Here is a 72,089-nt window from a genome sequence, read left to right on the forward strand (position 1 = left end):
ACTGTAGTTTTGTAGTAAGTTTTGAAATCAGGAAGTGTTTGACCTCCAACTTTGTTCTCCTTTTAAAACATTGTTTTGGCTCTTTGAGGGTCCCTTTAAATTCTCCATTTTGAATGTTCAGGAATAGCTGAAGCAAAGCCAATGAATCCCTGAAGTAGTAATTAGTAAAAGTTTACCGTGCACATATTGAAAAGATACTACAGACTGGGAGGATTCAAATCAAAACCTGGAATGAGGCACAAAAGTATATTGTTATAAAGCAGCTTCTATAGGGAGAAAGTAGTAACTGCTCATTCTTCACAGTGATTGGTTCATTTTTCACAGTGATTGGTTATAATATTAGAATTTTCAGTGATTGCCTCATACCAGCTTTGGGAAACAGTTCAAGTTTTGCTTATGATTTCTAGAGGCATAAGCAAGAAATGACCCCAGCAGTGTTAGTCTTGCCAGTAAATGAAATTAAGCTTTATATAACTAAACTGGTTTTGTTTTTCAAGGCTGGTCTCCACTTATTTTTTATTTTAATTGTTGTTTAGTCACTAAATTGTGTCCAACTCTTTGCGACCTCATGGACTGCAGCACACCAGGCTTCCCTGTCCTTCACCATCTCCCAAAGTTTGCTCAAACTCGCATCCATTGAGTCGGTGATACCATCCAACCATCTCATCCTCTGTTGTCCCCTTCTACTCCTGCCCTCAATCTTTCCCAGCATCAGGGCCTTTTCCAGTGAGTCTGCTCTTCACATCAGGTGGCCAAAGTATTGGAACTTCAACTTAAGCATCAGTCCTTCCAATTTATATTCAGGGTTGAGTTCCTTTAGGATTGACTGATTTGATTTCCTTGCTGTCCAAAGGACTCTCAAGAGTATTCTTCCATGCACAGTTCAAAAGCTTCAAATCTTCCATTCTCAGCCTTCTTTATGGTCCTTTTGGTCATTCTTTCACAGCCTGAGAGTATCACCAACTGATATAGCATTACTCTCATTTACCTACTGTTGATGAATAGTCAGGCCAAAGAATGGCATATTCACTGTGTCCATTAGTTGAATCATAAGGCCAGAGGGCCATATGGTCATCATCTTCATTATTTATGTGGTTATTGTTGATTTCACCCAGTTGTCTGATTGTGATGGATACCACTTCCCATGAGAGTGGCTCTGACAGGCTTTAAAAATCCTCAAGAGAATGCAATGTCCTCAGGAGGTTAATATGGTAACTACAAGGAAACTAATAGCCAAGGATTGGAAAGTTTCCTGGAGCAGAGATCCCCAGGAGACAAGATTTAAGCAATTAAATAATTCAAATGGGTTATAATCAGATGCAAGTTTTACCTCTAAGTCTATGTACAATTTTTTGGATAATGTGTAATTGGGTTTAAATTTTTAAACTTATTTACATGGACAGAGCATGATGTAAGAGCAAACACATATCCTCATATTCTCACAGTTGCAAGATGAACATGAGGATGTTGTAATCCAAGAGATGGTATCGAAGGTGAGTTTCCACTAAGATTAAGCTTCTATAGGGTGTAAACTGAGCTTCCCCACTGGCCCGGCAGTAAAGAATCCACCTGCAATGAGGGAGACTTGCAGGAGATGTGGGTCCAATCCCCGGGTTGGGAAAATCCCCTGGAGACGGAAATGGCAACCTACTCCAATAGTCTTGCCTGGAGAATCCCATGAACAGTGGAGCCTGGTGGGTTACAGTCCATGAGGTCACAAAGAGGCGGACACAACTGAAGCGACTGAGCACACAGCACAGAGTGTGAGCAACCAGGTAATTTAATGAGAGTAGTTTCCATGGAAACGAAAGGAAAATAAAGGTTAATATAAAATTATAAATTCCATTTCTGAGCAAATTATAAATTCAGTTTCTGAGTTTGGAGAGCAGCCAGTTGGGAAAATTTCCAGATGTTGAGTTTGCCCTTCTTCAGGTGGAAGGCGGGCAAGCAGCAGCAATCAGATAGATAGGTTTCCCTGGTTTGCAGTGATTTTTCTAAGTGATCGCGTAGCAACAGGAACAAAATGTTGTGATGATTCCTCTGAAGTTTATTTTAACTTGTCCATCTTTGGCTTGCACGACTTTGGGAAAAAGGACAGTCTTTGTTTACAAGTCAAAATGGGAAAAAATCAGAAATGTTTATTTGGGAAGTTCTAGCCAAATATTGGAGGAAACAAGAAGAATTCAGTTTTCATTCCAGTGAACAGGTAGAAAACAAAACCTTAAAGATGACAGCACTATGGAAGCAGCCTAGATGCCCATCACCAGACGAATGAATAAGGAAGCTGTGGTACATATACACAATGGAATATTACTCAGTCATTAAAAAGAATACATTCGAATCAGCTCTAATGAGGTGGATGAAACTGGAGCCTATTATACAGAGTGAAGTAAGCCAGAAAGAAAAACACCAATACAGTATACTAACACATATATATGGTATTTAGTTAATTGGTAAATATAACCCTGTATGCGAGACATCAAAAGAGACACAGATAAATAGAACAGTATTATGGACTCTGTGAGAGAGGGCGAGGGCGGGATGATATGGGAGAATGGCGTTGAAGCATGTAAATTATCATATGTGAAACAAATCGCCTGTCCAGATTTGATGCATGATACAGGGCGCGCAGGGATGGTGCACTGGGATGACCCGGAGGGATGGGATGGGGAGGGAGGTGGGAAGGGGGTTCTGGAAGGGGAAAACATGTACATCCATGGTGGATTCATGTCAATGTATGGCAAAACAAATACAATATTGTAAAGTTAAAAAATAGATAAATAAGCTAATTTAAAATTAAAAAAAAAAAGATGACAGCACTAGAATCTGATATCCAAAAAGATGTAATAATAAAACACAATTTTTTCTCTCTATAATCTTCTCCTCTTTTAAATCACAGCTGATTACAGTAAGACTAATTGTTTGCAAATTAAGCTTAGTTTCAATAAACTTGACCTGATTATATAAGTGCAGCATGAATAATGATTGACTGACTATATTATCTTAAATCTCTGCTGGAACTTTAGTCAGGAATCTCAGCTTGAACTTTCAAAAGACTCTCAAAATAAATAAATAAATAAATAAAAGCAAAGATAGGGGGTGTGGAAAGCCTCTCAAGACTAAGAAGTCAAGGTAAGAACTTGTCCAATTGTGTTCTGCCTCAGTGGTAAAGAATTTGCTTGCTTATTCAGGACACTCAGGTTTGAGCCCTGATCCATGAAGATCTCCTGGAGAAGGAAATGGCAACCCACTCCAATATTCTTGCCTGGGAAGTCCCATGGACAGAGGAGCCTGGCAGGCTACAGTCCATGGGGTGGCAAAAGAGTTGGACATGACTTAGCCACTAAACAACAACAACAGAAAGGAGATTAGATTCCTATTGACCACAGACAAATACAAACATTGTCATGAAAAATAAAAATGTGTAATAAGAAATTCAAAGTTCTGGAGGGATCAGGTAAGGAGAAAAATGTAAGTGTGCTAACTTTTGTTGCAAAGATACCCTTTACCAAATTGTCATAAGTTGTTGATCCATTGCTTTAAAGTGAGGAGAAAAGGGAGTCTTTTGAATCCCAGAAGTAAAACATTAAAGAAGCAGTAGTGGTTTATATGAAGTCATAAAAATTCTAGTCATCCTCATCAGTTCATTTAGTAGCCTGAAATTAATTCTTATTTATCTTGATCTTTTGTTAGCAGTTTTAAAAATTCATCAGTTTTCCATCAGAGTTTTAGAAATTCTTACTTGGTTTATTGTTATGATCTTCAAGTTATCAGAAAACTGCATTCTAAAGTACTTGTCATGGTCTCTCCATGAATTTTTTCCAAGATACTTGGCGATATCTTTGAAGCAATTTTGCAAGAATACTTTTGCAAAAGCATCAGGGTAAAGCAATAGCCATCGACAAATGACAAAAGACTGAAAAACAGCCATCGAGCGAAAAGGCACAGACACAGACACAAATAATGGCAATTGACAAATAAATCTAGCTATTTCTGTGACATACATTTAAAAATTATGACTGATAATATTATGTCGACTAAAAAAGGTGTACAACTTGAGAGTTGTGAATTAAGTTTTATTTGGGGCAACATGAGGACTGCAGCCCAGGAGGCAGCATCTCAGATAGCTCTGAGAGACTGCTCCAAAGCTGCAGTGGGGGAAAGTCAATATATAAGGTTTTGGTGAAGCGAGTTCAATACCATGAAGCACTCATTTTACAAAAGCTTTTTTGTCAGTCATGAGGATCTGATGTCACCATGAAGGGATTTAGTGCTTCTCTAGATATGAGAAGATGCAAGGACTGAGACCATAAAATCTGTTCCTACAAACATCCAACTATCTAAAATCCTGTCCCACCAGATTCCCTGGGGCACAGAGTGCCTCACTCCACCCTGAACTCCCTCAGTGGGTGTTGAAGGTCAACAGCTATAGCAGCATGGGGTTCAATCTCCATGGCAGATGGCAAATGCCTTTGTTGTTCAGTCATTGGCAATGTTCTTGGTACGTGACAATTTGTAGTTGACAATTATGTCAGAATTTTAGGAATTTTATAGTATTTAATTTCTAGAACATGTTGTTGTTGTTCAGTTGCTCAGTCATGTCCAACTTTTTGTGACCCCACGAAATGCAGCATGCCAGGCTTCCCTGTCCATCACCAACTCCCGGAGTTTACTCAAAGCCATGTCCATTAAGTCGGTGATGCTATCACCATCTCATCCTCTGTTGTCCCCTTCTTCCACTTTCAATCTTTCCCAGCATCAGGGTCTTTTCAAATGAGTCAGTTCTTCACATCAGGTGGCCAAAGTATTGGAGTTTCAGCTTCAACATCAGTCCTTCCAATGAATATTCAGGACTGATTTAGGATGGACTTGTTGGATCTCCTTGCAGTCCAAGGGACACTTAAGAGTCTTCTCCAACACCACAGTTCAAAAACATCAATTCTCTGGCACTCAGCTTTCTTTATAGTCCAGCTCTCACATCCATATATGACTACTGGAAAAACCACAGCCTTGACTAGACGGACCTTTGTTGGCAAAGTAATGTCTCTGCATTTTAATATGCTGTCTAAGTTGGTCATAGCTTTTCTTCCAAGGAGTAAGGGTCTTTTAATTTCATGGCTGCAGTCACCATCAGCAGTGATTTTGGAGCCCAAAAAAATAGTCTGCCACTGTTTCCACTGTTTCCCCATCTATTTGCCACGAGTGATGGGACCAGATGCCGTGATCTTAGTTTCCTGAATGTTGAGCTTTAAGCCAACTTTTTCACTCTCCTCTTTCACTTTCATCAAGAGGCTCTTTAGTTCTTCACTTTCTGCCATAAGGGTGGTGTCATCTGCATATCTGAGGTTATTGATATTTCTCCCGGCAATCTTGATTACAGCTTGTGCTTCATCTAGCCCAGCATTTCTCATGATGTTCTCTGCATATAAGTTAAATGAGCAGGTTGACAATATACAGCCTTGATGTACTCCTTTTCGTATTTGGAACCAGTCTGTTGTTCCATGTCCAGTTCTAACTGTTGCTTCCTGACCTGCATACAGGTTTCTCAGGAGGCAGGTCAGATGGTCTGGTATTCCCATCTCTTTCAGAATTTTCCACAGTTTATTGTGATCCACACAGTCAAAGGCTTTGGCATAGTCAATAAAGCAGAAATAGGTGTTTTTCTGGAGCTCTGTTTTTTTTGATGATCCAGTGGATGTTGGTAATTTGACCTCTGGTTCCTCTGCCTTTTCTAAAACCAGCCTGAACATCTGGAAGTTCATGGTTCATGTACTGTTGAAACCTGGCTTGGAGAATTTTGAGCATTACTTTGCTAGTATGTGAGATGAGTGCAACTGTGGGGTAGTTTGAGCATTCTTTGGCATTGCCTTTCTTTGGGATTAGAATGAAAACTGACATTTTCCAGTCTTGTGGCCACTGCTGAGTTTTCCAAATTTGCTGGCATATTGAGTGCAGCACTTTCACAGCATCATCTTTTAGGATTTGAAATAGCTCAACTGGAATTCCATCACCTCCACTAGCTTTGTTTGTAATGATGCTTCCTGAGGCCCACTTGACTTCACATTCCAGGCTGTCTGGCTCTAGATGAATGATCACACCATTGTGATTATCTGGGTCATGAAGATTTTTTTTGTACAGTTCTTCTGTGTATTCTTGCCACCTCTTCTTAATATCTTCTGCTTCTGTCAGGTCCATACCATTTCTGTCCTTTATTGAGCCCATCTTGGCATGAAATGTTCCCTTGGTATCTCTAATTTTCTTGAAGAGATCTCTAGTCTTTCCTATTCTATTGTTTTCCTCTATTTCTTTGCATTGATTGCTGAGGAAGGCTTTCTTATCTCTCCTTGCTATTCTTTGGAACTCTGAATTCAAATGGGTATATCTTTCCTTTTCTCCTTTGTTTTTTGCTTCTCTTCTTTTCACAGCTATTTGTAAGGCCTCCTCCAACAGCCATTTTGCTTTTTGCATTTCTTTTTCTTGGGGATGGTCTTTATTCCTGTCTCCTGTACAATGTCATGAACCTCCGTCCATAGTTCATCAGGCTTCCCTGTCCTTCACTATCTCCTGGAGTTCGCTCAAACTCATGTCCACTGCATCTATGATGCCATCCAGCCATCTCATCCTCTGTTGCCCCTTTCTCCTAAAACACATAACATGTAACTATACAAATACAACATAAAGAAAGCTTAGTATCACTTAATTGACAATGATTCTCATATAATTTCACATATTAAATAAACCTAATCAGTTTAACTTATCTCCTTTAAAAGACAAGACAAATCTTTTGTGATGTTCTAGGCGCCTTCTACAAAATCTCAACTTGCTTCCAGGTCCAAAAGACTCCAGTTTACAATTTGCTTTTGGGAAGTTTGTCAAAACAATTTTACTGAGGTTAAGTTCATCTTGGAAAAATAAATTAGGCTTAATTAAAATTATTTTAGTTTAGATTTAGTTGTGCAATATGGTTTTGTTTGCTCTTGGGGAATTTTCAAGGAATTTTTTCACAGCATGAATTTTAGGATGGATTTTTTCTGTTTCTCTAAAAAGCATCATTGATAGGGATTGTGCTGAATCTGTAGATCAGTTTGAGTAATATATTGATAATATGAAACCTTCCAATTCATGAACATGGGATATCTTTCCACTTATTTACGTCTTTCATATTTTTCAGCCATGTTTTATTTTCAGTGTACAAATCTTTAACCTCCTTGGTTAAGTTGATTCCTATGGGGATTTTTTGATGCTATTATAAATGAAATTTCCTTGTTGGATTGATCACTGTTGGTGCATAGGAATGCAATTGATTTTTGTGTATCCTGCCATTTTGCAAATTTTTTTTATTAGTTCTGTCAGGTCTCTGTGTGTGTGCAATCTTTAGTGTTTTCCTCATGTAGGATTATATCATCTATGAACAGACATAATTTTACTTCTTTCTTTCCAATTTGGATGACTTTTGCTGTGCTTAGTCACTCAGTCATGTCTGACTCTCTGCAACCCCATGGATTGTAGCCTGTCAGAATCCTCTGTCCATGGAGATTCTCCAGGCAAGAATACTGGTGTGGGTTTTATTTCTTGCCTAATGTTATTGCAGCATTAATGCTGAAGATATTAATGAAATGAGGAAAGTGAGAAATGGTTAGATTTAGAACATATATTATAGGTAGAACAAATGGAATTGTTGGCTTGTGTGTTGGCTGTGGGAGAAAGAGAGAAGTTAAGGATGACCTCTAGGTTTATGGTGAGACTGACTGGCTGAAACAGTGTCAGACTTTATTTTTGGGGGGCTCCAAAATCACTGCTGATGGTGATTGCAGCCATGAAATTAAAAGACGCTTACTCCTTGGAAGGAAGGTTATGACCAACCTAGATAGCATATTTAAAAGCAAAGACATTACTCTGCCAACAAAGGTCTGTCTAGTAAAGGCTATGGTTTTTCCAGTGGTCATGTATGGATGTGAGAGTTGGACGGTGAAGAAAGCTGAGCGCCGAAGAATTGATGCTTTTGAACTGTGGTGTTGGAGAAGACTCTTGAGAGTCCCTTGGACTGCTAGAAGATCCAACCAGTTCATCCTAAAGGAGATCAGTCCTGGGTATTCATTGGAAGGACTGATGTTGATGCTGAAACTCCAATACATTGGCCACCTCATGCGAAGAGTTGACTCATTGGAAAAGACCCTAATGCTGGGAAGTATTGGGGGCAGGAGAAGAAGGGGATGACAGAGGATGAGCTGGTTGGATGACATCACCGACTCGATGGACATGGGTTTGGATAAACTCTGGGAGTTGGTGATGGACAGGGAGGCCTGGCGTGCTGCAATTCATGGGGTCGCAAAGAGTCAGACACGACTGAGCGACTGAACTGAACTGAACTGACTGGCTGAATCATTGTGGTGCCATTTCATTAGATGGGGTAAATGAGAGGGTGTGCACTTGGGTGGGGAAGAGAAAAGCTCTGTTTGGCCATATTATGTCCGTGAATGTGGATAATATAGGCTTCCCAAGTGGCTCAGTGGCAAAGAATCTGCCTGCCAATTCATGAGACACAAGAGATGCAGGTTCAGTTCCTGGGTCAAGAAGATCCCCTGGAGGAGGAAATGGGAACCCACTGCAGTGTTCTTGCTGGCATAATCCCATGGACAGAGGACCTGGCAGGCTACAGTTCTTGGGGTCGCAAGTCAAACACGATGGAGTATCTGAGCATGCATCCAGGTGGGTAATATAGATAAAAGCAGAATATGATGAGAAGAGATTAGAAGACAGACTGTTGTGTCTTCTGATCTTGTAGCCCATTTCTAAAAGCTCACATTTAGAAAAAGGAGAGAAGGAGAATCAGGAAGGAAGCAAAGAAGAAATAATCCAAGGGATAGAATAGGAACCAAGAGAGTCAGGGAAACAAGGAAGAGAAAGTTTCAAGAAACTGACAGTGGTTAACTGTGCAAAACAAATTGAGGAAGGAAGATGAGAACTGAAAGAGGACCTTTAAGGTGAGCAACGAGGATACCATGGATAACTTTTGACAGCATTTGCACCAGAATGGTTAACATCTCTGCCTATGTACAAGTAAGTTGAAAAAGCAAGTGGGTGTTGGAATCACCCTGCACAGCTTTGAAGTGCTCTACTAATAAGGTGGTGTTGATTTTAGTGTCATCACAGAAACAAAAAACATGTAGGAGAACTAAAGCCACTTAAAACTCCTGACTCCAGCCCATTACGTCCCCTTGATTTGTTGTGAAAGATGCCAATAAAAACAATGAGGGGGCGGAGCTAACACAGATTTCTTCCTTTAGTTGTGGTCCCTAAGTAGAAATCTTACACTCTTTATCTTGAGAAGGAAGCCAGCACCAGCTCTGACACCAAAGTTCCTTACAGCACAACAGGCTGTCTGACCAGAGTTCCTTCTTCTCTTGTCATTGGCTGACACTGTTCATAAAATACAATTTGCTGTTTCGCTTTTTTTTTTAAACAAGCAAACTGAATTACTTGGAGGAGGAAGACAGCAGAGACAGAGGAGACAGAGCCAAGGCAGCTGAAAGAAAACTCAGGTGAGCATTTTCATCTTTGCCCTGTTAACTTGTTGTTAAAAATTGTGCTTTGCTATGCTTCATAGAAAGAAGAATAATTGTTAAAAGTAAGTTTATTTTGTTCTACTATAAACTTTCTTCTACTATATGGTTCTTTAAAAAATATCGGGAAAGTACAAAAAAAGTAGAAGGAAGCAAAAACTACCACTGAGATAGCTGCTATTGATATTTTGGGAGTTATTTCTTTCCATTTATTATGTATGTCTACCTATGATTTTAGTTAATGTTCAGAGTCATGCTTGTACACAACGGATATGTTTATATTCCTTTTTTCCATTACAGTGTACATTTTCCCACATTGCTGTAAAGCTTTATAATTATAATTTTAAATTGCTGCATGGTATTACATGGAGGAAATTTTCTGTACTTTGCCCAAGCATTCCCCTATATGGGGTCATATAGCATCTTTCCTTTTTTCATAGAGTGGGTCATTTGATAACATAAGATATATATTTTTTCCTTTCAGAGTCTTGTTTTTTGAGGAGAGGAGGTTAAACTTGAGAATGTAGATTTCAGCTCTCAGTTTTACTGAGTTTCAGCTTTACTGAGCGGCACAGTGAGAGGGAAGGCATGTATGAGACCATGTGCTTATAATCTGCTTGTTACCCTTTGGGGATCTCAGCCAGTGGTTCTCAACTCTGGCTGTACAGTCCATCAGAATCATTTGATTCTGGGGAGATTAGAAAATTATCTTTAGAATAATTGAAAATTAACTTTGCTGAGGAGCCACTCATCTGTTGTTGTTGCTGTTGTTTTAACTTTTAAAAATTTCTCAGGTGGCTCTAACGTGTGAGAAGCATAATAACAACCAATCTAAGTTCTCTGTAATATTTCTCTCTCTCTGACCCATACTTGAAAGCTATACATTTTAAGGGAAAGGGGATACTCTATCAAGAAAGCTGTCTAAGTCTCCCTTTCAATACTGCCTTCACTGTTTACAAAATGCCTTCACATACAGTCGTTCATTTGATTCACATGAGTGCTGGAGTGTGTAACTCTTACTTTAAAATAAGAAAGTCAGGCCAAGAGGACACAGGATATTTCCTAGGGTCGAACCAGAACTGGCCCAGTCTGGTTCAGTTCAGGGCACATACATCTTGAGTAATGGTTATTGTAGAAAAAAATTGTTCAAATTTTGTTATGTCTATATAATTGAATATTCTTTTAGCTCTTTACATGACATTGACATGTAATAGTTATTTACATGACAATGGTCATGATTTAGCAAGAAGAAAAAAATCAAGGTTACAAAATAGCATTAAAATATGGACTCATTTTTGTTTGAAAATGTATATTTGAAGAAAAGTGAAAGGAAGTAAAGGCACAAACATTTGTATGTGTCTGGTTGGTGGTAAATCTTGTAATTTAAGTTTATTTCAGCTGATATTACTTTATTTTTTTTTAAATAAGATTCATTGCTTGTGTAATAAAGATGTGAAGTAAATTGAATGGAATTGTTCTTGTCTTTCTGGTTGGCTCTTTTCCAGATGAAATGGTACCAACTCATTTTACTTGGCCATAAAGAAGCCTTTCTTTTAATTCTTGATGAGTTTTGTTCATACTTGTCACAAATATTCCTGTTATTGTTAGCTAGCATGTTCTTATTATTGTTAGCTAGCATCGCCTGGAAACTTACCAACTGTCAGGCATTGAGTTAATTGTATCAGTTTTCCTCATCAATGCCCAGTCTTCCCTCTGCGGATGAAGGTCTTGAAGCATGGGAATAAGAGTGACCAAGAGCCAGAGCTGAGGCTCAAACCTAGGTCCCCTCTAACTCAAAACACATGTTTTCATTCATTATGCCATCTTTCCTCCCTGACCTGAGATCATCAAGGGTACACCGCATCACATACACATCACTCATTTGGGAAGAAGGTGATATATTTTGTGGTGTACTCATTGCATTGGAAAAGACCCTGACGCTGAGAAAGATTGAAGGCAAAAGGAGAAGAGGGAGACAGAGGATGAAATGGTTGGATGGCATCACTGACTCAATGGACATGAGTTTGAGCAGACTCTGGGAGATAGTGAAGGACAGGGAAGCCTGGCATGCTGCAGTCCATGGGGTTGCAAAGAGTTGGACATGGTTAGTGACTGAACAACAACATTGCTATATGTCAGGATCACCTTGGGCATTTGAGTATCTCATGTGTGTTCCAGACTCAGGGACTCCTGCTTTCCTAGTTGGTCTTGCTCACCAGACATCTAAGGCATGCTAAGCCCCCAAGGCTAAATCTGGAAGGTAGAAGCCTAACAAGGGATTGTGCAATGACCCAGTGAGCTCTGGTTAATACAGTAGCCAAGCTGGGCAATGTTGAGAAAGTCAAGAATTGGCCTGGGTTTATCAGCTTTTCTGTAGAGCCTTATCAAATCCACAACAGAACCCACAGCACTGTATCTATGGTGTTCTCACGGAATTGCCCACTACTTCCTTGTGTGTGAATTACTTACGTGTGATTCTCATTCCTTCTTCTGGATGAAGAATGGCTGAAGATGGAGTCTCTGCAGACAGCCCAGTATACAGGCTCCATTAAGAATAAATGTTGTTTATCGCTAAGTCGTGTCTGACTCTTTTGCGATGCCGTGGACTGTAGCCCACATGGCTCCTCTGTTCAGTGGATTTCACAGGCAAGAATACTGGAGTGAGTTGCCATTTCCTGCTCCAGAGGATCTTCCCAACCCAGGGATGGAACCTATGTCTCCTGCATTGGCAGGCAAATTCTTTATCACTGAGTCACCTGGGAAGCCCTAAGAATAAATGGGCAGGTGTAAATACATTAATTCATCAGTGAATGTGGACTTTAGTTAGCAGCTTCTTTTTACCTCTATTGAACCTATTAACCTCTTCATGTGAATTGACCCATGGAGAAAGTGGTGCAGTCTTGGACAATCTTTAAAGGAAAACTTCTCCTGTGGCTTGGTGGCAGTAAGGGCTGACCCCTTGGACAGAGAAAGTAATGGAAGCTGGAACAGCAACCTGGAACCAAAGAATCTTAAAGTTGGAGCATCCTCAGGAAGAGCCAGGGTTAGTGCAGAAGCTTTTTACATCTTCAGTGTTTCAAGGAGAGGTTTTAAAGAAGCAAGCAGATCTGAGGAAGAACAAGAAGAAGGGGGGATATGTGGATAAGCCAGTGGAGGAGCAGCAAAAAGAAGAGAGAGGAAGAAGGGGTAGGATGGGGAGTCTATTTGCTCCAGACATTCATCAAGCTGGGAGAATTGAAAAGGGTCCAGTCCATGGTTATTATTTCTATTGCATATTATGAAAACAAGAATATGTTTATCATAGAAAAAACAAAACACCATTTCCCAAGTAAGTGTCTTCCTGTGGGATTATAGTTTTATCTTGTTTGTTCCTCTAGTACAGGAAACACAATCATCTACAAAATGCTTGAAGGCATCACAGATTCTTTGAAGTAAGTTTGTTTCTTTTTAATTTGTATCTTACCTCACTAGAACTTTGTTCTCTTGCAAATTCTGAGAGATTTGAAGGTGACTCCCCTTGTTAGTTGCAGTGGAAGTTACTGACCCAGAGCCAGAAAGACAATTTGCAACCCTCAGAGATAAAAAGCAAGTCACCTCCTATGATATTTGGCTGCCTTTTGCAACCTTTCTCTTGCCTCTAGGCCATTGAGCCAATATATTTCTGTCCCCGATGGCTCAGCAGGTAAAGAATCCACCTACAATGCAAGAGACACAGAAGACGTGTGCTTGATCCCCGGATGAGCAAGATCCTCTGGAGGAGGAAATGGCAACCCACTCCAGTATTCTTGTCTAAAAACCCCATGGACGGAGGAGCCTGGCAGGCTGCATTCCAAAAGGTCACAGAGTTAGACACGCAACTGAGTGGCTAAGCACTCACATGCATTCCTATCCCCAGATCCTAGATTTGAACTTCAGAGACAAAAAGTTTGTGAGGAAAAATGCCTGGACATCAATCAGTTCAGTTCAATTCAGTAACTCAGTCGTGTCTGACTCTGCGACCCCATGGACTGCAGCACGCCAGGCTTCCCTGTCTATCACCAACTCCCAGAGCTTACAAACCCATGTCCATCGAGCCGGTGATGCCATCCAACTATCTCATCCTCTGCCGTCCCCTTCTCCTCCCACCTTCAATCTTTCCCAGCATCAGGGTCTCTTCCAATGAGTCAGTTCTTCAATTCTGTTGTAAAAAGACCATTGAGAATTTTTCTTCCCTGGAAGATATCTATCATGAGACATATAATGAACAGGGAGTGGGTGAATCATAGCTTCGTTCGCTCACTCACTGGTTATTTCTTTGTGCACATTTATTGCCACGAGCTATGCCAGGGCCCAGGATACAGCAGTGACAAGTAAGGTGTTCTTGCTTCGCTGAGCAAACGTTCTGCAGGGTAGGGATAAGCAGGAACTAGTGGCTGCCCCGTGGGTGGTGTGAAGACAGGAAGCACTGGAACAGCCAAGACCTGAAGGGCTCAGAGAGCATTCTTTCTAGAAGTGATTCTGGGACGAAACTTAAGGCTGGTAAGAAAGAGCCTAGAGTAGGAAATGGCAGCCCACTCCAGTATTCTTGCCTGGAAAATTCCATGGACAGAGGGGCCTGATGGGCTACAGTCCATAGGGTCGCAAAGAGTCAGACCTGACTGAGCACACACACACGCAAATAAAGGGCCAGGTGAGGAACTGGAGCTCAGATTGAGTAGGTAAGACAGAGTCTGGTATGTCCAGAGTGCTGAACTAAGTTATGAGGCTGGAGTGGATTTTACTGAGGACAGCGGTGGAGAGATGACAGCCCGTGGTGGGCAGCCTTGAGCGGGTCCCTGGGTGGAAAGAGGGGCTGGTGGGAACCTTGGGTAACAAGGGCAGACCTTGCTTGAAGGAGACACGGGGTGGCAGGACGATCTGGGGCTGTGGGCTGAGCGGCGAGGGGAGCCAGCAGTGTGCTTTGACCTCTCCCTTTTAGGTCACCCACGTCCACTGTCCCCCAGGCTACTGGCAGCTGGTTAGGACACCTTCCTGGACAATTCTCCTGATTTTCAATTTTTTTGAGATCTAGGAAAACATTTTCTTCTTATCCTTTACAGGTTTCTTACTTTCCTTTACAGCAGGGATAACCCTAACCTTCTAACCTTCAGGATCTAATGCCTGATGATCTGAGTTGGAGCTATTGTAATAATAATAATAATAGAGATAAAGCGCACGGTCAATGTGATGTGCTTGAATCATCCCGAAACCATCACCTCCCACCTCGATCCACAGAAAAATTATCTTCCATGAAACCCGTCCCTGGTGCAGAAAAGACTGGGGACCACTGCCTGACAGTTTTCTTACCATTCTTTACAGGTATCCTGTGCCTGGTGTACTATTTTCCCCCTGGCAGTAGGCAGGCTTGCACAGGCTGCTGATTGATGCCTTGAAAGTGTGTGACGTGCAGGCTCCGTGCAGCTGTGGGGGTCTTTCACCGTGTTGTCTCCCTGGTCCTCTCAATGAAGCCGAAAGGCTGACTACTTGCTGATAATGCTCAGGCCACCGCTAAGGACTAGAGCTAGGGTTTGGATCCTGTTGGGATTTACTCCCCAAATTTTTCTATGACTTCATCCAGCCACTGTATCCTGCCAGGAATCATATGACGCTTAACTACCTACCTTGGTCAATAATTCCTTTGCTCCAAGAAGTGAATTTAATAATGGAAGGTGAAATGCTAAGGTGGAAGGGGAAAGACAGAGAGGGAGTTTTCAATTTGAAGTAAGTGGGCTTTAGGGGAGCCCCTGAGTCATGTCTCGTAGTCGCTTGGATTGTGGACAGCGAGAGTCCTGATGCTGACACGACCCCTGTGAAATTACTGAGGTGAGTGGGGCAATGGCCTCTGAGATCACACTTGCTGGTTTTCTGCCTTTGGAATCAGAAGACTTGGAAATCAGAGGCTCAGCTGCAGAATGAGTCTATTATGTTTCTTGGATGTTTCTTGGATCAGAAATTGGGTTAATAACAGATACTTCCAATCTTCATAGACTGATGAAGTGCATTAGAAAACAGTTTTTTAAATGCTCAGATTCTTTATGAAATTAAATCCATAAACAGCTTTGTTGCTGTTGTTGTTTAGTCACTCAGTCGTGTCCAACACTTTGCAACCCCATGGATTGCAGCACACCAGACCTCCCTGTCCCTCACTCTCTCCCGGATTTTGCCCGAGTTTGTGTCCATTGAATCGGTCCACTGATGTGAGCCATGCCTCTCGCTCTCAGAGGCAGAAAGGCCCCTCATGGGCTTGGGTGTTAACACTCCCTTAGGGTTCAGTCCCCTGCCAAGTCCCTGGGATAAACTGTTCTCTGGGAGCATTATTCTCCTCCAAAGAACACATAAATAACAAAATTGTGCAGAGTCTCCAGTTCTAAGGCATAGTTCTCCCCACATATGTCCATAGCCCACAGGCACCTTTGGGCACAGGGAAATTCTCAAGAATGGAATTTCGGAAGAGAATGTGCAAACTGACCGATCAAGTCAACAGAGGGGAGACAACTGGTTGGCAAAAGAGAGAGAAAAGGCAGCTATCGCTAAACCATCAGCAAGACGCTGTGACTTAAAGGAGCTGCCATTTTGACAACGCCAGTGCTCTCCAAATTGTGACCTTTCATGTACCTGTGCTGACCTTTGCCCTGATGGGGGCCCTGGCAACACGCTTCTTCTCGAGGTTCTTTTCCTGCATCTGCCCATGTGCATTTGCGGTGGTGAGTGTCATTGACCACATACTCTGCATCTAAGCCAAGTTCTCCTTTCGATGGGAGCAGGCCACAGCTGCCCAATGGGGCCTGACAGACAGGATTTCAAGCAGCCTGAGGTGGAGTCCAGGCAAGGAAGTTTCTGGTGGCTCCCAGGGCTTCCGTCCCTAGATCAGGAAGATCCCCTGGAGGAGGGCATGGCAACCCACTCCATTTTTCTTGCCTGGAGAATTCCACAGACAGAGGAGCCTGGCAGGCTATATAGTCCATAGGGCTGCCAAGAGTCTGACACACAACTGAGTGACTAACAGTTTCCCCCTTCCTGTTTGCCAAACCCTGTTTGGTTCCCGAGAAATCCGCAGAGAGGTGAAGGCAGGCCAAGCAGCTTCCTTATGAAAGAAGCCAGTGACAAGAGGCAATTGTAAGCAGGAAGTTACTCAGGGCATTAGGTCTCCCACAGGGGCCCTCTGCCACAAGGATTCCCACCCTTGCTGCAAAGACTCACTCAACTCTTCCCCTGATGACAAAGAGACCAGGTCCAAAGACTGTTTCTTGGGTCTTCAAGCTCCCCAGGAACCCCTGGAAATTTCATGAAGAGCACACTGACTTTTCTGTCTACTGAGCCCTGGAGTGAGTCCGGTACAGTTTGGTTGGGATCTGGGAGGAGAGGTTGGGCCTTATGAGCTTTGTAACTTGCACACATGGACTCCTAGGCGGACAACAGATAGGAGACAATGAAAGTCTGCAGTGAAAGCCATAGGCGCTGGAGGGGAAGCTTCAAGGTCATCCTATCAGGCCCAGGACTCTGGTTGAGGGGTCCCTCTGGGCCCCAGATCTGTTAAAGAGATCTTGGCAGCACAGGCTGGAGAATTTGCTCCTGGGGGAACTCCCCGAGCCCAAAATGCTATTTAACACCTACTGGTTTACAGCAGATCTGCTAGCAGCTCCTTCACTGACAGGCTGACGTCATGGCTATGAAGTGTGGGAAGAAAATGGCATTTGGCAGACAAAGGACCATTAGGCTGGTGGTACGAGAAAGGATGAGAGGCACTAGCAATTTGGGACAGACGGGGTGGAGGATCAGAGCGGCAGAACGCTCCAAGATGCTGACTCCATAGAACAGGGCTCTGAGTGGTTCACTCCTCTGCCCCCTGCTTATTTTAGAAGCCCAGAGACCAGCTCAGTTCCTCATTCAAAAGATATGGTAATCTCAGATCTCTTCATTTATATTTCTGTTTTGATCTGTAAGTGTCTAATTCATGTTAGCCCTTGAAAAACTCTAAAAGTATTAATACAAGACTGTTTCTGGGAGGCTAAAGAAGTCTCCCAAGCTATACATTTCCACCTGGACATTTGGAGCTGGTTACAACTGAGGGCTGAGCTAGCAAGGTTGGATTTCAAGAACAAGGCACTCATTGATACTTCTCTGTTTTGGAGAGCATATTAGCTACCACTCTGGGATTTTGAGGCTGTAGAACGTTTCAGTCCAGAGTGTTGAGTCCTCTCTGCACAACTTCAGGGAGCTAAGTCTGTGAAGTTTTGCAGTAATAACAGCTAATGATACAGAAGGGCTTTCTAGGTGGCTCAGGTGGTAAAGAATCTGCTTGCAATGCGAGAGACCCAGGTTCAATCCCTGAGTCGGGAAGACCTCCTGGAGAAGGAAATGGTTACCCACTGCAATATTCTTGCCTGGAGAATTCCATGGACAAAGGAGCCTGGTGGTCCATGGGTTTGCAAAGAGTTGGGCATGACTGAGCTACTAACACTTTTAATTCTCCAGTTCTTCCCTGGTCGCTCAGACAGTAAAAAGTCTACCCTCAATGCAGGGGACCTGGGTTAGATTCCTGGGTTGGGAGGATACCCTGGAGAAGGGAATGGCTACCCACTCCAGTATTCTTGATGGTGAAATGATGCTGAAAGCTCAGCATCTGTGCACTGGTGCTGAACTGAATCTTGGAGACAAAGTTTGGGGTGAAGTAGAAAAGAATAGCTTTATTGCTTTGCCAGGCAAAGGGGGGGGCACAATAGGCTCCTGCCCTCAAAACTGTGTATCCCAACTTGGAAGGATTTGATGAGGAGTTTTATAGCAAATGATTCAAGGGTGGGAGTGCTGATAAGATTAGCGTGTGTTCAGAGCCTACACTCCTCTAATCTAGTCTCATTTCAGTTCAGTTCAATCCCTCAGTTGTGTCCAACTCTTTGCGACCCCATGGACTGCAGCACGCCAGGTCTCCCTGTCCATTGACAACTCCTGGAGTTTACTCAAACTCATGTCCATTGAGTTGATGATGCCATCCAACCATCTCATCCTCTGTCGTCTCCTTCTCCTACCACCTTCTATCTTTCCCAGCATCAGGGTCTTTTCAAATGAGTCAGCTCTTTGCATCAGGTGGCCAAAGTATTGGAGTTTCAGCTTCAACATCAGTCCTTCCAATGAACATTCAGGACTGATTTCCTTCAGGATAGACAGGTTGGATCTCCTTGCAGTCCAAGGGACTCTCAGGAGTCTTCTCCTACACCAGAGTTCAAAAGCATTAATTCTTTGGCACTGAGCTTTCTTTATAGTCCAAATGTCACATCCATACATGACTACTGGAAAAACCACAGCCTTGACTAGACGGACCTTTGTTGGCAAAGTAATGTCTCTGCTTTTTAATATGCTATCTAGGTTGGTCATAACTTTTCTCCCAAGGAGTAAGGGTCTTTTTATTTCATGGGTGCAGTCACCATCTGCAGTGATTTTGGAGCCCAAAAATATAAAGTCTGACACTGTTTCCACTGTTTCCCCAACTATTTGCCATGAAGTGATGGGACCAGATGCCATGATCTTAGTTTCCTGAATGTTGAGCTTTAAGCCAACTTTTTCACTCTCCTCTTTCACTTTCATCAAGAGGCTCTTTAGTTCTTCTTGACTTTGTGCCATAAGGGTGGTGTCATCTGCATATCTGAGGTTATTGATATTTCTCCTGGCAATCTTGATTCCAGCTTGTGCTTCCTCCAGCCCAGCATTAAAGTTAAATAAGCAGGGTGACAATATACAGTCTTGACATACTCCTTTTCCTATTTGGAACCAGTCTGTTTTTCCATGTCCAGTTCTAACTGTTGTTTCCTGCATTCAGGTTTTTCAAGAGGCAGGTCAGATGGTCTGGTATTCCCATCTCTTTCAGAATTTTCCACAGTTTATTGTGATCCAACAGTCAAAGACTTTGGCATAGTCAATAAAGCAGGAATAGATGTTTTTTTGGAACTCTCTTCCTTTTTCAATGATCCAGCGGATGTTGGCAATTTGATCTCTGGTTCCTCTGCCTTTTCTCAAACCAGCTTTGGAACTTAGGGAAGGTTGTGGAGGCCTGAGTCTGTGCCCTGCAAGAAAGGAATGACAGAAAGGCTTTTATGCCCAGGAGCCCCACTGGGGACTCAGTTTCACTAACACGTGCGGCTTTCTCCAGGGTTCCTCTGACCCAGGTTCTAACCTCATGGGTTGTCTTGCTGAATTCTCACAGCAACCCAGACAAGTAAGGACTATTGTTTTCATTATCTCCATTTTATTGATAAGGAACTGAGGCTCAGTGGGATAAGGTCCAAGGTCACAGACCTGGTGAGTCAAAGAACCAGGTTTCAAACCAGTTTTAGCTCTCACCTGCTGCTCTAGTAAGCTCTCACCTGCTGCTCTAGTACTGCTTGCCTGTAGCAGAGGGGAACCCCGGACATCCTTTCACCATCTTTATCATTAAATCAAGGAGATGGCACCCCACTCCAGTATTCTTGCCTGGAGAATCCTGTGGATGGAGGAGCCTGGTGGACAGCTGTCCATGGGGTCTCACAGAGTCAGACACGACTGAAGCGACTTAGCATGCATGCATCATTAAATCACCTCTCAGCCTTTCATATTTTTACTAATACTCTGAAATCCTTTTCATCCCTTTATCAGGGGTCTAAGCCCACACTCTGAGATTTAATCATGGTAGTTGATGTCATTGAGTGCTCACCTTTAAAGTGTGAAACACTTTAAAGTCATCATGCCACTTACAGATGAGGAAACTGAGACTCTGAGAAGATAAATTGTTTGTGCAAGATTCCCAAGCTTGTAAGTGGCAGATTTGGCTCTATGACCTTACACCGACATTTCTGTGAACTTTAACAAGGATGTTACAAGAGCTGCAGGAGTGGTGAGAGAGACCCATGAAAAGTGTCGGTTGGGTAAAGCAACACGCAGAAGGTGATGCAGGTGTTGAAGAAGAAGATTTGGTTTGACTCGAGTTGGGCTTCCCTGTTGGCTCAGTCAGTAAAGAATCTGCCTGCAATGCAGGAGACTTGGGTTCGATCCCTGGGTTGTGAAGATCCCCTGGAGGAGGGCAAGGAAACCCATCCCAGTATTCTTGCCTGGAGAGTCCCCATGGACAGAGGAGCCTGGTAGACTACAGTCCACAGGGTCACAAAGAGTAGGACATGACTGAGCAACTAAGCAAACACAGAGTTGGGTACCTTGCAGACTGGGGAGGAGACACATAGAGAAGAGGGGAAAAGATAGAGATAGAAGAGAACAGAGTAGACAGTCCAGTGTTCAGGACTCTGTGCTTCCAATGCTAGGGCCACAGGTTTGATTCCTGGTTGTGAAACTAACATCTCACAGGCTGCAGGACATGGCCAGGGGGAAAAAAAATGGAGCAGAGTGAACAGCAAGCCCGGGTACATACCTGAAGAAGTGCAGAGCCAGTCCCCAGCTGCCCAGCATTGAGGAGCAGCAAAATAATAGCGATAATGCCAGCTTCATGGTTTTCAAAGTGCTTTACCTGCCTTTGCTTCTCTCAGAGCTCTTTTCAGTTACAGAGTCAGTGGAGAGCATTATCCTCATTTCATAGACACACTTCCCCAAATAAGCTAAATGATGTGTTAGCCAAGACCACGTGTATCTAGAAACTGACAGAGCAGGACCCAGACTTCTGTGATTTTTCCAACATCTGTTACCTTGTGGGATGGCTCCATTAGCTGACTCTCATTTATAAAAATACAGGTATAACTGGAACCAGTGGTGCAAGGTCTTAACAGCTAGAAATTGGGAGAGCTGGGAGTCAAATTTCAGGTTCAGTGTCCATTCTACTCTAGCCTGGTTCAGGTGTATGAAGTTTGAGGAGATAGGACGAGAAACGATTGGAAGAAAAGATGGAAGCCCATTTGAAGATGGGCTGAGAGTTCAGAAGGTGTCTGCAGAGAAAAGATATGTCTTTCCTCCCTGACTCCCTCAAGCAACAAATGCCTCACAGAAGCTGACTGAGACATTCTCACCTCTCAGAGTGGTCACTTATTTAATCCCTGCTCTTATCAGCTCTCTGGCCTTGGGCTCCCAATCCACCACACTTGCTCTCTCCCAGGAGCACTGATAAGCTTACTGTGAAATCTTTCAACGCTTTTTATCCCCCATGACCACTCCCTCCTCCTTAAACTCCTTAAAGCAGTCTTGGCCTCCCTGAAGTTGCGTTCTCTCTCTCTTTTTTTTAAGTTCTCTGATTTTTTTAGGGGGGCGGGGAATGGGTGGTGCACTAGGTCTTAGTTGTAGCTTGCGAGATCTAGTTCCCTGACCAAGCATTGAACCCAGGTCCCCTGCATTGGGCAGTATGAAATCTTAGCCACTAGACCACCAAGGCTGTCCCAAAGTTGCATTTCTGATTCATCTCTTATCATTCAATCACTTTCTCGGTTGTCTTTCCAGGTCCCCATTCTCTCTTCCTGTTCCTTAATTGTTGATGTTCCCCGAGGTCCCTGTCCCTGATCCTCTTCCATCTCTGCTTTCACACCCCTGCCGGAGTTTGTCCACTCTAGGCTTCAATTACCAAGTGCTGATGGCCCCTAAACCCAGCAGGCTTGCCTGTCTCCTCCTCCCTGGCTCTGGACTGTGATCAGACACTTCTTGTGTGTGTTTCATAAATGCTTCAAATTCAAAATGCTCAGTTGAACTCATTTTACATGCCCCTTCCCAAATAGCAACTTCCTCTTACTCCTTTCATATTCTTTTTATTAACATAAGGCACCATTCTCTCACAAGAGAATATTGACCATCCCCTACCCCAACTTTTCCTGACCTCCCAACATCCCATAATTAATCCATCCCCAACTCCAGTCAACTCTCATTTCTTTATATTCTCAATCTCATTCAGATATGTTCGCGCATGCACCCACACACACACACACACACACACACACCGGCTTTCCTGGACAATCGCAAGAGCATTCCCAGGAGTCTCTCCGGACCTAGGCTTGTCCTCCATCACACCTGTAAAATGCAAATCCACTTTCCACCATTCAAGGGCTCCCATTGCCCTCAAGGTAAAACCCAAACTCCTCCGTGTGGAGGTAAGTCACTCTTCTCACCCTCTGCCCACCTCATCCTCCCTTCCATGCCTCACCTGGACTATAATGCTTGCAGTTTCTCAGACTGTGTCACTGTGTCCTAGGGCCTTGGTCTTTGGGGTCCGCAGCCAGGTCACAGGCTCCTACCTGAGACGCAAAGGTAAGCACACCTGTGGGCTCCCCGTCCTGGTCACTGCTGAGAGTGCGGACAGGATGTGTGACAGGTCTATCAAGCTCCTGGCAAAGCATTAAAAGATTCTGGGATGGGGACCTCCCTGTCGAACCGGTGGTAAGACTACCAACTTCCACTGCAGATCCCTGGTCGGAGAACTAAGATCCTGCAAGCTGTGAGGTGCAGTTCAGCCAATAAAGAAAAAAAGAAATGAAAGATTTTTTTCTAAGTATAAATAAAAATAAACTTCTGTGAGGTTTTGAAGAGTTGCAGCTTTGCAGTGACCATGAAGATATTTTAATCATGCAGGTAAGCTCTTTGTCCTCATCAGAGGACATGCAGCATGTTTAGTTTAACTGATCGTGCAGCATGTTTAGTTTCTTCATAACTGCAACATGGAATCTCCATCTGCTGCTGCTTTGCACTCTTTCTTCTTTGTTGTTTTAGTACCATTAAAGCTGCAGGAGACAAAGACTCAATTCTTTCTTTCTCCTGAGACCCCTTTCAGTCCAGGAAGCTATGTGCATACTCAATCTCTCCTCTCTCTGCGTGCACGTGTGTTAAAAAGTCACTTCAGTCGTGTCCGACTCTGTGCAACCCTATGGACCAGAGCCCTTGTGGACCAGGTTCCTTTGTCCATGGGATTCTCTAGGCAACCATGCTGGAGTGGTAGTCAAGCTCTCCTCCAGGGGATATTCCCAACCCATGGATGAAACCCGAGTCTCTTACATCTCTTGCACTGGCAAGCAGGTTATTTACCATTAGCCTCTCCTATCTCTCTAAGGGTGTGTAAATTATGCTGTCAATTTATTACCTAATTTCCCTTGAATTTGCCTCTTCTCAGCTCCCTGTCACATACATCATTGGTCTGGCTGATCGTTACAGCCACATCTAGTAGGTGACTTTCTTTTCCTTTCCTTTTGTTTAAACAGTCTAGTGAAAGGTTCCAATGTGGTATAGTGAAGTGCATTTTTTTACAGGCAGTAAAGAACAAAGTGTTTTAAACGTTTCTCAAAGCAAAGCCATGCGCTGAATGGAATTTTGGATTTGAGCTGGCCCTGCTTTTAACCTGTGGCTGTTAGTTAAATGAGGTTTCTAGGAAGGGCTGTTGTTTGGTTGCTCAGTTGTGTCTGACTTTTTTGCAACCCCATGGACTGTTGCCCGCCAAGCTCCTCTGTCCATGGGATTTCCCAAGCAAAATACTGGAGTGGGGTTACCATTTCTTCCTCCAGGGTATCTTCCCATTCTAGGGATTGAACCCACATTTCCTGTTTTGCAGGCAGATTCTTTACCTCTTAAACCGCCAGGGAAGACCCTCTAGGTAGGGTGCTTGTGTTTTTCTTTCTTTAGCTTTCCAAGGATGAATATGCTCTTGGAACCAAAGCCCCGGCTTCTGTAGTCTCAGCCTCTCTCCCTCCCACTGGGGCAGTTTGACAGCCTTGGACCATGCCTGCTCCCACTCCCCTCCAGCCCCTCTGGGGCCCAGAACACATCCCAATCCGAGACAGAGGACTTGAAGTAACTCTGGGACTCAGTGTTCGTTACCCTTGGGGTTGATCTCCTCCTGATTGGGTGCCTTGATTCTAAAATTGAGCATCTTTCTCATTCCTGAGATTCGGTCCTCTCAGCAAAGGCAAAGTGCCCCTGTCTTGGCATCCCTGGCCCAAATCTCTGCGCCCAAGGTGTTGTCCAGCATTCAGATTCTCCCACAATGACTGGGGCCTGCCTGCAATGGCCAGGCCTCCTCTCAGAACCAAAGTCCTCTCTTTCCATCGTGGCCCGGCAGTATAAGCGCCTCGCTGCCTGCCGATGGACCTTCCCTCATGAGTTCTGCCTTCTTCCCCAATTGCTCAAAAAGTTCCTCTTGCCAGGGGCTCTTGTTGGTTCCCTCACATCCGTCAATATCCCGGGGAGCAACTGCTACCATCTTTTTTATGCTCTCCTGTCCATGCTCATACCTGCTGGGTCCCATGCTCTGCCTGGGATAAGGGACTCTCCCAGCATCTGTCGCTCTCCTTGCAGGCTCACCGCCCCCAGTGATGGAGAGGACAGGGTGGAGGGCCAGACTGTTTTCCTCATTGCAAGTCACAGGGATCCTGTTGGTCTTGAGATGGGAGAAGCAGTTTTAAGTTCTTTATGGTCAAAACGTTTAAGGACTTGATTGCTTTCAAGTCTATTTCTACTATTTTAGATCCTCTCCTGAAATAAACTTTCCCTAAGATTCTATCCAAATTCTGGCTCCGAAGTCAGGGCCGTATGGACAGGACTCTGTCCTTTTCTAAAAAGGCCGTTGGTAATAGAACACATGGGCTTCCCAGGTGGCTCAATGGTAAAGAATTCGTCTGCCAATACAGGAGAGGCGGGTTTGATCCCTGGTCAGGAAGATCCCCTGGAGAAGGAAATGGCAAACCACTCCAGTACTCTTGCCTGGGAAATCCCACGAACAGAGGAGCCTGGTGGGCTACAGTCCATGGGGTCTCAGGAGAGTTAGGCAGGACTTAGCCACTAAATAACAACAACCCATGTAAGACATCACAGTGCATTAGAGTTCCCCGTGCTACACACTGTGTTCCCAACAGTTGTGTATTTTGTACATTGTATTGATTGTGTGTATGTATCAATCCCAGTCTCCCAATTTCTCCCACTCCACGCCTTTCCTCCTTGTGTGTGTGCGCTCAGCCGTGTTCGATTCTTTTCAACCTCATGGACTGCAGCCCACCAGTCTCCTCTGTCCATGGAATCCTCCAGGCAAGAATGCTGGAGTGGGTTGCCATTCCCTTCTCTAGAGGATCTTCCCAACCCAGGGATCAAACCCAGGTCTTCTGCATTGCAGGCAGATTCTTTACCGTCTGAGCTACAGGGAAGATCATTGATAGGCAGATTCTTTAACACTGAGCCACCAGCAAAGCCCCGTGTGTGTGTGTTTTTTGTTTGTATGTTTGTTTGTTTGTTTTGACTGCACCGCATGGCTTTGGGGATTGAATCTGCGACACAGCAGTGAAAGCACTGAATTGTAACCACTAGATCACCAGGGAACTCCCTGTGGTACTTTGCTAAAGAGCCCTAGGAAACTAATACAACTCTCATTTCACAAAGTAATGGATGCTTAGAAATGCTCGTTCCCCCAATAGTAAGTGCTTAGAGCCCTTTAATTCCAGACACTCGAATCCTGGCTTGTTGATCTGGCCCATTAAGTAGGGATCCTCTTCATCTTCTATCAAAATCATGTTCTAGATAAATTATATAATAACATCAGCATTTCACAGGGAAGATTTTATAGAACATTAGTTCTGTGGAATAGTAGAATGTTTCAATGTGCAAAAATGTTTTCAGAGTCAAAAATAAATAAATAAAGAGGGACACCCTGTATTAATCAGACTATTTTTTTTTCTTGTAGGACCTCCTAGAGCTTTGACATGTGTTATGAATCTCCAAGAGAGGGATACTAAAGCTTGCTGTGTCTCTCAGGCTGATTTGAACACAGAAGCCTTTCCTTACATAGAACATATCGTGGAATTCGTAGGTTGTGGAAGATACTTTGGGAAGTGCTGAACTAAAGGAAAGACTTTTCTCCTTTTACATCATGTACTTACCAACTATGTTTTCTGAGTTGTATCTTCACGTCAGTCTCTGAAGGAGAATTGAAAAACATATTTGCCATATCGGAAATACATTTACAAAGCATCCATTTGGGTAGGTTAATTTAACTAATATTTTACCATACTTCTTTTAATCTTTAGATCATTTTGTGAATTCTCAGAGTCAGTGTCTTCTAGTCAAAGGCCTTTAGGAACACCCCTGTAGTTGAACACCGTTGTGTTTATTGACTTGTTGTATCAAGGAGAATGCACACCATGGGAAATCAGAATATCTCAGGAAGAGGGTGTTGGGAAAGAATTATTGTAGGAATTGTGCTTGTGTTAGGTAATTTGGGGGTTAGATTAAAAAATGGAGGACTTTGCAGAAACAAAAATGGTTATTAGTTCTTATGAAAAAAACTCTATAAAATAAGGACCCAGACTACCATACTCAGGCAATGAAAATATGTCCCCCCAAGCCACCTGTATTTTTCCCTAGACATCCAGAAGTCTGCCCCTACATCTGCAGTTATGGGCTGTCCTGTAGTATTTATATAGGTAAGGCAAGAAGTGTTTAGTATAAATTTCTCTTTGACTAGAAAAGAAGAAATTAAGAACCATGTGATTATCCAAGACAACTATACCTAGTAAATTTACATTTAAACGAATGCTTGGTCAAAGATAAACAAACCTGCACACTTCTAAGAGTGGTAAGACAGATTTTAATAATATACTATTGCAATTTTTTCAATAATATACTAGTCCAACATGAACTGAACTCAGAAGTAACTGGATGATTTATTTTATTTATTTTTTAAAAAATACCCACTTATTCATTTATTTGGCTGTATCAGGTCTTAGTTGCAACACATAGGATCCTTGTTGGATCATATGGGATATCTCATTGCTGCGCTTGGACTCTCTCCAGTCATGGCATGTATGTTCAGTAGTTGCGACGCGCAGGGTCGGTTTCTCCACGGCATGCAGGATCTTAGTTCCCTGACCAGGGATCAAACCCACATTCCCTGCACTGCAAGGAAGATTCTTACCCATTGGACCACCAAAGAAGTCCCTGGGTGCTTTCAAAAGAGAATGAGAGAAAGGAGAGGGGAGGGAGTGAACAGGGGCTCAGTAGAGTCAGGGAATTTAAAAAATTACAAATAGGAAGGAGGGGTTGGGTCCAAGTGGAAAATATCTGAGTTTTCTAACTGGTGCTTAAGAGATTAGGCTCCTACCCTCCCACAGAGGCTTGAGGCAGAGGCCCTATGTCCAGGTGTTGGCTGGAACAAACACTGAATTCTTTTGGCAGCCTTGAGTTTTCTCAGGCTATGTAAGAAGGGGAGGCTATGGTCATCCTAGAGATGCAGCCTTGAGTTGTTCAAAACTATGTTAGTGTTTTTATGTTAGTTGTTATTGAAGTCAGTGTAAGCCAAGGTTGACACCTGGTTGACAAGAGGACTCAGAGGAGCCTGGCTAAAGTTTGATCAAGAAGACAATCTTTGTCAGCTTCTAGAGCAGAAGATATGTAATTGATGACTTTCTCCAGGGTCAGAGACAAGCTTTAGATGATCTTCATCCAGACACTGGGCAAGAGTTCCCCTAGTTTGAGACTTCAGCTTCACTCAAATAAATGAATGGTTATTTTGCATTCTAGAAGTTTATCATGAAATGAAATGAAACATATAGTAAAGACAGATGGTAAAAGTGTAAGCACATGGTAGAACATAGCCAATATTTTTTGATTCAAGTTTCAAAGAAAAGCTAGTATTTCTCTCTGTTTCATTAAAACCTGGATAAATGTAAGCAGTGAGCAGGAAGCAACTTTTTGTATCTGTTTCCTTTTGATTCAGCGTGGAAAGAAAACTTGTGTCCTTATCTCCATCCATCTCCACATCAGAAATGGAAACCAACAGCACCTTCAGCGATCCCTATAGCAACAGGAACTGCACAGCTGAAAACTTTAAGAGAGAATTTTACCCCATCGTGTACCTGGTAATATTTATCTGGGGAGCCTTGGGAAATGGCTTTTCCATATATGTTTTCCTCCAACCTTATAGGAAGTCCACATCTGTGAACATTTTCATGCTCAATCTGTCTATTTCAGATCTCTTATTCACAGCCACACTGCCCTTCAGGGTGGACTATTACCTCAGAGGGTCCAACTGGATATTTGGGGACCTGACTTGCAGGATTATGTCTTACTCTTTGTATGTCAACATGTACAGCAGCATTTATTTCCTGACTGTGTTGAGTGTTGTGCGTTTCCTGGCAACCGTTCACCCCTTCCGGCTCCTTCATGCCACCAGCATCAAGAATGCCTGGATTCTTTGTGGGGTCATATGGATCTTTATCATGGCTTCCTCAATGACGCTTCTGAACAATGGCTCTGAGCTGAGGGGCAATGCCACATTGTGCTTGGAGCTGAATCGTAATAAAGCTCCTAAACTGAAGACCATGAACTACATTGCCTTGGTGGTGGGCTTTCTGCTACCCTTCTGCACCCTCACCATTTGCTACCTGCTGATCATTCGAGCTCTGTTGAAGGTGGAGGTCCCAGAATCAGGGCTGCGGCTTTCTCACAGGAAGGCACTGACCACCATCATCATTGCCTTGATCATCTTCCTCCTGTGTTTCTTGCCCTATCATATACTGAGAACCCTCCACCTGCTCCAGTGGAAGGCGGATACATGCAGAGACCCGCTGCATAAAGCCGTGGCCATCACACTGGCTTTGGCGGCAGCCAACAGCTGCTTCAACCCTTTGCTTTATTACTTCACTGGGGAGAATTTCAAGGACAGACTAAAGTCTGCACTCAGGAAAGATAATCCACAGGAACCAAAGTGCAGCTTTCCTTTCTGTGTGTGGCTGAAAAATGAAACAAGAGCGTAAGGGGTTCTTGGGCAAGGCTGTTCCTATGTCTTGTGTCTACCTTCATTCACATGTGGTCTCCAAAAGACCATGTATTTACACCATTCCCAACAAAGGTTGATTCCCAAGATTTAACTGACCATGATTTTATTATAAGACCTACTCCAATGTTTTCATTAGGTGTATCTTCAGTGTTTGAGCCTAAATAAGGAGTACAGCAGGAAAAATCCCCTTTAGTGTCTTACAACAAGAAACGTCAGACTGGGAGAAAATGCTGAGCACTGTGACTGCTGCTTCTCATCAAATTCTGTATCAGTCAGATCTCTGGCCCACTAGGCATTTTAATGCTTAGTTTTAAGACAACCCCAACATTTCCAGCTTCTCTTGTTCCTCGTCCTTCTTCAGTCTCCTGTTGTGATTGTTGTTCAGTCACTAAGTCGTGTCTGACTCTTTGCAATGCCCTGGACTGCAGCATGCCAGGCTTCCCTGTCCTTCACCATCTCCCAGAGTTTGCTCAAATTCATGTCCATTGAGTTAGTGATGATAACCATCTCACTTTCCTGAGATCAATTATCAAAGCTACTGGAGGCCTCAGAACAGATAAGAAAAGCATCCTTAGAATTCAGGGGAAAGACTGTGAAGAGGAAGTCTGCTCTCTAACAAAGCAGAGTCAAGGTCCCCAACAAGAACTGAGGGAGAAAAACAGTGAGAAGCCCTGGGACAAGAAAGAAAGGGGAAAAAGAATTTCATTTTGCAGTAGGAGAGGATTTCTAGTGCAAAATGAAAATCCAGAGGCAAAAGCTATGCCTTTCTCTTGTCAGGGGCTTAGGAAAGACAGGAAGATTAGGAGAAGGATGCAGGGCATTGCCCTAGAGGTGGAAGGATTATGTGAAGGATATGAAAGAAGGTGGTCAATTTTACTCTGGAGATTTGGGTTCGGGCTGTTTACTGCCGTTCTCATCCTACAAGCTAATCCATTTGGATGGGATAAATCTCCAGAATAAAGGAGATGGTGCTAAGGGTTTGGTTGGGCACTCAGAGAGAGGGTGAGCTGGAAGGCAAGTTGCAAAGATTGTGGTACCCCTGAAATTCTATGAAATTCGATGAACATTTTGACAGAACATGAGAAGGGTGGCTTTCTTCTGAAAGAGTGTAGAAAAGCACTGGTTTGTGGGAGGTGGGGTCCTGTCTGCCCACTGAAGCAAAACCAAGGAGACTACCTACTGCTACCACCATGACCACTGTACTGTCAACAATCGAGTGCCCTCTCTGTGCTGGGCAGACTGTGCAAGGCACGGTGCTGTGCTGTGCTTAGTCACTCGGTCATGTCCGGCTCTTTGTGGCCCCATGGACTGTAGCTCACCAGGCTCCTCTCTCCTTGGGGATTCTCCAGCAAGAATACTGAAGTGGATTGCCATGCCCTCCTCCAGGGGATCTTCCCAACCCAGGGACTGAACCCAGATCTCCCACATTGCAGGTGGATTCTTTACCATCTGAGCCACCAGAGAAGCCTGTGCAAGGCACTACTCATCCATTAATCCCACTTAACCCTCACACCAAAGCCCTGTATTTTCATTTTACAGATGAAGGAACTAAAGCCCAGAGAAATTAAGAATTTTGTTCAAGTTCATACAGCTCCACAAGAATTTTAAAAACATCTGTGCAGAGGAGTTGGCTGAGTGCTTCACCCACCGTTCCCCTTGACCTCCAGGGACATTACGTGAGCGTCTAAGTGAGAGTTTTCTTCCCTCATCAGGTACCTACTCCTTCTTACTCTCATGAAAAGACTGAAGGCTGAAGTTTCTCTCTTTGGAATTGTCAGCCCCAAGATAGAGTGGAGGGTGGGAAGGAGGTGGCGTTCTGAAACTAGGAAGAGACTGAGGGAAAGTCCTCAAAGTGAACAGGAGCCTCAGAGTTCTTCGGTCACTCAGATGCCAGAATGCAGACAGACTCATACCTTGTCAAGACAGATGCCTGGAGGATCCTCCTACAGGACACAGAAGTCAATGACTACTACACATCAGAGAAAGGGGCCAGAACATGAGAAAGCAACAATAAATGAGAGGGTAGATAGAAACATTTTCAGTAGGAAAGGTCTCAAAATTTTCAACACCTTTGCATTTTTTAACAGAAACCTACAGGAGAATTTGCTTCTCCAAAATAAGAGAGTAAACAAAGACAAAGGAAAACATGACATCTAGAAAGCAGAGACTCCAACACAGGATAAAGATGAAGAAAATTCCTAGGACTTTGGTGTGTAGCAGAAAAACAAGAAACTGATTGATTCACATGGTTTGGAGAGGTTTATGTCTTTCTTGGGTAGTGTGGAATGAACTGGTAAAAATACATAGGAATATAAGCAAGTTAAGACAAGGCAATGATTAAATACTAGGGGGAAAGAAACTGATGTTCAAGAATGGAAATAAAACCATAGTACACTACATGGTTCAGCTGTGAACAATATTTACATAGAGAATGTAAATAGCAAAATACGGTGATATAATTTTTTTCAGGAAATGAGGGAGAGAGGTTGTGTATGTGGGGGGAGGGGTATAAGAAATCAATGTGCCTATTTTTTATCAAAGAAAATGCGTAATAACTAAAGCTAAAGAATGATAACTACCTGTATAAAAATGTTATTTAACAATAGAAGCTAAAGCCCAGAATAAACAGTAAAAATGATTGATAGGATTGCTTTTGGAGAGAAGTTGGGTGTGGGAAAATAGGGTGGGGATTTCTCTTTTCCTTTTAATAACTATTTAACTGTCTAACTTGTGAATATGTATTGCTGAAATAAAATAAAAATTAAGTCGAAATTAAATTTTAAAATTCAAATTAATTCTGCCTTAAAAAATAAAAAAGACAAGGAAGAAAAGAAAGGCCACCAGAAATGGAAATTGAACACTGAGTGAAGAAAGGAAAGCAGGAAAGGAGTACATTTGGATCTGGGCCCCTGAGGGTAGCCCACCCAGCCTTGCCACGGAAAGGAAGCTCCATTTTGAGGTGAGGGGAATCTGAGGTCAGGGGTGATTTGGCAGGGTATAATTTTTTTTAGTTTCAAGTAACAGAAAACCCAACTACAAGGGGCTTAAACAGTCACTATATCACATAACTGAACCATACAAAGGAAAGCTGGGCTTCAGGTCCTATTCAGCCAGGATGGGCTTGGTCCCAAGGCTGAATCACCTCATGGAAATAAGCTGATTGCAAAATAGCCATGGGCTGCCTGCTTCCTTACTTGTATCCAGGAAAAGAAATAGTGCCTCCTGCCCAAGTCATCTAACAAAATCACCGGCTTCCTTTTGATAGACCTACTCAGCTTACATGGGCTTCCCTGGTGGTTCTATGATAAAGAACACTCCTGCCAATACAGGAGACCCAGATTCCATCCCTGGGTTGGGAAGACCTCCTGGAGAAGGAAACGGCAACCTACTCTAATATTTTTGCCTGGGAAATCCCTTGGACAGAGGAGCCTGGTGGGCTACGGTCCGTGGGCTCAAAAACAAGTCAGACATGACTTAGTAACTAAACAACTCAGATTACACACCAGCTCCTTAATAAACCAAGAAATAAGGGATTGCTCTGACTGAGTGAGGACGAACAGTCTACACCTCAAGAGGCAGTTGAGGGGAAGAGATCAAAATGGCGGAGTAGGAGGATGCAGACCTCACCTGCCCCCACAAACACATCCAAAATTCATCCACACGTGGAACAATTCTGACTGAAAACTAACTGGAGACTGGCAGGAACACTCGTCTACAATCAAAGCTATAAGAAAAATCCACACGGAATCAGGTAGGAAGGGAAGAGAAACTACTGGGACTCGGAAGAGAAGGGAGATTACATGGGTGGAGACCCTCCCTGGGGAGTGAGCAGTTAGAACCACATATTAGGCACCCCTGCCCTGGGCTTGGACACCAGGAAGACGCGTCCCTTTGGCTGCTTGGAGGCCTGGTAAGACTAAGAGGAGGACTGTGGGAAGACTGGACTCCACTCGTGAGAAACATGTACGCAATATTTTATTCCTCAAACAGGGTGGAGAGGGTGGATTGAAACTGCACGGGTGACCGGGTGGTTTTCCACAGTCGCCCCAGCCTGAACCATGGAACTGCTCCAGCCCCGCTTGCTTCACAACGCAGCTCCACCCTGGGGCAAGGGCTGCTGCAGTGCGGCCGCAGGGCAGCCAAGGTCAAGGGAGAGCTAGGCTGTGAGGGACAAAGGAGGCTCAGACCCCCAGCGGTATCTGAGTTGGGGTGGGGAGGGCAGCCGTTATTTCCACAAGCAGCTCATCAGAAGTGGTCTGGATCCCACAGCCCAGGCCGCCAGCCATGCTGAGCGTCCGCACAAGCCCCTGTTGCTCCAGCACTGCTCCCCTCCGGGGTGGGGTGCTAGTTCTGGGAGCTGGGAGAACACACACTTACAGGGAATAGAGCCAGCTTGAATCCCACCCTCAGGGCTTCCGCTCGACTTGGGACCCACCCCCACCCCCAATAGGGAAGTGAGAGCCACTGAGCAGAGAAGAACCGCCCCCCCTCAAACACACAAACACACACACACACACCTGGCTGTGACTCTCACCCTTCCACCTCCAGCCCCACCTCCTACCAAGACGATAGCTGCCAGCACATTCTGAGGAAGATGGAACTTGTGTTCAGATCCCCTGGAGGAGGGTACTGGCAAACCACTCCAGTATTTTTGCCTAGAGAATTCCATGGGCGGGGAGCCTGGTGGGCTGGTACAATCCATAGGGTCGCACAGAGCAGGACATTACTGAAGCAACTTGGCATGCACCTGTTCGGATCCAGGTCTCCCACCAAAGCCAGTGGCACATGCAAGGGGTACAGGGGTGACCCAACACTAGGATGTCCCTTCAAAACCCCTTCACATACCTAACTGTTTCTCCTAATTTCATAGAGACAGAGAAAGTTAAGCAAAAGAAAAAGAGAGAAATTTGTTTCAATTGAAAGAGCAAGAGAAATCCCCCGAAAAAAACAACTAATGAAGCAAACAAAGAGTAGTAATAAGTATGGTAACTGGATTAGGGAACAGAACAGATGAAAACAGTGAGAATTTTAACAAGGAAACAGAAACTATAGAAAAAAATCAGTCAGAAATGAAGAATATAATAACTGAAATGAAAAACACTCTAGCAGGAATTAAGAGTAGACTATGTAATACGGAAGAATGAATGCATAAACCACCCAATCAGAACAGCAAAAAGAAAAATAAATTTAAAAAATGAGGACAGTCCGAGACGGCATCAAGAGTATCAATATTTACATTATAATGATTCCAGAAAGAAATGAGGGAAAGGGTTTGAAAATGTATTTGATGAAATAATGGCTGAAAAATTCCCAAAACTGAAGACGGAAACAGATACCCAGGTACAGGAAACACAGAAGGTTCCAAACAAGATGGTCCCACACAGACCCACATGAAGACATATAATAATTAAAATGGCAAAAGTTAAAAGACAAAGAGAGAATTCCAAAGGCAACAAGAAAAAAACAGAATCATGTACAAGAGAAACCCTAAAAGCTATAAGCTGATTTTTCAGGAGAAACTTCACAGGCCAGAGGGAGTGGAATGATATATTTAAAGTGTTGAAGGGAAAATCCTGCAACCTAGTATACTCTACCCAGCAAGATCATCATTTGGAATAGAAGGAGAGACTTCCCTAGCAGTCCAGCAGCTAAGACTCCACACTCACAATGCAGGGGGCGCCAGGTTCGATTCCTGGTCAGGGAACTAGATTCTGCATGCCACAGCTAAGACCCAGTGCAGGAAAATAAATAAATAATAAAATCGAATAGAAGGAGAGATCAAGATTTCTCAGGTGAGCAAAAGTGAAAATTGTTCATCAATGCTAAACCTATCCTACAAGAAATTAAGGGGTCTTATCCACGTGGAAACCACAAATCAATCACAAGTATTTAAAAAAACAGAAACCAACTCATGGTATAGAGAGCAAACTAGTGGTTACCAGTGGGGAGAGAGCAAACTAGTGGTTACCAGTGGGGAGAGGGAAGGATGAATGGGTGAGATAGGAATAAGGGGATGCTACGTATAAAATAAACAATTAACAAGGATGTATTATGCAACACAGGGAAATATAGCCATTATTTTGTAACAACTTTAAATTGAGTATAATAAATAAAAATAATGAATGACTATGCTGTACATCTGAAACTATACAATACTGTAAATTAACTATACTTCAATAAAAATAAATAGAGAGATGGATGGGAAAAGAAAGAGGGATTAGGGTTACGTGCATGCTAAGTCGCTTCAGTCATGTCCAACTCTTTGTGACCCTAAGGACTGTAGCCTGCCAGGCTCCTCTGTCCAAGTGATTCTCCAGGCAAGAATACTGGAGTGTGTTGTCATGCCCTCCTACAGAGCATCTTCCTGACCCAGGGATCAAACCAGAGCTTTCTGCATTGCAGGAAGATACCACTGAGCCATAGCAGAAGGCTACGGTTAAACTCATTGAAATCTCAGCTGGGAACAGGTTGAAATGGTGCTTACAGAGACCGCATATTCTGTGTTGTAAGCGAAGTGGAAAGAGACCCCCCAGCCAGCCAGCCATCTATAATGGACATAATCTGAATCCATTCGACAGACCCAGCAACTGAGCAGGGTGAAAGAATGATGTTCTCAAAGAAGGGTGAGAGCTAAAATATATGTTTTTATTGTACAGTCTTAGAGATTTTAAAATGGCAATTAGAAATCTCAGTGGGGGCTTCCCAAGTGGCTCAGCAGTAAAGAATCCACCAGCAATGCAGGAGTCTCAGGAGACATGGGTTTGATCCCCTCATCGAGAAAATGCCCTGGAGGAGGGCGTGGCAACCCACTCCAGTATTCTTGTCTGGAGAATCCCATGGACAGAGAAGCCTGATGGGCTGCAGTTTATGGGGCTCAAAGAGTTGGACATGGCTGAAGCAACTGAGCACAACACAGCACAGAAATCTCAATAACTTTCCAAGGGTCAGCCTAAATAAAGCCGGGAATACTGAGAGCAACCAAGGATCTTTGGGATGAGTAGTAATGGAAGGGCTGTGAGTTAGTATCTTTAAGTCTATGGTGTGTGTGTGTGTTTATAAGAGAGAGGAACTTAATGATTTACTTTTCTTTTTTCCCAAGACTTCCTTTTCCCAGTGGGGTGAAGAACGTTGTCCTTGAACAGTAAAACAAAAGGGAGCTCTTCATTTACCAACGTGAAAGCCAAGAGTGTCTGGGGTTTTAGATACAGTCCTTTTTATTTGAGAAGTTAGGTATTTCCTCAAATAAGTACTGGAGAAGGCAATGGCAACCCACTCCAATACTCTTGCCTAGAGAATCCCATGGACGGAGGAGCCTGGTGGGCTACAGTCCATGGGTTCGCAAAGAGTAGGACGCGACTGAACGACTTCACTTTCACTTTTCACTTTCACGCACTGGAGAAGGAAATGGCAACCCGCTCCAGTGTTCTTGCCTGGAGAATCCCAGGGACGGGGGAGCCTGGTGGGCTGCCGTCTATGGGGTCTCACAGAGTCGGACACGACTGATGCGACTTAGCAGCAGCAGCAGCAAATAAGTACATATATTGTTCAATGGAGAGAAAAGATTTTTGTTGTGTAAACTTTAGTAGAATTGCGGTACTGGGACTGTGCTTTTACCATGAGACCTAAAAGGCAAATGCCATTCTATTTTGTCACTATTTTAAATGACCAATTCTCTGTTTTTGATTTAGTTAAGCTGATTTGTAATTTATTCTGGAGTAGTGATGTGATAGTAGCTCAATCGTGTCCAACTCTTTGAGACCCCATGGACTGTAGTCCGCCAGGATCCTCTGTCCATGGAATCCTCCAGGCAAGAATGCTGGAATGGGTAGCCATTCCCTTCTCCAGGGGATCCTCCCAATCCAAGGATTGAACCTGGGTCTCCTGCAATGCAAGCAGATTCTCTACCATCTGAGCCACCAGGAATTGGAGTAGAGACCATATCAAACTAGTCAAACATGTGTTAGGAGAGATATCAGTAAGGGAGATAGATGGCTTTCTATAGAGAATTCATTTTTCTTCTTGGAAAAGATGTTGAAAATAGAGGTCCTATTTGTAGAGAATGGGAGTGGGGAGGGAGTAATCTGGGGGATGTAGCGACCATGGGCTCCTATTCTTTGGACTTTGATCAGTGAAAACATTTTGAGGCTCATGCTGACTTTCCTCCAGAGAGGTTTTGCCCTTATTTTCTGCCAGGTTCTTGAATGCATTGCAATCCTATGACCACATTAGTTTAAATTCTTTACTAGATTTCTTTTTTACACCACACAGATAATGAAAATTCTGGCCCTAATTCCCCAGGAAGTGGCTTGTGATTCAAATTTTCCACCTGCACCCCAGGGGTCCACACAGACAAAGTCTATTACTTCTATCTGATGTCTGTTTCTCATTTGCTCTTACACTAAGAATGTAGCCTATGAAACCAAGTAGGACCCTATGGGGCTCCTGGGCATGAAAGCCTTTCTGTGTCCCCCGTTTCTTGTTTGTAGGGAATAGGCTTCAGTCTCCATGATCTTCCCTGAGTTCCAAAGAGCAGGTTCAAACGGCTGCTAATTAGGGAAGGAAGACAATGCAGAAACAAAGGAGGAGCAGTCAAGAAACAATAATTCAGCCCTGGGACAGGATCCTGGTCCCATCTCAAAGGATAAATATAACAGTATCTTTGAGCTCTTCTGCAGAACTAAAGCCCTCAACAAATGGGAAATGTTAACCACTTGATGAAGCACTCTTCATTCCAGAAAGAAGGTCACAGTCTAATAATCCTGAAAACCATGGAAGCTCATCAGGAGACCACCTAAGCCCAGATTAAAGGAATGTAGGCCCTGCACACACCCTGACCCTTATCAGCAACGCCCCGCCCCCCCAAACCATTGCTATAAAGCTCCTCACCAAACCCCCCATGCTGGGACACATAGTTTTGAGGCCATTAGCTGTATCCCCCTTTTCCTGGCAAAGCAATAAAGCTACTATTTTCTACTTCACCCAAAACTCTGTCTCCGAGATTCAATTTTCCACCGGTACACAGAGGCCAAGTTCTGGCATCACTTACAGCAGTGTTCTAGCTTTATTCAAAGGTGTTGTAGACCTTCTCCAGAAAGGTCACCATTGAGTCCTTCTCGATCTGTAATTGCATAGTGTTCATCACATCAAAAAGTGGAAACTAATTTCCCATCTCTTGAATCTGGTCTGGGCTTAGTAACTTGCTTGGACAACAGGATACAGCAGAAGTGACATTCTGGGACTTCCGAGACTCGGCCATGACAAGCCTTGAGGCTTCTGCCTGAGTCTTTTGGACAATTGCTCTTGCAATGTTCACTCTTAGAAGGTGACTATCATTCTGTGAGAAGACCAAACTACCTGGAGAGATAACATGAAGATGTTTTGGTTAGCAGCCCTGGCCAAGTTCCAACCCAGAGCCAACATCAACTGCCAGCCACACGAGTGAGCCTTCCCTGGTGGACAGCCAAGCTTTCAGATGACTCCAGCCCCAGTTTCCCTCCAGATAGCACCCCAGGAAACTCCCCAAGTGAGAACTTCCCAGCTGAGTCCAGCCAACCCACAGACAGAAATTAGTAGGCAGACACTGAGGAAGAGAAAAGTAAAGGGAACTTTAATTGAGGGACATGGATAAAGACACAAATAAAATCTAGTGCTTTTTGAACATTGTAAGCACTCTAATGTGGACTGGTGGACTTACAGGTATTTAGGGGGCCATGGGAGACCATGAGAAACTTCTGAGAGAAATAGTATTAATTAATATAATGATTAAGCCACCTGTGTGTGAGAACCATCACTCTAGAAGTAGCTTATAGGCTAGATCTTCAGCATAAATATAGAACCATGCTGCTGCTGCTGCTGCCAAGTCACTTCAGTCGTGTCCGGCTCTGTGCGACCCCATAGACGGCAGCCCACCAGGCTCCCCCGTCCCTGGGATTCTCCAGGCAAGAATACTGGAGTGGGTTGCCATTTCCTTCTCCAGTGCATGAAAGGGAAGAGTGAAAGTGAAGTCGCTCAGTTGTGTCCAACTCTTAGCGACCACATGGTCTGCAGCCTACCAACCTCCTTTGTCCATGGGATTTTCCAGGCAGGAGTACTGGAGTGGGTTGCCATTGCCTTCTCCATAGAACCATGTTCTAAAGCTAAACAGAACTTATTCTTGATTGTCTTCAATTATAAATGATTCATCCTTCTCTGCTAGAGAAGTTAAGTGCAAATTAATTTTATTAAGTTTTCCTGCAAGGAAATGGCATAAATCTATGAGCACAGGAGCCACTTACTTTGAAAATCTCAGTCTTTTCAGCTATCCTCAGATTTCCTCACTCTGGCCACGTTTGAACTTGTGCTTTTTAGTTGTGGCTGACTCCACTCTTTAAAGAAAAACAAACAAACCCACACCTGGAAATTCTTATTGAGTATAATTGTAGTCCAGGATGATCATCCTTTTTTTTTTTTTTTTTCTTAAAGCTTCATCAGTTATCTGGATGAAGTATATTTTTAGATCCTCTTTTCAGAACCACACAGATCTCCAGTCACCCTCTTTGGAAGAAGTCAAATCATTTTTTATAAACAGTTCTCCATTTCAAATTTGACTATACTCCAAAATGCTCTTAAGTATCTGAGTTCTGCTACAAAGGGGAAAATAACTCTTAAAAAGGAAGTGTGCTTATAAAGGAAAGAGTGTTTTAACAAAGAGTCCTGTGAGCTGGAGTCTAACCTCATCTCAGACACTTTCCAGCTATGTGACCTCAGGCCAAGGACTTAGCTCTCTTGGTTTGGTTTTCTCATCTGTGACACTGGAATGACAATACTCACCCCCATCTTGCAAAGTGATCCTGATGACAAAATAAAATATGAAAACCCACATCAAATCCATTTGAAATCCACCAGCTCTCGCAGAAATGTCAGCTATTCTATGCTACTAAATATTTTGCATAAGCAGAGTTCATATTAATCAACTTACATGTTAAATGCCTTTGGGGAGTCTGCCCCTTAAACGAAGTGAGGTAGTGACTCTTTCCTTAAAGCAAATAATTAATTCGTGATGAGTTAGTCCCTAATTTTTCTGTTCTTTGAATTTTGCAATTTTGAGCGTTCTGAAAATAGGGCGCACTCGAGTTCCTGCTTAAAAGGTTTTGGTGATTATGCTGAGCGTAATGCAGCGCTGGACAGAGGGAGCTCTGATGTTGGCATCAGCTCTCATGATGAACGACCAGCAAGCCTCCCGGAATGCCTCCACATGCCCCCCAAGGGCTCCTGGAACATGACTTCGGTCCTCTTTACATAAGAAGTGATGTCACGGGAGCCTAATTTATGACTCAAAGCCACTCTGAGTCTCCTTAACCTCTTCTCAAATGTAGCCATCTATAAACAGCTTGTTTCATAAATATAGTTAGCCATTTCCAGAAATATGGCAACAGAGCCATAGTCTCAAACGAGAAAGGTTAGACTTTCAAACGAGAAAAGTTAGACTCTCAAAGCTCTGTGCTAGAAATCAAGAGTGATCCAAAGCTGGTTGAATTCAGTCCTGACCATCAGTTCTTCAGGGAAGCTTGAAATGCATAACCTTAAACCAGAGGTTATGGGGTTTATTTTGTGTTGCCTTTTTTTTTTTTTTTTACCACAAGGCTGCACTCAGAATAGTGAGGACTAGGCTATGGGTCACATATAAGACTCAAAGCTAAGGTTCTCAAAAACAGTTTAGTGGGGGTGAGAGGGAGTTGGGGGAGGTGGGTGGAGTGGGGGGGTGGGGAGAGTGGAGGGGTTGGGGGTGGGGACGGGGAGGGTTTGTTTACTCGCAGTCTGGGAGACTAGCATTTGAACTGTGGCTCTGGATTCACGGGCAAGGAAGGCAATCTCTAGAACTTTGATTTTCTAATCTGTAAAACTGAAAATATTGAAATCACAGTGTTGTGAAGATGATAACCTGTATAAAAGCAGCTAGCAAAGTGCTGGGTACAGAGGAGGCATTCAGTGCGTTGTGCTTATTTTAATAGAGTGAACCTGTAGGGGAGAAAAGAGATTTTTTTTTTTTAGGGTTCCTGAAAATTAAACTGACAAAGATGAAAAAAAATAAAATAAAATAAACCAATGAAGATGGATGCAGCAAAATAATAAATCTATTTGCTCTTTGTCTCCTGGTCCTAGCTTGAAAGAAAAGTGAAAGTCGCTCAGTCGCTTTTCGACCCCATGGACTGGATAGTCTATGGGATTTTCTAGGCCAGAATACTGGAAGTGGGTAGACTTTCCCTTCTCCAGGGGATCTTCCCAACCCAGGAATCAAACTGGTATCTCCTGCATTGCAGGTGGATTCTTGACCAACTGAGCTAATGAAGCCCCTTGCCATTACCTGAGCTATAGGAGTATCTGTTTCTCACAAGCGCCCCTTTCAAGGATGCAGAGTTTATGCTAATGAGGTGCCTTAGGGTAGGATCCCTAGATAGCCTTGGGGTGACTGGGAGGGGGCAGAGGGGAGTCACTAGAAAGACAAAGTGACTAAGGGTTGGAAATTTCAGCACCATCCACTGGACGGGGAGGCAGAGTAGATGGGGCTACAGATGAAGCTCTGGAAACGCCCTTGAACAGTGAAAGTTGATGAGCATCTGGGGTGGTAAAGCAGACACGTGCTGAGAGGGCAGTGTGCACAGCTCCGTGGAGACAGAAACTCTGCACTCGGGACCCTTCTGGACCCCTCTGTACCTCTTCATCTGGCTGTTCATCTGTATCCTTTAATATTTTTTTTTCCCCCAAATGATCAGAAATCTGTCTCTTTTTTGTTTTTTGGCAGCCCTGTCAGGCATGTGGGATCTTGGTTACCTGACCAGGGATCAAATCTGGGCTCCTGCAGTGAAAGCTCAGAATCTTAACCACTAGGATGACCCAGGAATTCCCTAATAAACTGTTGTTGTTGTTTAGTCTCAAAGTTCTGTCCAACTCTTTTGCCACCTCATGGACTGTAGCCCACCAGGCTCCTCTGCCCATGGGGTTTCCCAGGCAAGAAAACTGGAGTGGATTGCTATTTTCTTCTCAAAGCGATCTTCCTGACTCAGGCATCGAACCCAGGTCTCCTGCATTGGCAGGTGGATTCTTTACCACTGAGACACCAGAGAAACCTAATAAACTGGTAAATAAAAGTAAATACTTCTCGTAGTCTGGTGAGCCACTATGGGCTTCCCAGGTGGCACTAGTGGTAAAGAACCCACCTGCCAATGCAGGAGACATGAGAGATGCAGGGTCCATCCCTGGGTGGGGAAGATTCCCTGGAGAAGGACGTGGCAACCCACTCCAGTATTCTTGCCTGGAGAAGCCCATGGACAGAGGAGCCTGGCGGGCTACAGTCCACAGAGTTTCATAGAGTCAGACATGACTGAAATGACTTAGCTAACACTTCAGCAACTTAACCAAACTGAAGGAGGAGGTCAGGGGACCCTCCAATGTATAGCCAGTTGGTCAGAAGCACAGGTAACAACTTGGACTTGCAATTGACATCTCACATGGGTTGGGGGATGGCAGTCTTGAGAGACTGAGCCCTTAATCTGGGAATATGACGCTCTCTCCAGGTAAATGAAAGTCTGTATAGTCAAAGCTATGGTTTTTCCAGTAGTCATGTACGGATGTGAGAGTTGGACCATAAAGAAGGCTGAGCACCGAAGAATTGATGCTTTCGAACTGTGGTTTTGGAGAAGACTCTTGAGAGTCCCTTGGACTGCAAGGAGATCAAACCAGTCCATCCTAAAGAAAATCTACCCCGAATATTCATTGGAAGGACTGATGCTGAAGGTGAAGCTCCAACACTTTGCCCACCTGATGCAAAGAGCCAACTTATTGGAAAAGACCCTGATGCTGGGAAAGATAGAAGCCAGGAGGAGAAGGGGATGACAGAAGATGAGATGGTTGGATGGCATCACCAACTTAATGGACATGATTTTGAGCAAGCTCCAGGATATGGTGATGGAAAGGGAAGCCGGGTGTGCTGCGGTCCATGGGGTCGCAAAGAGTTGGACGTGACTGAGCGACTGAACAATAACCAGGTAGATAGGGTTAGAACTGAGTTAACTGCTTTGTGGTGTTGGAAAAACACACATTAGAACAGATAAACAAGAAAGAGCATATACACAATTATTTAATATAACTGTTACGTGTCACAGGAACCTTTATAAGGAAATGAAGCCCTGGAAGAAACATTTAGACCTGAGTGTTCTTATGCTCGGTTTGATAAAGAGCTAGCAGAAGTATGGCAGATTAAGGAATGTAAGATGAGTGGAGTAAACTGCGAGAAACCTGGCAAGTCCCATTCAGATTCTTCTTGGAGTCCCTTTATCTTCAGAGATAAGAATGCCTCTTTCTTCTGGGTATGAGAAGGGCACCCCTAACATGAAAGTTTTGTGAGCAGTTTTCAGGGAAGAGGGTCAAGGAAAGCATTGGAGTGACCTTCCTGCTTTTGCTGTTCTTTCAAATTTTCTCAGCCCCCAATATTCAATATGCCAAGATGCCATATTTTGAGATATTGTGTCCTGAATTCCATCAAACTGCAGGGTCAGAAAATTTGAACTTTCATAGTATTGCAAAAATAGTAATGAAAGAGGGAACCATAAAGAATCCAAACTCAGTGTGTGTGTGTGTGTGTGTGTGTGTGGCCATTTTGTAGGTCAAAACAGAAACATTTCCAGCATTGGATGAAAGTTCCAGCCTTTGTGGTTTTTGTGAAATGCTCTGATCTAAACACCATCATCCAATATCTATAAATCAACGTGGACACAGTCATTTTGCAGGAATCTTAGGGTTAGTCCATTTGTGGTGGTAGTGGTAGTTTAGTCCCTAAGTCATGTCTGACTCTTATTCGAGCCCATGGATTGTAGCCTCCAGGCTCCTCTGCCATGGGATTTTCCAGGCAAGAATACTGGAATGAGTTGCCATTTCCTCCTCCAGGGGATCTTCCTGACCCAGGGATCCAATCCAAGTGTCCTGCATCTTCTGCATTGGCAGGTGGATTCTTTACCACTATGCCACCTGGGAAGCCTGAAATGATCTTACACGTGCAATTTGTTAAGTGATTACTATTTATTTGAATGTTAAGTAATCAACAATCCTCTAAATATTCTCAGACTAATTACATAACTAATAAATCAAATATATAAATTTAATAAAGTGAATTGTTTCAAATATTTAGACATTGCAAACCTATAAAATCTAATACTTCTAAATGTTAAATTGAAATCACAAATATATTAGTCTTGTAAATGTTTTAACACCTTAAGAGATAATATTTAAAGCATTATAATGATTAAAAATCAGTTAAATTTACACTAAGCAAGTAATAAGATTGTTAACATTATGGGGAAAAAAATCCTTCTTTTCTAAAAACGTCAAAAAATAATTCTTTTAGTCTCAAAAACATACAAGCAGCTCATGCAACTCAATACCAGAAGAATAAATGACCCAACCAAAATATGGGCCAAAGAAATAAACAGACATTTCTCCAAAGAAGATATAGAGATGGCTAACAAACACATGAAAAGATGCTCAACATCACTCATTATCAGAGAAATGCAAATCAAAACCACAATGAGGAATCATCTCATGCCAGTCAGAATGGCTGCTATCAAAAAGTCTACAAGCAATAAATGCTGGAGAGGGTGTGGAGAAAAGGAAACCCTCTTACGCTATTGGTGGTAACACAAACTAGTACAGCCAATATGGAGAACAGTGTGGAGATTTCCTTGAAAAACTGGAAATAGAACTGCCATATGACTCAGCAACCCCACTGTTGGGCATACACAATGAGGAAACCAGAATTGAAAGAGACATGTGTATCCCAATGTTCATCGCAGCACTGTTTATAATAGCCAGAACTTGGAAGCAACCTAGATGTCCATTGGCAGACAAATGGATAAGAAAATTGTGGTACATATACACAATGGAATATTACTCAGCTATTAAAAACAATGCATTTGAATCAGTTCTAATGAGGTGGGTGAAACTGGAGCCTATTATATAAAGTGAAGTAAGTCAGAAAGAAAAACACCAATACAGTATATTAATGCATATATATGGAACTTAGAAAGATGGTAACGATGATCCTATATGTGAGACAGCAAAGAGACACAGATATAAAGAATAGATTTTTGGACTCTGTGGGAGAAGGAGAGTGTGGGATGATTTGAGAGAATAGCATTGAAACATGTATATTACCATATGTGAAATAGATGACCAGTCCAAATTCGATGCATGAAACAGGGCACTCAAAGCTGGTGCTCTGGGACACCCCGGAGGGATGGGCTGGGGAGGGAGGTGGGAGGGGTGTTCAGGATGGGGGACACATGTACACCCATGGCTGATTCATGTCAATGTATGGCAAAAACCACCACAATATTGTAAAGTAATTAGCCTCCAATTAAAATAAATTAATTAAAAAAATAATTCTACAGCTATTGAACAATGCACTTTACTATCAAGAAAAATTTCCCAAAAGTGAAACATACATATTTACCCTTACATCCTTCCCAGCACAAGACCTTATGCATAAATGATGTCAACAACTATTTATTCAACTGAATTTTATATTTAGAACTTTCCTCAAAGCACTGGTATTATCTTCTCCAGTTTTACACATGAAGAAATAGAAGCATAAACAAGTTATAGCATCTTGGATTCCAAACAACCCCTTGCTCAGCCTTCCTGCAAGCAAAGCTGCATTTCCTAGAAGTCAGAGGGTGCCTTCTTCTCTAAGTTGATGGAAAGGTAAGCCATTGCCAGGCCTGCCAGAGGTCAAGTGATGCATAATAAACAGAATACACAAATAACTCACTGGGATGTGTATGAGCTAAGGCAGCCATAACAAAATTCCACAGACTGGGTGGCTTAAACCACATTTTCTTACAGTTTTGGAAGATAGAAGTCCAAGATCAAGGTGCCACCAAGGTTGGTTCCTGGTGTCAACTTTAAATCCTCAGGAGGCAATGATCAATCAAACTGTTTATCTGGGATCAAAGAACTGCAATTCAGGGTGCACAGATCTGATTAGCAACGCAAAGAGTATCCCATTAGGGAGTGACAGTCAGGGTGTTTTTAAAGACAAAAGGAAATGCTTGCATAAGTTGTTTACAAAAAATTTTGATTGGTGTTGGCGCAGAAATCTTGGCTTGGCTACACAAGATTTGGTTGCTAAGGTGGTCACTAGGCAGAAGCCTGTTACTGGAGCACGTTGCAGGTATTCTTGCAGAGTTGTCGGAATATTTGCAACTTGAAAGTGAAAGTGAAGTGAAGTCTCTCAGTCGTGTCCGACTCTTTGCGACCCCGCGGACTGCAGCCTACCAGGCTCTTCTGTCCATGGGATTTTCCAGGCAAGAGTACTGGAGTGGGGTGCCATTGCCTTCTCCCTATCACATGAGAAATGGGTAAATAAAATGTGGTAGAGTCACATAATGGCAATCTACCTAACAATTACAAAGGATGAACTGCTTCTACATTTAGCAACATGCATAGATCTCAAATTGCAACTTGGCCCAGTTCAAAAGTTCATAGTCCCACTGAGTGAGGACATGTATCAGGCCCACCCTGATGTCCTCCCAGCTCCACTGAAAGCCCCTTAATATAAGTGATCCCATTTTATTTCACCTTTCACACTGGTGAGGTCTCTCTTCCTGACTTGTAGACGACTGCCTGCCACTTGTGTCCTCACATGGCCTTTTCTGTTTACACAGAGCGGGAGGGAATGGGGGGAACAGGGTGGGAAGGGGGTCTGCTCTCTTCTTCTTATAAGGACACCAGTCGTATCAGAGTAGGGCCCACCCTTTTAGGACCTTAATTACCTCCTTAAGGTCCTATCCAAGTACAGTCATTTTGGCATTAGGGGTTGAACATATGAATTTTGGTGTTGACATAGTTCATCCATAAGAGAATGCAACAACTAACTGGAGGCCAAGCCCCTGAAGGTAACAGGACCCTCCTCAGCCCAATGGTTCTGGACGCTTCTTAATGGCAGATCCCACTCTCCTCGTGGGCTGTATGAACTCAGAGCTTCGGATATGCCTCTACGAAGTCTAAGGAAGGTGTTAGGAAGCTTTGTTCTTTGTATTTTTGATCTTGTGCATAACTTTCACTCCGATTGTTGGTTGGTTTGCAAGTAAACTGAAGGGAAGAAAATGTCCAGAGTCCAAAGCATCATTTCTGCTGATATTCAAAACCTGCTGCTGCTAAGTCGCTTCAGTCGTGTCCGACTCTGTGCGACCCCACAGACGGCAGCCCACCAGGCTCCGCCATCCCTGGGATTCTCCAGGCAAGAATACTGGAGTGGGTTGCCATTTCCTTCTCCAATGCATGAAAGGGAAAAGTGAAAGTGAAGTCGCTCAGTCGTGTTCGACTCTTAGCGACCCCATGGACTGTAGCCTACCAGGCTCCTCCGTCCATGGGGTTTTCCAGGCAAGAGTACTGGAGTGGGGGGCCGTTGCCTTCTCCAGATATTCAAAACCAGACTCTCTCTTTTGACAACTTTGTTTTTTTTTGGCCTTACCACAAGGCATGTTGGAGAAGGCAATGGCACCCCACTCCAGTACTCTTGCCTGGAAAATCCCATGGACGGAGGAGCCTGGTAGGCTACAGTCCATGAGGTCGCGAAGAGTCGGACATGACTGAGTGACTTCACTTTCACTTTTCCCTTTCATGCACTGGAGAAGGAAATGGCAACCCACTCCAGTATTCTTGCCTGGATGGCAGAGCCTGGTGCGCAGCCGTCTGCGGGGTCGCACAGAGTCGGACACTACTGAAGCAACTTAGCAGTAGCACAAGGCATGTGGGATCTTAGTTCCCTAACTAGGGATCAAACCCATGGCCCCTGCGTTGGAAGAGCAGTGTCCCAATCAATGGACCTCCAGGGAAGTCCCATGATAACTTCTTTCGGAGGCAGTGTGGCACAGTGTAAAGAGCCCTCTACTTGGGAACAGAAGTCCTGGGCTCAAATCCTAAGAGCTTTCCGTAACTCATAAGCCCCTTCATGGTTGGGGCTCTGGCTCCATGTCCCTCCCTCACCCTCACTCCTGACCCCTTTTCTCTCCAACTACCTCTTGCAATACTGGTCTCCTGCTTCCTTCCACATGAGGCCAACAAGCATGCTTCCACCTCAGGGACTTTGCAACAGCTATTTCCTCTGCCTGGAATACCCTCCATCAGGTATTCACGTGGACCACTCTCTTACTTCATTTATTGTTGTTGTTGTCGTTGAGTCGCTAAGTTGTGTCTAACTCTTTGCAACCCCATGGACTGCAGCACACCAGGCTTCCCTGTCCTTCACTACCTCCCAGAGTTTGCTCAAACTCACGTCCATTGAGTCGGTGATGCCATCCAACCATCTCATCCTCTGTCAGCCCCCACCTCCTCCTGTCCTCAATCCTTCCCAGCATCAGGGTCTTTTCCAATGAGTCAGCTCTTTGCATCAGGTGGCCAAAGTATTGGAGTTTCAGCTTCAGCATCAGTCCTTCCAATGAATATTCAGGACTGATTTCCTTTAGGATGGACTGGTTGGATCTCCTTGCAGTCCAAGGGACTCCCAAGAGTCTTCTCCAGCACCACAATTCAAATGCATCAATTCTTTGCTGCTCAGCCTTCTTCATGTATTACTTCACTTAAATGCCACCCCTCCCCCAAGAAAGGCTATTCTCTTACGACACTACCCAAAACAACACCCTCCCCTCATGTCCATCAGCTTTGTCCCCACACACTGCTTTATTTCTCCTTGTATTTATCACTATCTGACACCCTTGTATACATTTATTGGTTTACGGTTTGTCTTCCCCGGTATACTATAAACTTCCCAAAGGCAGATTTGTTGGTTCTCTTCATTGTTGTAGCCCAGGCCTAGAATAGTCCCTGAAACAAAGAAGGCACTGAATGAATGAACGAGGCCCTTAACCTGTTGCCTGTTTCCTGAGCTGGCTCTTCCTCACTTAGGTGCTGCTCTCAGGGGCCTCTGCCTGCCCTTGGCCTCATGGAGCTCTCTCATCTCAGACTGACCTTGACCAGCATCACCCCACATTCTCTAAGGCCGGGTCAGCTTCCTGCTTTCAGCAGACAGTGGGTGGCGGTCTGCCGTGAGTTGTGTGAGAGGTTCCAGAAAGTCCAGTTTCCCCGAAATGGTGGCTTTCGCCTGAAATGGTAGGGGGCAGGGGGATGGATGAGGAAAAGCAGGGGGCTCAGGGCCAGCTGACCTCTTAAAGACTGGGAAGCAAACTGGCAATGGCAGGCGTTGCCTTGAGAGAGGAGAGGCTGGGAGGGGTTTGCAAAAGACACAGCACAAGGCAATCCATTGTCCTATCCATATCTGCCCAGGGTAAAAGTGCCTCTGGAATTAAAGCAGAAGACAGCAGATGAAGCAAAAGTGCCTGAATGAGCCCCAGGATCAGTGCAAAAAGGAAGAAACTAGAAGCTCTGTGAGAGAAGGCCTGCTCACCACTCTCTCCTAGGTCCGAGGGCAATTCCTGGCACATCACACAGACTCCATCAACTTGTAGTCTATTGGAAGATTTGTTTAGAGGCACCTGGTAGGTGTGTGTGAGATGAGACCTATCAAAGACAGCACATGGCAAAGACACTGAAGATGGACAGTGCCCAAATGAAAGAGCTACTTAAAAGAGGCATCAGTGATGAAATGGAAAGTCAGGCAGCCATAGAGACACAGCCTGGTCCCAGTGGTAACGGCCATAGGAACCTGATTGTTGTTATTCAGTTGCTCAGTTATGTCTGATTCTTTGCGACCCCATGGGCTGCAGCGTGCCAGGCTTCCCTATCTGTCACTATCTTCCAGAGTTTGCTCAAACTCCTGTCCATCGAGTCCGTGATGCCATCCAACCATCTCATCCTCTGTCACCTCCTTCTCCACCTGCCCTCAATCTTTCCCAGCACCAGGGTCTTTACCAGTGAGTCAGTTCTTTGCATCAGGTGGCCAAAGGATTGTAGCTTCAGCTTCAGCATCAGTCTTTCCAATGAATATTCAGGGTAGATTTCCTTTAGGATTAACTGGTTTGATCTCCTTGCTGTCCAGGGGACTCTCAAGCGTCTTCTCCAGCACCACAATTTGAAAGCATCAATTCTTCAGCACTCAGCCTTCTTTATGGTCCAACTCTCACATCCAAACACGACTCCTGGAAAAACCATAGCTTTGACGAAGTAACCTGGGCAAGTTACTTAATTCCTTTGTGCCTTATTTTTCTGGTCTGGAAAATGGGTACAAATGCTACTTACTGTGCATCTTAATTACTGTATATGCAAGAGCCCAGCATGGCCGTGGCATGCGAAGGGCAGTCTACTGCAAGCAGAGCAGAGAGGAGGGGGTAAGAAGGGCTTAAGTGGACAAATGGGGCTGGACAGGGAGAGAGCCAGAAGTTGGTGGAGAGGATTCAGGCTGGGGTCCCCCCACACACACACACTCACCATGCAAACAGAGGAAAGGCCGTATGAGGACACAGTGAGAAGGTAGTTGTCTACAAGTCAGGAAGACAGTCCTCACCCGTGTGAAAGGTGAAATAAAATGAGGTCGCTTCTGTCAAGGGGTTTTTCAATAGAGCTGGGAGGACATTAAGGATGTGGGCCTGATACACGTCCTCCCTAGGGAAGAGATGAGGGTTATAGAGAGGACTAACAGAGTCCAAAGGATCAAGGAGAGGGAGTCTTGTCACAGGATGGCCAGGAGTGAGGAAGAGGGAGTGGGAAGGAGGGGAGGAAGAGGAACCTGGCAACCGATGTAAGTGGGACCTTGACAGAGCCCCAGGACACCGCCACCCACACCGCAGCTGAAGCATGGCTCGGCCGGCTGGTGTTCTCCTTCGTGGAAGGCAGCAAGGGGAAGCCCTCGTGCCCACCTGGGCAGACCCGCGATTTGGGCCCACAGAGGTCTCAGCAGGAGTCTGAAGTTCATTAACTCAGGACTTATCAGGCTGGGACGCCTGCTGCGGAGGAGATGGAAACACGGTAAACCGATCTCATCATTCAAAGCAGGAAGAAAATGAAACATTTTGGAAGCTGTTGAAAGGCAGATTTTATGTTAATTGGAATTAAATGTTTGGTTAACCAGTTGCTCTCTGACTTCTTTTTTTAAGTTGAAGAAGAGTCACAAAGAAGCGACACCCTGAAGCGACTTAGCATGCACGCACATAGTTGATTTACTGTGCTGTAAATGTACCTTTGTTGCTTATCTATTAATATTTTATATGTAGGCATTTTGTATCTCTTAATCCCATACTTCTAATTTTTCTCTCCTCACCTTCCTCTTCCTTTTGGTAACCGCTAGCTTGTTTTCTGTATCTGTGACTCTGTTTCTGTTTTGCATGTTGATCACCTAATATCTTTTAGATTCTACATGTAAGTGATATACAGCAAACTCTGTCTGACTTATTTCACTAAACATAATATTCTGTAGATCCATTCATGGTGCTGCAAATGGCAGTATTTCACTCTTTTTATGGCTGAGTAATATTCCAATACACACACACACACACACACACACACTACATCTTTTTAATCCAATCATCTGTGAGTAGGCACTTGGATTGCTTCCCTGTCTTGGCTTTTATAAATAGTGATGCTTTAAACACTGAGATGTTTGTATCTTTTGGAATTACAGTACTGTTCTCATTATTTTCCCAGATATATACCCAGGAGTAGAATTGCTGAGTCATATGGTAGTTCCATTTTTAGCATTTGTCCTTTTCTGTCTGACTTACTTCACTAAACTTAATATTCTCTAGGTCCAAACACATAGGTGCAAATGGCAGAATTTCTTTTTTTTTTTATGACTTCTGGATTTTCTAAGTTCAAGATAGACATCACCTTGGCACTCACTGGGAGCACCATTGAGCTCAGGCTTATTCCAGCTGTGCAGTATCTGAGTCATTTCATCCATGACTTAATTTCTCATCAGGCTCTTTGCCTGCTGAGTGAAAACTCTTATAACCCTTGTGTCAGACACTTTCTCCAAGGACCAGCTTACCTCCTGTGAACAAAGTGTCCTGTGTTACATGCTGGAACAGTCACCCCAAATTGGGATGAACTCTTTTGGAGAAGGTCAACTACAAATTGGCACTTGCCAAGAGCATTTGCCAGTGACTGAACAATAGCAACAAGGGCATTTGCCACCTGCCTCTGCGGAGATTGAACCCTGTGCTGCTGCTGTTAACCTTTAACACCCCCGAGGGAGTTCAGGGTGGAGTGAGGCACTCTGTGCGCCAGGGAATCTGGTGGGACAGGTCTTTAGATGGTTAAATATTTTCAGGAACTGATTTCATGATCCCAGTCTTTGCACATCTTCACATCTAGAAAAATGCTAAATCCTTGCATGATGACATCAGATCCTCGTGACAAGCAGAAAAGCTCTTGTAAAGTAGGTGCTTGATTACACTGAACACTCCTTTCACCAAAATCTTATATATTGACCTTTCCCTACTGCTTCTTTGGAGCAGGCTCTCAGAACTGAGGTGCTCTCTCCCAAGTTTCAGTTCTCATTTTGCCTCAAACAAGACTTAACTTGAAACTCTCAAGTTAACGCATCTTTTTTTAGTTCACAGGAACACTATCACTAACGAGTTCCTGGATCAAAACCATTTCACAGAATGTGTGTGTGCGTACTAAGTCGCTTTGGTTGTTTGTGTCTGACTCTTTGCCACCCTATAAACTGTATCCCCCCAGGCTTCTCTGTCTATGGGATTCTCCAGGCAAGAATACTAGCATGGGTTGCCATGCCCTCCTCCAGGGTATCTTCCCGATCTAGGGATGGCCCAGACATCTCTTCTGTCTCCTGCATTGGCAAGCGGGTTCTTTACCACTAGCACCCTCTGGCAAGCCCTCACTAGGATATTATTTGCATTTTTCACTCCCATTGTTTCACTAGTCTACAATAAGTTTTTCTGAGATTACTGACATGTGACATCACAACAGTCTGCATGTACAACATATGTGTGAATGTCAGACATTAAAGACATTTGCAAAAATGGAAAACATCTCTCTTCTAACTATTTTTTATTTTGAAAATATAGTTATTTTTCATAAAAACATATTTTTAAGTCAGCATGTGATGGGCTGATTTGATATATATTTTTGCTTACTTTAAAAATTGATACATATTTTTTAAATTGATATATATTGATACATGTTTTGGGTTACTCTTTTTTAAATATTTGCTTTATAATTTTTCTTGCTAAATTAATATTTTTTCCTAATGAAATAGATATTTTAATGAGAAATTTAATTGAAAGGTGAATCTTAGTTTTTAATGTAGTAAATATGATAGAAGCCTGGCGTGCTGCAGTTCATGGGGTCACAAAGAGTCAGACACAACTTAGCAAATGAACAACAACAACAAAATATGATAGAACCCACATAAACGAAAGGTCTTTGAGGAAATTCCGTGGCAGTCCAGTGGTTAGGTCCAGCGCTTTCACTGCCGTGCATCTGGGTTCGATCCCTGGTTAGGGAACTAAGATGCTTGCAAGCCTCACAGCACGCAAAAAAAAGAAAAAAGCTCTTGGAGTGTTCCATAACTTTTTAAGACTATAAAGAAGTCATAAGACCAAAATGATTGCAAATTGAGTGAGACTGCGTACTTACTTCTGTGCCTTCTCTTCAGTCTTCAAAACAGACCTGTAAGATAAAGCCTTTGCTCTCTAGCTTACAAAAGACACAAGGAGGTTCAGAGAATACCCTCACTCCTAACAAGGGGCACATTTGGGATTGGACATGCTCGCGTTCTCTCTTCCACCCACTTTTCTGCAGTATCTGCTGACATCCATTGTGGCAAAAGGCAGTCTTACGGAAGAGAAAGAAACCCACACCATTTAGCAATTTTGCAGGAGACAAACTTCACTCTCAAAAGATTTCTGAAAAATATGTTGTGCATTATTTTGTCTCAAGAGAAAGAAACAAATTTAATTCAAAATGACCTCTCTCCACCCTTGACTGGGCACGCGCAGCGTCTGAACTGGGCAGGGTCCTGTGGTTGAGACGTGAGCTCACCGTGTCTGTACAGCGCCCTCTGCCGGCTCGCCTCCGCTCCAGCACCGCTTTGTGTCCTGGGCGGCCTTAGACCCAGGTTCCCGCTTCCGGCGAGAGCCCCCAGGGACCTCCGGAATCTTCCAAAGCAAGCGGTGTGGGGAACTAAGAGCCCATCTGCCTCCTGGCCAAAAAAACAAAAGGAATATTGCAACAAATTCAATAAAGACTTGAAAAATGGTTCACATAAAAAAAACAACAACAACTTTGAAAAATAAAATCTTGGGAGTTCCCTGGTGGTGCAGTGCTTAGGATTCCACACTTCCATTGCAGTGGGCACAGGTTTGATCCCTGGTCGGGGAACTAAGATCTTGCAAGCCAAGTAGCGTGGCTGAAAAAAAAAACTGGTTTTTTTTGGTTAAGTCTTTTAAGGGAAGAATGAGCTGTGTGATGTTTGTGAAAAGATTAGAAGCTACTGCATTAAACCTACCTTATTTCAACTTTATATCCTGAGAGCTACACAAATTCCTGCCCCTGGGAGCTGAATCTACCACTGAGACCATAGGGCAACCAGGGTGTGGTGAAGTTTCATGCAACTCAAGGTCACCCCAGGCCAGAAGCAGAAGTAGGAAACCAGAAATCAGCAGTATTCAGCGCCTTGTCAAGCACATCTGAACTATCCCCCTTCAGGCTCACAAGAACCCTACAGGGGAAATATTAATATCTCCATTTTTAAAATGAGAAGAGTAGGGCTCGGAAAGATTAAGTAACTTGCCAAGCTACAGGTCGGAGGGCCTGGATTCAAACGTAGAAACCTTAGACTGCAAGGAGATCCAACCAGTCCATCCTAAAGGAAATCAGTCCTGAATATGCATTGGGAGGACTGATGCTGAAGCTGAAACTCCAATACTTTGGTCACCCGATTGGAAGAACTGATTCGCTGGAAAAGACCCTGATGCTGGGAAAGATTGAAGGCAGGAGGAGAAGGGGACAACAGAGGATGAGATGGTTGGATGGCATCACCGACTCAATGGACATGAGTTTGAGTAAACTCCAGGAGTTGGTGATGGACAAGGAAGCCTGGTGTGCTGCAGTCCATGGGGTCACGAAGAGTCAGACACAACTGAGCAACTGAACTGAACTGAACTGAACCAGACCCAATCCCATAATATACATTTTAAGATAACAGGAAGGAGAAACTGTCCTCAAGCTGGATATATTGTTGTTATATATTGTTGTATAATCCTTATATAGAGTTTAAGCTGAGTTGTGTTGTGTAATGATTAGTTCTGGGTTTAAAGAAAAAAACATTTTCTGTGACTAAGACCAAGGAATGTAGAGGGGAAAAAAGGATGTTTGTCCTTTCCTCTTTCTTGAGAATTCCAGACCCCTATCTCCTCTTTGAGAGCCCCAGATCCCTCTTTCCTCCTCAAGGACCCCATACTTCTTATCAACCTACCTAGAAATTGTCTCAGTCCCAAGATTTAATTTTTAAAAGCTGCTTTAGGGTTCATAGCGAATACTGAGCAGAAGGTGCAGATATATCCTGTATACTTCCTTTTCCCAGATATCCACAGCCTCCTCCACCATCAACACCTCTCATCAGACGGTACATTTGTTACAACTGATGAACCTACATAGACACATCATGACCATCCCAAATTCATAGCTTACCTGAGGGTTCACTCAGGGCTGTACTCCTATAGGTTCTGACAAATGTATGTAAGCTAAATGCACGTGTGCTAAACTGAAAGCAAGAGTTGGAGGGAGAGAAATATGAAGCTGCTGGCTTGGAAGATGGAGGAGGGGGCCATTCGCCAGGAATGTCAGTGGCTTCTAGAAGCTGGAAAAGGCAAGGAAAGAGAACAAAAGTGTATACTGTTTGAAGCCACTAGGTTCCTGGTAATTTGTTACAGCAGCAGGGGGACATGAATCCTGGAAGGCGGACACACCTCTGTGGGATCAGAACACTTCTAGTTGGTGGAAAGTGAGAACCCACCCAGTGGTCAGAAGCAAGACTCGTGCTGGTTTGGCCTTCAGGGCTCACTTCATTATCGTCAATACCCTTCTCTTCAAAACTCGGATAGTTTTGCATTTCAGCAATCCTCTAAATAATCCCCCAAATTGAAATGTTTGTTTCCCTTATGTGAAGGATTATTTATCGAATTAGCCTGTTGAAGTGATTATTCTCATTCATCAAGTTGAATTGAATTAGTTTTCATATTTCAAGGGCTTGATAGCTGCTAACTATATCCGCTTGGCCAATCGCTCCATAAAACAATCTGTGTTTTTCCTCTTTGCACTTCTTTGCATCCTAAAAGGCTGTATTCACTTCTCTGGAGTAAAACTGTGAGGGATGCCAGGCCAGACAAGCAAATTCTCTGGAGAGAAGAGAATCCGTTAGTAAAACACAGCCCGAGGATTTGTGGTAAACCGATGAACACGGAGCGCATTGCTCCGGCAGATGGAAGAGGGTAGAGGAGAGAGGGTGCTTTTCCTTTAGACTCTGTGAGGATCCTGAAAGCGGGGCTGGGTTGCCGGACACCCCTACCCCCACCCCCAGAGCCCCAGCATCTGCCCGCAGTCTGGGAAAGCTTTCAAACGGCTTTTCCAGAGCTGGCTTCTGGTTGCCTCAGAGGAGGCCCACGTCTGCGAGTGTGTTCATACCCATCCTGGCTTTTCAGATCTCCTGTTCAGGGACATGCTGCCTTCAGAGCCGACTGTGTCCTCAGGGCTGCATCGGAGTGTCTGTCTGGCGGCCCAGCTTTGCAGTGTCGGGCTGCATTTTGAGTCAACATGTACAGCAGCACTTATTCCCAGACTGGCCCGAGAGCAGGGCTAGAAAGTGCTTCAGAAGAAAAGGACAAGCGAGACAGAGAAGGAGAAATACCGTATGACATCCCTTATATGCGGAGTCTAAAAAGAAATGATACGAATGAACTTACCTGCAAAACAAAAAGAGACTCACAGACTTAGAAAATGAATTCATGGTTGCCAGGGGGAAGGGATAGTTAGGGAGTTTGGGATGGACACGTACATCTGCCATATTTAAAATGGACAACCAACAAGGACCTACTGCAGAGCACAGGGAACCCTGCTCAATGCTACGCGGCAGCCTGGATGGGAGGGGGGTTTGGGGGAGAATGGATACATGTATATGTATGATTGAGTCCCTTCACCTGAAACTACCACAATATTGTTAATCAGCTCTACCCCTATACAAACTTAAAAGTTCAAAAGAAAAGAAAAGGACAAACTATTGCCGGATTTATGTGATGCATAATCAAACTGATTCCATCACTCAACTTATCATTACACGTCTATACAATTTATGTGTCTATTTACATAAATACACACTAAAAGAGACATAGCATTAAGGTGAAATTTCTTTACAGCTCAGGCAAGATTCTGCCATCAACATTCTGTGACCTGTAATTAGTGCTCTGGTCAATAAGGTTATAACCATAAACTAAACATAAATGTGCTTACCCTGCACTTTCAAATAGCCACCCTCCCTGCATATTGACATAGATGTTCCTATGTTACAAAGCATGTTATTTCACTTGATCCTCACAACGATCAGGTTTTATGATGAGGAATCTAGGGCTAAAAGGATAAGTGATATGCCCAAGGTTACAGAGATCCCAAATGGTGGGACTGAAGTCAGCTAATCACCTTTCTCTATCTTCTGTATGATTACACTTTGGGGAACTCAAAGATATCGAGAAGTTGTGATAGTCATAAAAAGAATGCTTATCATGGATTCTGCATATATTATGTGCCAGGCCCTGTACGGGGCACTTCCGTGTACTTCTCATGTAATCTTTCTGCTCACCCTTAGATGTAAGTAGTGTAATTCTTACTTTGTAGATGAGGAATCTGAGGCTCAGAGAGGTGAATCAACAAGCCCAAGGGCACACAGCTCACGTCTGATAGAGCCAGGTTTGAACTCAGTTCTGACTCCAAAGCCCACGCTCTTCCCATCTGGCTGTGTTTCCTATTTTCCCTTTAGTGCAAATTTAAATCAGTGCTTCCACCTTTTGTAACAGTATTTGCACTTTGCAACATCTCCAGTTAAGGAATGGGAAGACTTGTTTCTTTGGTTTTGGTTTTAATTCCAAGTCTCTGGAAATAGGTGGGGGTGAGGAGGGTCTAGGGGGTCAGCCTGCAGCTCCCTAGTATCTCTGAAATTCACACCTCAGAGCCAGCCAGCCCAGGCTGCTGAGGGTACAGCTTCAGTTCTCCAGGAGGGTGAATAGGTTCTTCTGAAAAGTGTTGCATCTGCAACAGAGCAGTCCTGAGCCCTAGAGGCAGAACACTTGAGTCCGAGTGGCCCTGGACAGAGGAGCCTGGTGGGCTGTAGTCCATAGTCAGCCCAGAGTCAGACAAGACCAAAGCGGCTTAGCACAGCATACGTGCATGTGGCCCTGCTCTTGAGGAGCTGTACGGCCTGAACATTCCTTACCCTCTTGGAGATTCTGCTTCCTTTTATTGAAACAGGTATTAAATTAGATAATTTGCGTGTGTGTGTGTATGTGTGTGTTTGGGGCGGGGTGCCAGGCAAAAGAGGGGAGCTATTCTTTTGTGTTCCCTTCCAGGGAGTCAAGGTTCCCTTGACCCTTCTCTGAGCAAGCGCTCTGCACAAACCCTCAGTGCCTGCCAGGGCAGGCTAACGATCAGAGTCTTTTCCACTCTGCCTTCGGAAGGGTTTGTGCTGTGCTGGTTGGTACACGTGTCATTTCTTGCAGAAGTTTCCAAACCTCATCACCAAGGAACTGTCTCCCAAGTAAAGGCTGTTGTGTGTGTTAAGAAATGACTTTGCTCATCCACAGACCCCGCTGGTTGGATGGCATCACCGAATCAATGAACATGAGTTTGAGCAGCAGTGTTGACTACTTAGTCCTTGTTTTCACGACTGATGGAAGTGTCTTTTTTTTTCTTATTAAACTTTTTATTTTGTATTGGAGTATAGCTGATTAACAATGTTATGATAGTTGCAGGTGGACAGCAGAGGGACTCAGCCACACATACACGTGTATCCGTTCTCCCCCAAACTCCCCTCCCATCTAGGCTTCCACTTAACATTGAGCAGAGTTCCCTGTGAAGTGTCGCTTTTAAGTCCTGCATCTTTGTTGAATTAATGTCTGCAAAAGCCAGCTCTGTGCAAATGCTGGGTGTCGCTTCTCAGTCTGGACCGATATGGACCCCATCTGGCAGAACCATGACACTTTCTGAGAGACAGTGTTCAGATAATTCCAGAAAACCAGCAGCTCATTGGCATGAGTGTTAACCACTTCATATCCAATTTTCCATGGTTTCTTCATAGTCTGTATGACTTTGGACTCAAGGTTAAGAAAGAATGAAACATGATAAAGCAACTTAGCTTTTATAAAGTCTTATCATCAAGACACAAAAGTGTGCCAAAGCTGTGTCCTGAGCCCTGGCTGTGTGCAGGATGGTGTGAGGTAAGTTGGTGAGTGTGTGTATGTAGGTCATCGCCCCTGCTCTCAGGGACCTTATAATAGAGAGCTGGATGCAGACATAATGTGCTGGATGAAATGGGGAAAGTATATGTGGTCAGAGTTAGCAGTGTGGCCAGTGAGAGAGAAATCAGTGTGTGTGTAGGTTCAGGGATGGTATCTGGAAACTAAGAATTAAGTGAGGGATATTCAAGAATCTACAGGAATGAGGAAACAGAAAGGTCAATAGGGGAAGCATTTTAGGCTGAAGAAACAAAGGCACCCAAGTGAGAATTTGCCCCAGGGTGATTAAGGCATTGAGAGTGTTCTAGCCTATTTGGTCCACTTCTTTTAGAACAGTGGGAATCGAGTTTGCAAGGATAAATTGGGCTCAATAAAAATGAGGTTGAATTCTAAGCTGAGGAGTTTGGCTTATTCCTTTCAATAGTGAAGTCACTGAAAGTTTTTTGAGCAGACAAATGACATTGTGAGAGTGAAGTTTTAGGAAAGTTATACTGGTGGTGGTGTTTAGAGGGGGTTTCATTACGGAGAAAAGATATAAGGTGGGGGAGTAGTTTGAGAACTATTACAAACAGCTGATATGAAACCATAAGAACTGAAACTAGGATGACCACAAAGGGAAAGAAAAATAAAGGACAAGTAAATACAAGTTGGAGAGCGAGCAAATAGTAGGCTTACAGAAACAGCAAGAGGGACAGTGACATCATAGGGTGAAGGTGGAAAATCTGGAACTTGTTGGTATAGTTGGCTTAACCAAGTTAAATTTGAGGTCTGGTGAAACAACCCCAAGTGAAAGGTGAAAATAGCCAGCAAGTTACTGGGGATTCCACAAAGCAATTGAGAATGAATTCCAGGCTGCAGACATGATTTGTGTGGCATTTGTGTGGCATTGAGTGGAGAGGATGGCTGATGTTGAGTACTATAGTCTGTAATAAGTTTTAAAATTAGGTAAAGTGACTCCTTCCACTTTATTCTTTTTCATAATTGCTTTAGCTCTTTGAATTCTTTTGTACTTCCATATCACTTTTAAAATAAACTTGCCTATATCTACAAAAAAAAATTGCTGGGATTTTGATAGGAATTACATTAAACCTGCAAATCAGTGTGGGGAGAACTGACATCTTTATTACATTGAGTCTTCCAAATATGAACATGGTATGTCTCTCCATTTCTTTATATTTTCCATCCTTTCTTTCATCAGTTTTTTGTGGTTTTCAGCATACAAGTCCTATACATGTTTAATTTTATTGGAAAAAATCCAATATAATAATTTAAAAATCATTTATACAGATGATAAGTACAAAGACAAAGGGTTTTGAAATGGAATTAGGTGTCAAAAGCAAATGTTATATATTTATCTTTTCTCTCCAAAGCAGCAAGAAAGAAGGGAAAGAAGTGAGAGTTGACAAGGGTTAAGGCCTAACAGCAAAGGGCTTTAGGAAGCCAGAGATTCCACAGGAGAAGCAAGCCCAGGGTGGGGCAAAGGGTTCCCTGAGGGCGATGTGCAGACGTACCCCTAGATGGCCTCTACCTATTTCATACATAGTGCTATCGAGGAGTACCCAGGGCCACCACCAGCTGAGGGTGAGACATGGAAGCCTGGGATCTCACAAAGAGGAAACACATGATCCCATTTACTGAGGAGGCCCTATATGAGAGTCCCAGTTTCCCATTCAACTATGGGAAGGTAGTGTTACTGAACTGAAATCACTCAATGATCAGGGGACTCAATCTAGAATGTACACTACGGCAACCTGCTCTGATGTCATATCCACTGTACTAATGCCTTTTTCTTAATAGCTCAGTATTTCTTGTTGCTGCCAGTAGTCGTGGCTATAAACTTACCCTTAACATTTTCCAGCTGCAAAGCCACTAGGACACAGCGTCCAGGTAAATCTATTGTGGTCCCTACCGCAGGGCAGAGGGGCTAACATCAGGAAAGGTCATGTTATCCCTTACACTCTTGCAAAGATAAAAGCAAAGCTGAGCTCAAGCATTGAGAGTTTTTGCCTTAAAAATCTCATCTCTTCCATGATAAAACAGAGAGAACTGAAATATTAGAATTCAGAAAAACAAAGATGAAAATGTAATATCCGTGAAGTAAACAGCAAATCAAATTATATTATCCCCTGAAAGAAATAGAATTTTGTTTTTAAAGGCAAATATGATCATTCTGCAGCAGGATATAGTTTTTGGCCCTTTTGTCACAAACAAATCACTAAAAAGCAATAGCATTTTATTATTGCACAGAGCAGTGCTTGAAGAGAAGGAAGTGATGGGTGTGCTGTGTCGTGTCAGGCTTTTGTTCAGGCTTATGGAAGATACTGAAAACACCAAGGTAGACATCTACCCAAACTCTGCAGAAATCCACAAATAAACAGAGCAGACTCCAAGATAAAAAAGTGTAAAATAGCACACAATGGAACACTGGTCTCCAGTGTTGTGTAGCCCACCAGTCTCCTCTGTCCATGGGATTCTCCAGGCAAGAGTATTGGAGTGGGGTACCATTTCCTTCTCCAGGGGATCTTCCTGACCCAGGGATCGAACCCAGGTCTCCCACATTGTAAGCGGATGCTTTACCCTCTGAGCCACCAGGGAAGCCCCAATATATATATAAAACTATCTGGTATAAATTACTTACACCTACTACTCAAGATTACTTGAGAGGGTTCTGAACTAATACTGGAAGAGAAAACGGGTGCCGTAGAAGAGTCTACAGCTGGGCATTTGGAAGGGGGCCCTAGAGAAGGTGAGAGCGTGGTTTTATGGGGTAGGAAGGGTGAGCTGGGGGCCTGTGTGAGCAGGCTCTTTCCTACTGTCACGTCGGCTTTCTTGAATGGGGGCAGTCTTGGTGAGGAATGGCACTCCAGAATGAATATGGTGAACCTCCACATGAGGGAATTTTAAAAAAATATTTAATTAATTAACTTATTTAGGCTGTGCTGGGTCCTTTTTTTTTTTTTGAAGGTTTTCCCTAGATTTTCTGGGTTTATTTACATGTTGTCTTAATGCTTTGTTTTTTCCCTCTTTATGTAAATCTTTACTTCGTCTGGAATGAATTTCATTTTAGATATGGCATACTGTCGATATTTTCTGCAAAATAAGGAGCTATAATTGTAATTATCTTATTAACTAAAGTGGTATTGAGAAAATTGGTTTAAGTTCTCCACTCTTTTCTCCACCTGTAGCATGGTTAATTGCTGAGCAGGGGCTTTCTCTAGCTGCGGTGAGCAGGGGTTACTCCCTAGTTGAAGCACAAGGGCTTCTCACTGCGGTGCTTTCTCTTGCTGTGGAGCACAGGCTCTGGGACACACGGGCTTCAGTAGCTACGAAATGTGGGCTCAGAAGTTGCAGCTCACGGGCTTAGTTGCTCTGAGGCATGTGGGATCTTCCCGAACCAGGGATAGAACCGGTGTCCCCTAAATTGCAAGGCAGATGCTTAACCCCTGGACCACCAGAGAAGCCTGACACAAGGGAATTAAGTGATGATTTGAGCAAGGTTAGAGGGACCATGGGAAGTAGTCAGAAAAGAGAACAGTAGCAAAGTTTCAACAGTCTCCGTGCTTCCACTGTAGGAGACGTGGGTTTGATCCCTGGTCAGAGAACTAGGATCCCGCGTGCCGTGAACTGTGGCCCGCCATCCCCCACAAAAGACTCCATAGTGCTCACTCTGGGCCAGGCACTGGTCTCAGGACAGTTTACAGATGAAGAAAGTAAGGTATGAAGAGGTTAAGTAAGTTGTCTAAGAGTATTCAACCGGCAGAACTTAAGTCACTGTTCTTCACCACCACATTATGAAAGTGGTTTAAGAAGATTCTAAATATGAGTCACAAATAGAAAAGTTGGTGCCAAGTCCTCCCTATTTCACAGCCAGTTGTCATAGCAAATTCCCGTGTTTGGGAGTTAATGACACGGCCCCTTGTCACTGCCATTAAGACTAGAAGATTTCCATTGCTGCTACAAAGACTTAAGGAAAATGCAATCACTGAGGGAGAAATTCTCCATGAGGAAAGAAAGAGCCTGCGAGGGAAGATTTGGTTAAGAGACACAGCAAAATACGGAAAAACAAACAAACAAACAAACAAGGGCTGGGATTCAGGAGGTTATGGAACAACAATTCAACCTCAATCAAAGGGTTAAGTCTGCAATGTCTAACAAAAAGGTTGAAAGTGTCACCAAAGTAAAATGACCCCATTAGGCAGCTAGTAAACAGAAGAGAAAAACTGACTAAGCTATAGCCCAGTCATTGTGTGAAGCAAAATCTGAATTCACTGCATACTTGTAAATAACCTTCTTCATGATTTACTCATAATTTGGCCAAGTGGCTTTGCGTTAGTCATACTGAAAACCACTAGGGGGCAGTTCAGTTCAGTTGCTCAGTCGTGTCCGACCTGTGCAAACCCCGTGGACTGCAGCACACCAGGCCTCCCTGTCCACCACCAGCTCCCGGAGCTTGTTCAAACTCATGTCCATCGCCTTGGTGATGCCATCCAACCATCTCATCCTCTGTCGTCCCCTTCTCCTTCTGCCTTCAGTCTTTCCCAGCATCAGGGTCTTTTCCAATGAGTCAGTTCTTTGCATCAGGTGGCCAAAGTATTAGAGTTTCAGCTTCAGCATCAGTCCTTCCAATGAATATTCAGGGTTGATTTCCTTTAGGTTGGATCTTCTTGCAGTCCAAGAGACTCTCAAGAGTCTTCTCCAACACCAGAATTCAAAAGCATCAATTCTTCGACGCTCAGCTTTCTTTATGGTCCAACTCTCACATCCACACATGACTACTGGAAAAACCATATCTTTGACTAGACGGACCTTTGTAGGCAAAGTAATGTCTCTGCTTTTTAATATGCTGTCTAGGTTGGTCGTAACTTTTCTTCCAAGGAGCAAGCGTCTTTTAAGGGGGCAGTAACATAGAGAAAACAGCAGGAAGGGTGGCCTCCCAAGGTCTCACCCATTAGAGAAGAGCATGTAGCCGGTTCTCACCATCCGTGGAAGGTCCTAGCAGTGCACAGCAGGGAGTCTTCTCTTCTATCACAGTGGTTTCCTTCTTCTCTGCAATTATGTTTAATAGAAAAACAAGGGACTTCCCTGATGGTCCGGTGTTTAAGTCTCTGCCTTCCAATGCTGCAGGCGCAAGTTCAATCCCTGGTTGGGAAATTAAGATCCCACAAGCCCCATGGCGTGGCCCAAAAATTTAAAGATAAATAATAATAATAAAGAAAACAAGACTTATCCTTTCAAACTTTGGCTTTGAGGTTGACCCAGGGTGTAACATGTGGCGCTGCGCTGTCTTGACCACACGACGTGGGGCCAGTCCTCCAGGTCCACCATGGCTGAACTTGGTGCTTTATCACAGGGCATCTTTACCAGTCCTCTCAGAGCTTCTGGTGAGGCTCAGGACAACAGTCACACATCTGTTTCAAGCCACAAGCGGGAAGAGAAGGCTTCTTTCTTGCCTCTCTCTCTCAGAGCTTTTGCTCTACAAAGCAGTGTTCCTTTCAGAATGAGGTTGCCAGCATCCTGCCAGACACAGATAACAAAAGTCAGCACCCATATGAGCCAACTCCTGGGTCCCTTCCTGAAACTCTCCAATTGTAAGAGTTCTCCCAGTGCTCAGCTCCCACCTGGGACCTCTGGTCACTTGTGTTGGCTGCTTATTTTGTCTGAAATGTCCTTCTCTAATTCCCTCCTTCCTTGGGCCTGCCAAATTCCCATTCATCCAGTAGGAATTACCTTGGTCACTTCCTCTAGAAAGTCTATCCTGACTGCCCCCCAGGTTACTTGGTAAATGACTCATATATATGGCCCCCAGCATCCTGTGCTAAGTTCATTACAGCATCTATCAAGCTACAAAGCATTTTCTCTTTTCTCCCACTAGACTGTAAGCTTCATCAGGGAAGGGTCTGTGTCTGGATCACTGTGAATACATAACCAATATTCAAGCGAAGAAGCATTTAGGGCCTTGACAAATATTTGTGTGCATGCATGCTCAGTTGCTAAGTCATGTCTGACTCTTTTGCAACCCTATGGACTGTAGCCCACCAGGCTCCTCTGTCCATGGGATTTCCCAGGCAAGAATACTGGAGTAGGGTGTCATTCTTCTCCAGGGAACCTGCCCTACCCAGGGATCAAACTGGGATCAAACTGGTGTTTCCTGCATCTCCTGCTTGGCAGGCAGATTCTTTAACACTGAACCACCTGGGAAGCGCTGATAAATATTTGCAGGATGAACTGATGGTGGAACCGGGCAGGTGCAGAAAAGTAGTCATTTAGGAGTGGGATGGTCAAGAACACAGGTACTGGTGTCAGACAGACCTGGGTTAGAATCCCAGTCTTGTTGCTGAGCCCAGCTAAGTGATGTTACACCTCCCTAAGCCTTAATTCCCTCATTGATAAAACGACAATGACAATAAATAATTGTTAGCTTTGTTATTATTACAGGACCTACCTCAGGACTGAAATAAGAATCAGATGAGATGTTCTGAGTGCTTACAACAGAACTCAGCCCGTTCTAAAAGCTTGACAATCCTTAGCAATACGCCCACCCCTCCCCCAATGCTGGCCTAGCCCTTCCCCTGCAGGAGTGGATTTGAAGAGAAAAAAAATCATGAATTTGCTTAGAAAATCCTGACATTCATATTTGAAGAAAACAAAATCGGATTGTTTTTCAAAGACAGCCTCCCATCAGCCAGAAGCCGATTACTCATCTCTTAAGAAGATAAGTAAATATCTTTTGCACTGTCATCCTGGAATGAGTCACAGCAACGGAGGGTCTCGTTTCCAAGGGCGCATTTGAAGCGCGTCTCAAGAGCCCTTTGTTACAGAACTCGCCACTAGGTGGCAGCCGAGCCGGGGACCCTCGGAGAGGAGAGCGGCCTGACCCTTAAGAGGGCTTGCGGAGGCCGCAGTGCTTGGAAACGAATAACTGACTCATCCAGGGAGTGTTAGCCCAGAAAATGACAAGGGCTTATTTCAACAGCGTGTAATATATACCGTCTTCGGGCCCAGAGTAGTACTATAGACCCGGGAAGCCTGAGCGTCACCTCCTCAGAAATAAAAAAATTCAGGCTGTCGACAAATGAAGACCCAAGAGCTTATGAACTATTTTAGACACGTTATAAATTTGATACCAAGATAATTAAGTGATACTGCAACAGCCTTATCTAGCTGTGTGTCTTCCCTGTTTAAAAGCCTGCCATGACCCCATGGGGGTTTCTTAACCAGAGGTCACGGGGTGGAAGCTGGAGTCTGATGTCAGGATCTCCAGGGGAGCAACCCTGGTTTGAGAAAGAATATCCAATATGCCTGTTTTTGTCTTGTCTTTCCTTTTTTGTTTTTGGCCGCTTCACAAAACGTGTGGGATCTGTTCCCCAACCAGGGATGGAACCTGGCCCCTCCGCATTGGAAGGTGAAGTCTTAACCACTGGACCACCAGGGAAGTCCATGCGTACTTTCTTCATAATACAAACACAGGAAGCAAAGCTCGATGGGGTCTATCTAGTGGCTGTATGCAAAAGATAGAGTGAAAAAGCATTGAAAGGGTATGACATTTTTTTTTAAGGTATCAGAAACATGGACATAGTATTAACAACAATAATGATAATGAACATTTATTAAGTATTTAATATGCACAGTTGATTTCCTGTAGGACTGACAGGTTTGCTCTCCTTGCAGTCCAAGGACTCTCAAGAGGCTTCTCCAGCCCCACAAAGTGAAAGCAATATATAGTAATACGTTACCATGTGTAAAGCAGATAGCTAGTGGGAAGCTGCTGTATCACACAGGGAGCTCAGCTCCATGCTCTGTGACGACCTAGAGGGGAGGGATGGGGGCGGGGGAGGCTCACAGAGGGGGGGAGCGTATGTACACTTATCGCTGATTCATGTTGTACAACAGAAACCAACACAGCATTGTAAAGCAGCTATACACCAATAAAAAAATTTTTTTTAATACAGTATTGCTTGTCTTGAAGGCTTTGGGAAACCCTCCTGTCCATCTTCTTTCAAGGGCAGGGCCCCAGGTCTCGCATACACGCAGGCTTTGCTCACATCCTCCTGGCTGCTCGTCATCAGCTCGGATATTGCTTCCTCTACAGAACCCCAATGGCCACCATCAGCGTTCCCGGCACTCTCTTCTCTGCTGCTGGGGGACTCCATCACAGCTAGAACCCTGGAACACTGGAACGTTCCACTTACTGCCTTTGACCCATCTGTCTGCCTCCCGCACTGGACAACGAGCTCCCTGAGGACCTGACTTGCTCTTGTTCATCCTTGGCTGTGCAGTCTAGCCCAGCGCCTGCCACAAAAGAGATGCTCACCCTTCCAAACGCTTACCAAATGATCTTAAATATCCTGTGTTTTTTTTTCCTCAGGATGGAGAGTAGGAACACCTTAAACCGGGTGTATTCTTGCCTAGAAAATTCTATGGTTAGAGGAGCCTGGCGGGCTACAGTCCATGGGATCCCGAAGAGTCGATACAACTGAGTGACTGACAGTTTTCACTTTCCCCAACCCCTGGTGCTTGGCCTGTTAGGAACCAGGCCGCCCAGCAGGAGGTGAGTGGCACCCTCAATGCTTGCATTACCGTCTGAACCTCCACCACCTTCCATGGAAAAATAGTCGTCCACAAAACCTATGCCTGGTGCCAGAAAGGTTGGGGACCAGTGCTTCAAACCATACAACTGACCCGTATTTAAGAGCTGGGGTAGAGGGGATCCATGCAATCCCAGTTGTCAGCTCCTGTTCTCAACTACGTTCCAAGACAGGACACAAGTCTGGGACACTGGGCACAGTTGAGGCTGTTAAAGTGACATTGGCAACTTCCTCCTTGGGGCTTCGTTAGGAGCCTGTGTATGCCTGACTAGAGACCCCTGTTTAGAGCAAGGAGTTGGGGGCCGTCCCTCTGGCCCCTTTCTTGATGCTCCCTCTGGTTCTCAGTGAGGGCTGGGAATTCTTCCAGGGAGGAACTCCACAGTCAGCAAGCTTTTTCACAATTTATTTCAGGCTGTTTGTCTTCCTCTAGGTGCGTGGCACTGTAGGGCTGAAGCTCACAGCCATTGTCCTAAATCCCTTGCAGATACAGATGTGTGCAATTTTTAGATGATAGAGATGCAGTGTCAAAGCACTGCTCCCAGCGTCAATTTAGTGCTCCCCATGGGCACAAAAGCACTGCAGTGAACTTGCTGCCTCGGCAAGAGATACCTTCCAAAATCAGCCTCTCCTGAGAGCTCCATCTCCTGAGTTTATAGCAAGTGTTTAGTGTGCCTCCTCTAAGAGTCGAGTGAAATGCCTATTTCCCGGTCCTGTCTTGCTAAAGATCTCAAAAATGTATTGTGAATATTTTACGCTCATGGTAAAATTGAGAGACTGATATAACAAACATCTCTCCTCTGTCACCCACTTTGTCACATGTTAACATTTTACTGTATTGTTCCCAAATTCTTTTGCTTAAGATGTAAATTACAGATACAGATGAAGATTCCTTGGGGGCAAAAGCCCCAAATCGCATCCCTGTCTCTCTTCACAAACTTGAATTTTAATGTTTATCATCTTCAATAGTTTTAAACGTTGACTACATATGTATGAATCCATAAACAAGATTTAGTGCTGTTTTTGAACTGTTTTAGCAGTATAAAAATGACATACTACTGCACTGATCTTTCTGTAAATTGCTTTCTTCACTCAATAATATTATTTTTTAGATTTTAAAATATTGATACACATAGGACTAGCTCATTCACTCTAACTACTGAATTGTATGAATAGATGGTTGCTTTATTTTTTCTGTGATTTGTGAACATTTTGTTATTCCTCTTTTTTTTCCCCCTGAAAAAACAATACCGCAGTGACCTGTCTCATACACATCTACTGTGCAATTTGAGAAAATATGTCCAGAGCAGAATTGGTGGGTTATAGAGTCGGACACGACTGAAGCGACTTAGCAGCAGTAGCAGCAGAATTAGATATCTTTGACTTCACTAGATATTGCCCAATTGTTTTCTGAAGTGGTTGTATCAATTTATATGGCCAATAACAATGACAAGTTTTCCATTTTTTCATGCTCTTGCTTCCTCTATATGGAAAAAATTTCAAACTTACAGAAATGTTGCCAAAATGGTACAATGAACACATGTATCTACTTTCTTTCAACAGTTACTAACATTTTGCTACATTTGCTTTCCCTTTCTCTTCAAAATTTCTTGGCCTTTTGTGTTCTGTTTCCAAATGATACATATATTGAAACACATGTATACATACATAAATAAAGATATGTAATAAATACAAATAAATTTTTAAATATGTATGTATCTATCCTAGAACAAAGATATTCTCCTACACAACATAATTATTACACTCAGGAAATTAAACAGAGATAACTCTATTACCTATCATATAGGCCAGATTCAAAGTTCTCCACTGAGCTAATAGTGCTCTTCATAATTTTTCCTCCAGTCCAGAATCTAATCAGGGATTAAACATTGTATTTAATTGTCATATATCTTTAGTCTTCTTTAATTCCCTTTAATCCAGAAAAATTCCCTAGCTTAAAAAATAAAATTGCATGACATTAATATTTTTTCTCCTTGCCAAATCTTGATAACATTAGACTTTTTCATCTTTGCTGAACTGACAGGGAGTGAAATATCTCATCGTGATTTTAATTTGTTTTCCCTTGATTCCTAGTGCAGTTGAGAAAACTTTCATATGCATATCGGCAATTCAAGCATCAAAAATATTTTCTGTTTAGTATCTTTTGCCTGTTTCAGTACCTTGTAGTTTGCATTTGTTTTTACAGATTTATGAAAGTTCTCTATATATTCTGGAAACCAAATGATTGTCAGTTAAAGGCCATGTTAGCTATGATGCTTGGGTAGGTTGTTGAACAGAGGTTTTTAATTTTAATAATCAAATGTATCAATGTTTCCCTTAATGATTTGTGACTTTGCAAAAAGTCCTTTCCCATCCCAAGTTCAGAAGACATTCTCATAAAGATAATTTTAGATCTTTCATCCATTTGAAATCTATTTTGTACATAGGATAAATATCTAATTTCAACTTTTTATATGTAATGTACTAGTGCTACTTATTACAGAGCCCATCCTTTCTCCACTGATTCTTAATGCCACCTCTGTCATAATCAGGTTTCCATATAACTAGCATTATGCTATTTTCACTCAAGAGTGGAATTGGTGGGTCATAGGTCATAGACACCTATATCCTTACTAGATATTGTATAATTGTTCTATAAACTGATTGTATCGATTTATACTGCCAATAACAATGACAAAGTTTCCATTTCTTCATGCCCTTACCAACTCTCTTTTGGGAAAAATTCCCTTGCTTTATTTATCTGTCCCTATTGGGTTTCTCTGGAGGCTCAGTGGTAAAGAATCCACCTGAGATATGGGTTCAATCCCTGGGTCAGGAAGATCCCCTGGAGGAGGGCTTGGCAACCCACTCCAGTATTCTTGCCTGGAGAATTCCATGAACAGAGGAGTCTGGTGGGCTACATTCCATGGGGTCCCAAAGAGTTGGACTTGATTGAGCAGCTAAACAATAATAACAAGCCAATATTACACTATCTTAGAGTAGGTACATCTTTGCAATAAGTGCATATTATCTGGTAAGAGTGGAGGTCCCAAAAGGAGGATGAGAAACAGGTGAGGCAGAGCCAAACTTCCTCACCCATACCTTAGCTGACCTCTGTCTCCCACTCACAGGCACACATTGGCTAATTAATGCTTGTTGATGAGTCTCCTGAGATTTTTCGGTTGTTTATCATCTAGCATTAGAAGAATGTTGTGAAGATGAAATGAGCAAGTCCCAGTGAAGTGCTTGGTACAAAGTAAGCCCTCTGTAAATATAAGCTATTATTCAATTTCAGTTCAGTTCAGTCGCTCAGTCGTGTCCGACTCTTTTCAACCCCATGAACTGCAGCACACCAGACCTCCCTGTCCATCACCAACTCCCAGAGTCCACCCAAACCCATGTCCGTCGAGTCGGTGATGCCATCCAACCATTTCATCCTCTGTCATCCTCTTCTCCTCCTGTCCTCAATCTTTCCTAGCATCAGGCAGGGTCTTTTCAAATGAGTCAGCTCTTAGCATGAGGTGGCCAGAGTATTGGAGTTTCAGCTTCAACATCAGTCCTTCCAATGAACACCCAGGACTGATCTCCTTTAGGATAGACTGGTTGGATCTCCTTGCAGTCCAATTTCAGTTAATGGCAGTGAATTAGCTGAGTCACTCAAGTTAGAGACCTGGGCTCGTGAATGATTCCTGTTCTGTGCATTCACACACAATAACCAAGTCCACTGATTCTGTGTGCATTCCAAGTTGCTTCAGTCGTGTCCGATTCTTTG

The 72,089-nt window shown here is 43.6% G+C and overlaps 1 protein-coding gene across 1 annotated transcript; it reads left to right on the top strand.

Annotated features, from left to right (window-relative positions):
• The first annotated feature begins 12,538 nt into the window (after nucleotides 1-12,538).
• CYSLTR2 (cysteinyl leukotriene receptor 2) lies at nucleotides 12,539-32,063 on the top strand. Its single transcript, XM_081550942.1, has 6 exons — nucleotides 12,539-12,749; nucleotides 22,530-22,627; nucleotides 22,729-22,784; nucleotides 26,433-26,489; nucleotides 28,225-29,259; nucleotides 31,374-32,063. The coding sequence occupies exons 1-6, from the start codon at nucleotides 12,539-12,541 to the stop codon at nucleotides 31,441-31,443; spliced, it is 1,527 nt and encodes a 508-aa protein (XP_081407068.1). The 3' UTR covers nucleotides 31,444-32,063.
• The last annotated feature ends 40,026 nt before the right edge of the window (nucleotides 32,064-72,089 follow it).

The sequence above is a fragment of the Giraffa tippelskirchi genome, chromosome 12 (assembly GCF_054371585.1).
Source record: "Giraffa tippelskirchi isolate mGirTip1 chromosome 12, T2T-mGirTip1v1.2.pri, whole genome shotgun sequence".
NCBI lineage: Eukaryota > Metazoa > Chordata > Mammalia > Artiodactyla > Giraffidae > Giraffa > Giraffa tippelskirchi.

What these genes read in the sequence shown, in the direction of transcription:
- CYSLTR2 (XM_081550942.1), top strand. Translation starts at nt 12,539, where the DNA reads ATGGAAGCTGGAACAGCAACCTGGAACCAAAGAATCTTAAAGTTGGAG. An exon ending in CCAAACTCCTCCGTGTGGAG is followed by an intron (nt 22,628 to 22,728) that starts GTAAGTCACTCT and finishes ACTGTGTCCTAG; the next exon opens with GGCCTTGGTCTTTGGGGTCC. An exon ending in TTTACAAAGCATCCATTTGG is followed by an intron (nt 26,490 to 28,224) that starts GTAGGTTAATTT and finishes CTTTTGATTCAG; the next exon opens with CGTGGAAAGAAAACTTGTGT.